The sequence below is a fragment of the Schistocerca americana genome, chromosome 7 (assembly GCF_021461395.2).
Source record: "Schistocerca americana isolate TAMUIC-IGC-003095 chromosome 7, iqSchAmer2.1, whole genome shotgun sequence".
Taxonomy (NCBI): domain Eukaryota; kingdom Metazoa; phylum Arthropoda; class Insecta; order Orthoptera; family Acrididae; genus Schistocerca; species Schistocerca americana.
The window spans coordinates 46,527,043-46,599,131 of record NC_060125.1 but is presented as its reverse complement, the minus strand read 5'-3'; positions in this window follow the sequence as shown (position 1 = coordinate 46,599,131).

Here is a 72,089-nt window from a genome sequence, read left to right as displayed (position 1 = left end):
CTGTTGGTAACTGTCAACCAATCATGAAATCTGTGGTGAGTGGCACAAATGCTGTTTTGAGGAAATGGCAAAAAACTTCCAGAAAGCATTCCTTTTTGATATCCTTATTTTTTATAGCCTAAACAAATGAAGACAGTTAATCTAAAAACATTTTTAGAGTGAAGTTACCGTAAAACATTTAACAACAAAAAAATGGCTCTGAGCACTATGTGACTTAACTTCTGAGGTCATCAGTCGCCTAGAACCTAGAACTAATTAAACCTAACTAACCCAAGGACATCACACACATCCATGCCCGAGGCAGGATTCGAACCTGGGACCGTAGCGGTCGCTCGGTTCCAGACTGTAGCGCCTAGAACCGCACGGCCACTCCGGCGGGCATTTAACAACAACAACAAAAAATTGTTGATGGAACAAAACAAGAATAAGGCTATGTGTCAACCACTCTAACATAAAAACCGAACTAAGTCTACCATTTATATCTGTAAATTAGGGTGTGTGAAGGATAACAATAATAATTTTACTAGTATAAAAATCTGGAAACCACTGTTTACAGGTTTTTGTAATAACTATATTATTATGAAATGGCAGTTAGGCCTACAGAAGTGCTGTGTTAGGAAAGAATCTAATTAAAGAAGAAAGACAAAATCAAGCATGTTACTGTGTTCTTACAAGTTTTATTTCGAAACAAATGACTTATACAAAGATTAAAAAGTTACATTTTGTATTAATTTACCACTATTTTAAACAAAATATTACAATGTCACACTCTATAAAGAGCTGCTGTGTTTATTCAGCCAGATTTTGGTAAAAGAGTTTGTTTTCTTGTTTGAGGTAAGATATCATCTTTTTTTAAGTCCTCCTCCTCCTCAGTTTTCAATCTGATTGTTAGTTCAAGGTGGGGTAGATCCAAGGCTTTTATGGTTTCCATCTTCACACCTTTTTCGAGTACATTCGTTTGCGTCCATGTTTCAACTTCAATGAATGATTTTTTCGTAAACACTTTTCCTGGGTTGGTTTTGGAAACTTTGAGCCATATGGACCTAGAAATTTCTATCTTTTTCGTGATGAGGTGTTCTTTAGCCACTTTGGAGAAGTCATAAAAATCGTCATCGTTCATCATAGTGGTTAGAAAAGGAGTTTTGCTATTGGCATTACACAAAACTCTCACAATATCCAAAGGAAAATCATATTTTTCTACTCCTTTTCTTTTTGCAGTGATGGGAAAGTCTCAGTAGTAAGTTAAGTATGAGTATCCAGAGACGACATACTTCTGGTGAACTTGGTCAAAGAAACCATTAGAGACCATGTATATCCATACTGTTTAGTTTTTATTTTGGCCGCAGCGGATGTCAGACCACACTGGATAATTTTACTTTTAACCTTCCATTAACACACAGGTCGCTATTTAGTTGCCTCCCCTGCCACTCATGCCCTCGTGCCAGAGAAACATAAAACCCTTATTATTATCTGCCATTTTCAATCCCAAATTGTAGCAAGAAAGCTGACGTAAATAATACATTTGGCAATGTGACACTGTTGACAAAGAGAAAACCTGTTGTAAGTCTATGGATACTGCGCATGTACCACTTGTAGGAGTAGTAGAATATGCATTATCACGCTTCATCTCTTCTCTAGGTTCTTCAGCGCGCCTATGATGAAATTCTAGTGAAGTACGATGTACAGCGCTATTGGTTGAGACGTTCAACATTTTACTATTAAGCAGATCACACTTGTTACAGGTATCTTTCCTTGGGCGGTGAAATTTCACTTTGAGAAAGTGTTCTTTCAATACTTTTTTGCAGCACCAGTATCTAATGTTTGTGTTTGGATAAAGTGTAACAAAAGCCTCATACATACTGCTGTAATTTAAATCCCAGCTTAAAAATAGAAGGGAGCTTTTAGCAATTGTGTAATGGCTTTCGTCCTTGGGGAAACTTTTGATGTGTTCAACAATGCGTTATACATCAGCACCTGTATATTTCCTTTCCTTGTTTTTATATCCCCTACGTTCAATGTAGGTAGCATCATCACACTTTTTTGCTTTTACGAAGATTTCCACTCTTCGCCTGGTAAGTTTGCGTATTTCCAGAAGAGTTTTTGTGGCAAACTGAATATATCCACCTTCGCCATCAGGAACTTTATACAAACACTAGCCTGTCTGCGACTCTCCTCTGGTTCTTCATAAGAACCATGACGCCTTCTTCAAACAATGCATACACTTACGTTTTCCATCAAATAAAAGTTTTGCTTAACATTATCACCAGTTCATAGAACTGACTGAATATGTTTACAGAATGAGATTTTCACTCTGCAGCGGAGTGTGCGCTGATATGAAAGCTCCTGGTTGGTTAAAACTGTGTTTTGCTTAACATTATTACCTGTTCATTGAACTGACTGAATATGTTTAGAGAACTAGATTTTCACTCTGCAGCGGAGTGTGCGCTGATATGAAACTTCCTGGTAGATTAAAACTGTGTGCCGCACCGACACTCGAACTCGGGACCTTGGCCTTTCGTGGAGAAATGCTCTGCCATCTGAGCAACCCAAGCAAGACTCACGCCCCGTCCTCACAGCTTAATTTGAGTTCGAATGCAGTGTGTCTAGATTGACAGCAGCACCGGCATGAAAACCACAACAAGCAAATATGGGAATTATAGGCATTAAATAATTTGTGACTGCCACGAATAACCTGTTTGTTTGCTACTCTGTGCATTTAGTAGGTCTACACTAGTCCACGAACCAAGTTAAACATAACGTAACGTGGTCTGTGTAATCTAAACATAGGTTAGCTTAAAACGCCACAGTAAAATCATAATCAAACGAATTTCTTCAAAAAAGCATTAGTCCTAAGTCGTTAAAGTAATCATATACGCTTACCTCATCAGGTGGAGGTTGTTTTTGAGGTACAGTAACTTTCTTATTGTTCACATATGGTTTTCCCTTGACCCTTAGCTTCTTATTTATTGGGAAACACTACCTTCAGCACTTTCCCGACGTTTCCTTGTTTCATCCACCACATAAACCACAACAGTAAACACAACAGACAGGACTAATCACTGCAACTTGAGCACAATCGAATCTCAAACTAAAAACAACAGCAGAGGCACATAGCCTGGATTTTGCTTCAGAGCAGGTGACACTTAGCCGCATTCTGGTGGCAATGTTTTAAACCACTTCCACACTGATTACTAGATAGCCTGGTTTTTATTGAGGAAGGTTAGGCACATAGCCCATATTTTGACAATAAAACGAATTTTTTTCTTTTTATCGTTTAGACCAGATTTTACAATTTGTTTACAATTTTGCAAATCCACCACAACTTGGCATTGCTTACTCACTCCCTTCAGATCATTCCAGACCCTTGTTTTATATTACAGACCCAGTACACATTTATAAAAGCATCACAAATAACTGGGTGAATTTGAAAGATGAAGTTGTGCCATTTTGCTTCCCAGCTTTGAAAATACATCTGTGAGAATACAAGCTTCATATTTGACATTGAAACGAACATATTATTGAAATTTGGGTATGGTTTAAGTATGAAATGTCTGAGGCCCTCTTCATAAGTAAAACAAAATGTAAAGCTTGTTTGTCAAATTTTCAATGACAACATCAAGTTTAGTCTACTGGAGTTAGGGCCTGCAAATAACATTATAAATTATGAAGGAACTGCTGAATTTATTGAAATAACAAGCATATGGTGATACATTGTGAATGTTAACTCCCCTATGAAAGGCCTTAGAGTTAGAGAGGAAATGCAAAAGCCTCTAAGAAGCCACAAGATTGATGAGAGGTATAAATTTCTAGAAAATTTTCGGGATTGGCTAGACAACTGGAGTTCCATGAATTTGTCAAGTGGTAAGCTCAACTAGGAACACACTCTGAACTCAAGCGCACAACATATGTATCATTGGAACTGAGAACGTGTTGTCGGTCAGAACTTAAAATGTCATGTTTTCTGCCTGGAAAATTTCAGACTGATGTCTTGGAGGCCAGATTGAGATTGTATCGACAACTATGTGGATCCAGCACCATGTGTCAAAGAGGCAAATATTTGAGGCAGAGAAAAAGCTCAGATTATCAACTTTGTTAGAGCTTTCTTTACAGGTTGACTCAGCTATGAAAATTGTAATTAGATCTCTACAATACTGTGATCAGTCTTGATGCTGCCTGTGACATCTCAGAATCAGGTATTTTTAAGTTAAGTGTCAGTCAGTACGATTTGGAACTTATCGGTCCAGAAGTACCAGTGCTTACATTCATTGCTGGATACTGTTGCTACAGCACAATAAAAAAAGTTAAAGTGTGGCAATTGCGCTCAGTTTTTAACAATAGGCAAGCAGCTGGCATGTGGTTCTGAGCACAAAGTAATTAAAGATCTTTATACGGGTGGCTTGCAATGTCCACAGAAATTGCCATTGCTAATAGTAATATATTCTATTTGATTCATGAGAAAAAGAAATTGGATTGGGCATATATTAAGAAAGAATGACGGACTGATAAAAACAGTTTTAGAAGGTTATGTAGAAGGGAAAAGGAAGCGAGGAAGGAAGAGATTCCAGATACTGGATGACATGATGGACGGTACAACATACAGCAGCCTTAAGAAGGAAGCAATGGATCGCAGAAAATGGAGAGGCAAAGGACCTGCTAATATAGCAGATAACTGATGATGATTCATGAGAAAACTATTATCAGATGAACACTGTGATTCCTTTCTCCAGCTTCAAAACCAACAGCAAACAGCACGTAAATTAATTCTTGATTGTGTCATGGCCAGTGATGATTTTGCAGTAGATGTCTGTGACAAACATTCAGCACAAGAAATGCGTAAATCTGTTGTTTGGATTGGTGTTAATATTTTGCTTAATAACTATTGTAAAATGGAAAAGGACAAAGTACATAGGTCATTAAACAAAAGGCAACTGGAAACTATGGTGGAAGGACATATTTTAAACAAATAAAGTAAAAATACTCGCTTCCCACGCCCGGGTTTCCGGGTTCAATTCCTGGCGGGGTCAGGGATTTTCTCTGCCTCGTGATGACTGGGTGTTGTTTGCTGTCCTTAGTTAGGATTAAGTAGTTCTAAGTCCTAGGGGACTGATGAACCATAGATGTTAAGTCCCATAGTTCTCAGAGTCATTTGAACCATTTTTTAAAGTAAAAATAAGTGTATATAATTTTCATCAGTAGTTGCCCGTTTTGGTTAACATCACTAAGCAAGTTTTCGGTACTAACTATGGTACATGTAAGCTCTCCCTTTACATACTTATTTCTTCAGCTCTGATGTTCCAAACTTTCATCATTTTCAATAAAGAGACAATATACTTTGTGTCTAGTATGTCACTGTAATGAGTATTACTTAGTGTAGTGCAGAATGGTGACGGAGCTGTTAGGTGCCAAGAAGAAGGAAGGAGTGATAAGTGTATCTACCCATAACTGTTTGTTATATTCCTCCTGTTAGATATTCTCTTGTGTTTTAAAAATACTGCTGGCACTTGTTATTTCCATATGTGTGACTCATGTCTCTGATGTAAGATATTATCATTGTAGATATTATACAAATGTGAAATACTTAGTATTGGTGCAGGAAGGTGTGAGTGTCCAGTTAGATGGTAAGAGAAGGGGGAGATACGTGTTGCTAGTCATAATTGTTTTCCTTGTTCCTCCTATCATTTGTAATGTGTCTTGAAAATATTTGGTTTCTGATATCCAACAGGTAATTTAAAAGTTTCCTAATTTCTATTGTTCTTTGAGTGCTGCTTCCTTAAGCATGAGATGTGTGCAATTGCTGAACTTCTTATCCAATTCCTTTGACTCCTGAGATGGTGTGGTTTCAGATGGTATGCAAATGTCAAATAGTGTGAGTGTGGCATGGTGTGAGTGAGTTTTAGGTGGTATGAGGAATGGCAGATAAGTGCATCTAGTCACGATTGCTTGTCTTGCTCTCCCTATTGTTTTCACTGTGGAATATTTGGTTTCTGATTTTCACCTTCGTTTCAAGTTCCATAGATAATTTTGCATGATAAATTATAATTATTTTAAACCCACATTGCAAATTAATTTGTACATATGGCCACAATATGAAGATTTTTAAGTGCATTTTACCATGCAAATGTGAAATGAGCTGTTCCACACTTGTGACCTGAGATTTTGTCTGCTTTTCTGTGAAATATTATGGTTGCCTTATGCACCACTTTTCATTTTGATATTTGAACTAGTAAATTCCTGAATTCTTAATGTTTTAATATGTATTTTTTCTTAGTTCTGGTGCCTTTCTTGTGCTGCATTCTGTGTTTTCCGAATATGTTACTCACTGTGTGTACTCACCCTAATATTTAGATAGATCTTTTTCTACTATATAGCATACCCTATAAATTTAAAAGTAAAGCTATTTCATGCCCCCAACAATCTGCTTGTAGTTTTCCACTGCAAGTAGCAAACTCTTGTTTCACATACAAGATGCAATGACAGCAAATTTACTGTCTCTAAGATGGCTCTCACTCACGTTGCTTGTTATCTGCACAGCATTCTTTGCAACACTGCCATTTTGTAGAGTTTAGTGAGAAGTATTTGTATGTCTTTGACCATGTGCTATGTTGATCCCGCTTTGAAAATTAATTGTGGCTGGACAAGGGTATTTCCTTTACATGTCATGAATTTGGATTGCCTTGTTTTCCTTCCTGTATTTGTGTGAAAGTTAGTTTGTGTAGAACTCTGTTAATGAGATATGATATCCAATTTCAAAACTTAAGTCGACTATCTTTCCTATATATTGTGCTGTGCCCATTAACACAATAATTGATAATAACACTGTTAATATTTAAGATGTTTTGTAGAAGAAACTTTGTTATCTAGAAATTCAAATGTGATATAGTTTGAGTAATTATTAACATCTGTCCTTACGTTAACTATTAGGAGGCTGTGACATCAGTCATTATTTCTCTGAAACGAACATAACAAATGAAAACAAGGTTACACTGATGAGGACTGCTACTTTGTAACTCTGTGCATTATTTCCATAAGTGTAATGTAGAATGAATGCTCTCATTGTTAGAGTGATGCTGGGCTGTTTCATGCATTCATAGAAACTTCAGTATGGTTTGGTTGTGCTCATAGAGATCTAGACTGCGCGTCATAGTCACCGGTCGTCGATTGGATGCCTTCCGAACTAGTTTTGTCATTGGACAATGCTCTCATGAAATTGCTAGCTCTGAGTTAATAAGTAAGACATTGTTTAATATGTTATCAGATTACAGAGTTTTCGTAAATAAACACTTCTTAACAGCATTAATGAACATTATTTTAAGTAGTACAGCTTGCAGCATCGTCACTTAGAATTACAGGTTATAGAACTGCACACTCCAGAGAATTCAATGGTGCTGATATTTCTTCTTCGAGGAGCATGAACTACTAGACCTTTGTGACAAAACAGGCGGTTGGAAAAACTTCGCGACGACTCTCGAAGATAACCCAATTAAGTTTGTCTTTGTCTGTGTTAGTCTCGGATGGAAAAGACTGGCCAGTCATACTGTATGCCTCTTCCTAATTAAACTGAGGCACTTCTGGTTGTAAAAAAGGAGGGGGGAGCTAGGATTTTACACCGATACACTGCAAAAAAATGTTCGGCGACGTCTGTTCTATCGGATCAAATTTCAAAATCTTCTACTCTCTCTGCTTTTTCGTTTCATCGACATGCAGTACTACACTGAAGACAAATACTTGAACGTTACAAATATTTCCTTGTAAAATTTTCTTTCCGCTTTCTTGTATTGACACGCAGTACATTTTGTCAATTTTGCATCATGCTGACAGTGGAAGCAAGTGATCACAGCCTCGTTTTTTGAATAGTGCGGCTGGAGGAGAGGTGTAGGGCTTTCAGCAGACTGAAATTGTATTCACAGCGCCTACTACTACTCAGCAAGGAGAATTTGTAGCTCGGCTGCAGCAGGAACTGACTTGGGCATGTCTAGGACTGCCGCTTTACAAATCAAAGTAGCATCCCTTTTTGCTTCGCAGTGCGAGCGCAGAAAGTATTCACGAAATTCAATCTCGGAAAATACCTTTGAGGGGAAACCGCGACTACTTCATGTTAACGCCATTAATTTTAAACAAACGTGAAAGTTTAAAGTTCTACACAAACTCTTATTTGTATCTGGTTGTTATCCGAGAAATGTGTAAGACTTATTTTGATACTGAAATATTTGAATCTCAGTGCAAGGCAACAGAACTACGATAAAATTTAATTGTGAAAAGAAGTATATGGACCTCATGTTACACGATGCGAAATCCTGACTAACCGATGCATCAAACAGTTGCTGGAAATTTCACGTGATAGTAGTTTACTGAAGCCATTTACTGATATTAAGCCTCTGAACTGGTATGATATTATTTTCACAAGTACGCTGCGACAGATACTGTATCTTACAGTGGACATTAATGGATATTAACTTTCATGATGGTCAAATTTATTGAGCTACTTGTGTGCACGGAACGCTAGTCTGCTCTGGAGTCTTTTAACATTAAGAATAAGGATGTTACTGTCAAAAATCAGCCTTAATTTGCCGTTCTCCCGATGTGCAAGGCAGGACAGTAGCTTACCAATTTTCATAAAATGGTTCTCAGTACATAACTCGCAATGTGCAATGCGAGCGTGAAAAAGAATCATGAAAGTAAAAGATGAAAGTGAGGAATTGATCTTAATGACTGATAAATGAGGACAAAGACTGCTTCGTTAAGCCATGAGAACAATACACCTTTTCATAAAGTTCTCACACCTAGACAAGTTCCCAAAAATATTTCTTAATATCTCTCCTGTGTACAATTGCCTTTCTTGATACTTGTTTCAATTATAAGACAGGACCATATATTGCATTATAAAATTTCTACTACAGCCTTCAGGCATACCCAACGTTCTAACAATAAGAAACTAAACAAATATACAAAATCGGATTACCTTAAAAGTTGGTTTTGTCATCTTTCCATTAATATAACCACAATACATTTTCTCAAAACATATTATTACAAAATCCTTTTTAAATAACACTGCCTACACTTCACAGCAGTCCAGCTTCCATCTTTTTCAAACCAACTTCACTGCCTGACTGTCCAACACACACTGCTACTGCTACTATTTTCAAATGAAGTAACGTCTCGGATAAACATTTCTGGGTCTCAAACACAGTCTTAGAAAGCTTATGGTTATATTGATATTACAGAGGTTGAGTATGTTTATGAAATTCCCTTTTAATACCAGAATTTCTTCAAAATCGTCAGAGCAAATAGGAAAGTGAGAACGAGAAGGGTATGATTGTGCCGGCAGAAAAGTTGATAGGATAAGCAAGCAAATGTGGGCAAGAAAAAGTGAAAGAGGTCAGTAATTTGCATATTACGGAAGAAGGGACGTGATGCTGAGTGGACCAAGATTCAAATATCAGCCCAAAGCAGAATATACAAAATGTATACAATAAATGTTTCATTGTGAATATATATATATATATATATATATATATATATATATATATATATATATATATATAAGTTCAGCTTTCATTTCCTCCACGTACTTTAAATTTTTTTGTCCATATTCACCATATAGTTCGAAGTTGTCCTGTTACAGTCATAGAGGAGAAGTGAAAACGAAACGAAACTCTGCACTTAAACAACAAAATGTTGCCTGACACCGCTTGACAATATTCGTCTAACACTGTACTTTGTAACAGTTTTTCACTGTGTAGCATCTGTGAAACATAAGCAAACCAGTGGCTTTCAGCGACACATAACGATGACTTTCACGCATACAGAGCCAGTAAACCACGACATTCTGCACTCACAGCTCCATTCCATTATGGGACCTCCACAACAGCAACACACATTTGCAAAGCCAACAAGGAATGACGAACAAAGCTGTACATCAAATACTTGCCCACATCCATCTCGCTCAAGTCCATCACCTTAATGCGAAAACATTCGCTAACCTCACACTTAAACATTCATAGGATTGTGTGAATGTGTGAAATCAAATTATGTGATGTAGGAATCGTGCAAAAGAAATGTCTGAAAAACTAAATAAGTTAAGCACACCAGACAGCTAATAAACTACAAAATAACAGTCATTGACTATGGACTTAAGTAAAAAATAGACTATCGATAAAAATAAGTCATTAGTTCTGAAATGGACAGTATATAAAGAACAAAAGTAAGGCATAATAAACGCTAAAACTATATGCCACCTATTTTCAACTCACAAAAATAAAAGAATAACTATCTTTTACTTATTTTCTCCTTATAAAATCAAAGACTAAAATATTATCTTGTTGGATGTTTTTCCTCCTTTTTAACATTTGTGCCATTTGTTAGGGTAATATCTCAATACTTATGTATGTGTATTTCTTTGTCAAAGCAATTCTTGGAAATAATTCTTATTTGTTAGTGTAACAATGTTGAAATGAGTGTCTAGAAACAAAAACATTTTACTTGTACATGATATTTAGATAATGTGTTAGGAATAGATTTTACTTAATTACTACATTTATAAAAACAATATTTCTAAGAAAATCGATGTGAAAGACTCCTCACTTTCGGTAACAAACTTCTTAAAAACAGACTTCACAATTAAGTAAAGAAAGAAAATAATTAAAAAATAATAATTATAATAGAATAAAATTATTCTTCCCTTTTCAATATAAATATATTTTTGATAATTATGTGGAAGAATATAAAAATATAAATTAGTAATACAAACTATAATAGAACAGAATAACATGGCTAAACAGTAGGCAACAAACTTTAGACAACGGAATAATTTTTGACTGACTTATACAACGATTCAATCATTGCCTAACTTCAGTGCAAAAATTAAGTTCGAAGGGTGGTGATATGTAAGGTGTCAGGCAAATCCAACACCTTCCATGAAAACCCTGACATAATAAGCAAATCCAGTGGTATGTCACAAAGCTCCGAATAAATCGTGACATTAAATTAACCAAAGTAATACGAGTAATGAGTGAGCAAATGGAATACCACAGACTAACACAAGAATGCCTGAATGCATGTCATACCTTCCCACTGTGAGACAGACACAGTTCCGAGGGGAGAAACGAGAACAGAAGCTGATAGCAGAACTGTGTTAAGCTGGAAGGCCCTACGATAAGGGACGGACACCCACGTCGCCAGCTAACCGCTAGGACCACCCCCCAGCCCATGTTGAAAGCTAAAGCCCTCCAGAAGAACAGTATAGATCTTACGATAACACTAAAAGGACCACACCAGGTGCAAGTTATAGCGTGAGACTTTTTCGCATCTCTGTTACGTTGCAAACTTTAAAAACATTGCCCCACCTCGCAAAGTATAACGTTTCTCATTGGACTGACAGAATTTTTGTAGGCAGAGCTTAAGGTTAACATTGAGACCCCGATTGGTCAGATGAAAACACAGCCAAATAGTTTTTTTAAACCAACTTCGGTAAATTGGAGTAAGGAGATATTTGGAGAGAGTTGCTTCCGAGACGGCGAGGTGAGCGGAGCTGTGCTGTCTGCCGCCCCCTGACGAACACCGTCAAGGTAATGAATGCACGCGATGCCGCCTAACAGCGCATAAAGCTTCACTTAGAACTGCAGAAGTCTCATCTGTTACACCTCCTTTTTGCGTAATACTAGTGTCGAACGTCACTTAAAGCTCATGGTGTTCACATTTGCCACTTGAAGTAAAAATCTGAAACGCGATGATTTTTCTGTTATATAGTTACTGAGAAGCCACATCAGCCACTGTAATTTACGACAAGTTAGATAAGTAATTAAAGATAATTGAGGGTCACTGTAGACCATTTTGATAGTTTTCTCTTTTGTGAAACTTAATTTAAACATAGATTATAGATGTGATATGGCATAGATCATCCTTGGATCCATTGTAGAACTAGGAAACCCACTCAGGGAATATTCGTTCACATTTTTGTTGAATGCAATTGGTTTTTACCATCCTGTATTAAAACATTTCCTTTTATCAATAGTGCAATTTATAAACAATGTTTTGTGAGTAGAATAAAATTTCCAATGGTAAACTTAACTGATTTTTCGACGTTATTTTACCAGCTAACAAAATAGGAAAGCCCTGAACCCCTTCCACTAAATTTAGTTAGTATTAAGATTCTTTTACAGGGAAAGCAGTGGAGCTGACGCTGAAATCATTAAGTATTTGGTTATATCATCGCTAGTCTCACTGAACTCTTCTGAACTCTACATGTCATGTGTGGTCTGGCGTCTCCTTACCAGCAACAGGTCCCAGGTTCAAACTAATCAGATCCCTAAAAAACACACTCAGAGCGTCGTTGCGCGAAAGTGGTAGGGAGACACGATATAGAACAAACAGAAACCACGCAGAATGTTAGAATTTCACGGCACGTTAATGCTATACGTAGCTTTTCCCGTGACAGAACTAAAGGTTCAGTTATTAAGGAACAGGCAACCCCGTGCGGCCCTTGTTTATGAAACACCGCTGTAGGGCCTAATGGGCAGGATTGTTGCAGCAGTATGATGTGTTCGAGATACAATAGGTTTCTATGAGCGTCGATGTGAGGCGTGTCTCGAGGCATCTAGACGAAACTTCGAGCATTTCTTGTAGTGGGTGTCCGTTAGAAGCATGTGACTAAATGACTGGAATGTCATTTATCAGCCCCATATGGCCTTTGCGACCCTTTATTTCTATGTGATTACTGGTCCTTATTGTAAGGTATGTCAGTTTGTAGACCTTTTTTAATCACCCTGTACGTTGTTGTTGTTGTGGTCTTCAGTACTGAGACTGGTTTGATGCAGCTTTCCATGCTACTCTATCCCGTGCAACCCTTGCAAAATGTGTCAAATTTCAAATACCTGGGAAGCCGAATTCGAAGTGACAACAGCCTGACAACGGAAATCGCAGCGCGTATAGCCAGCGCAGCCTCAGCCTTCGGTAATGACCGAGTATGGAAATCACATGATCTCAAACTACAAACAAAAATAGCAGTCTACAAAGCAGTAGTATTATCCACCTTACTCTGTGCCTCGGAAACCTGGTGCTGTTACAAAGCTGGCATTAAGAAGCTAGATAAATTTCATCTTCGATGTCTGAGATCAATTCTGCGCATCAAATGGGAAGACCGTGTCCCAAACACAGAGATTTTGCGCCGCGTGAAACTGGCTGGTATTGAAGCTCTAGTAATGAAACATCCACTGAGATGGAGTGGTCACATAGTACGCATGGATGACAGTAGGCTACCTAAAGCGGTGTTCTACTCGCAGCTCTCGTGCGGAAAGAGGAGGAAAGGTGGTCAACACCTGCGATATAAAGACACCATTAAACGCCACCTGGCAGCCTGTGGCATTCCAAGCAACCGTTGGGAGGAGCTAGCATTGCGCCGATCGGAGTGGCGATCAACTGTACATAAGAGCATCGAACAATTCGAGCAAAAGCGTCCAATGAACCTGGATGCTAAAAGAGAGCTCCGAAAATCTCAGCTCAAGACTGTCTACACGTATACTTACAACTCTGCTGGTCAACTTCACTGTGCTTCATGCAACAGGATATTCAAAGCGAAATTCGGATTCGCGAGCCACATCCGAGCCTACCACAACAAGGACAGAGAAGACTGACGGAGTCGCTGTCGCCGGACACGGCGAGGAGGACATCATCCCGCGCAAGCTTCTTCATGTCCCAGTACCTACCACAACCTACATCTTTCTGAATCTGCTTAGTGTATTCATCTCTTGGTCCCCATCTACGATTTTTACCCTCCATGCTGCCCTCCACTACTAAATTGGTGATCCCTTTATGCCTCAGAACATGTCCTACTAACCGATCCCTTCTTCTAGTCAAGTTGTGCCACAAACTTCTCTTCTCCCCAATCCTATTCAATATTTCCCCATTAGTTATGTGATCTACCCATCTAATCTTCAGCATTCTTCTGTAGCACCACATTCTATTCTCTTCTTGTCCAAACTATTTATCGTCCATGTTTCACTTCCATACATGGCTACACTACATACAAATACTTTCAAAAATGACTTCCTGACACTTAAATATATACTCGATGTTAACAAATTTCTCTTCATCAGAAACGCTTTCCTTGCCATTGCCAGTCTACATTTTATATCCTATCTACTTCGACCATCATGAGTTATTTTGCTCCCCAAATAGCAAAACTCCTTTACTACTTTAAGTGTCTCATTTCCTAATCTAATTCCCTCAGCATCACCCGACTTAATTCGACTACTTTCCATTATCCTCGTTTTCCTTTTGTTGATGTTCATCTTATATCCTCGTTTCAAGGCACTATCCATTCCGTTGAACTGCTCTTCCAAGTCCTTTGCTGTCTCTGACAGAATTACAATGTCATCGGCGAACCTCAAAGATTTTATTTCATCTCCATGGATTTTAATACCTACTCCGAATTTTTCTTTTGTTTCCTTCACTGCTTGCTCAATATACAGATTGAATAACATCGGGGAGAGACTACAACCCTGTCGCACTCCCTTCCCAACCACTGCTTCCCTTTCATGCCCCTCGACTCTTATAACTGCCATCTGGTTTCTGTACAACTTGTAAATAGCCTTTCGCTCTTTGTATTTTACCCGTGGCACCTTCAGAATTTGAAAGAGAGTATTACAGTCAACATTGTCAAAAGCTTTCTCTAAGTCTACAAATGCTAGAAACGTAGGTTTTCCCTTCCTTAATCTAGCTTCTAAGATAAGTCGTAGGGTCAGTATTGCTTCACGTGTTCCAACATTTCTACGGAATCCAAACTGACCTTCCCCGAGGTCGGCTTCTACTAGTTTTTCCATTCGCCTGTAAAGAATTCGCGTTAGTATTTTGGAGCTGTGACTTATTAAACTGATAGTTCGGTAATTTTCACATCTGTCATCACCTGCTTCCTTTTGGATTGGAATTATTATATTCTTCTTGACGTCTGAGATTATTTCGCCTGTTTCATACATCTGGCTCGCCAGATGGTAGAGTTTTGTCAGGACTGGCTCTCCCAAGGCCGTCAGTAGTTCTAATGGAATGTTGTCTACTCCGGGGCCTTGTTTCGACTCAGGTCTTTCAGTGCTCTGTCAAACTCTTCAGGCAGTGTTGTATCTCCCATTTCATCTTCATTTACATCCTCTTCCATTTCCATAATATTGTCCTCAGGTACATGGCCCTTGTATAGACCCTCTATATACTCCTTCCACCTTTCTGCTTTCCCTTCTTTGCATGGAATTGGATTTCCATCTGAGCTCTTGATGTTCATGCAAGTGGTTCTCTTGTCTCCAAAGGTCTCTTTGGAACCTGTACGTATCAAAACTAAATGTAGGATAGTTTGTCTGCATGTGCCACTATAACTCTACAACCTATCCCTACAGCCCAGTGGGCGTTATATGGTATGGTGTGCCCCTGTCCCCCATACATGGACCGTTCGGAACTGCGGGAGTTCGGTTCGAAGACGTGGGTATCAAAAGAGGGCACCACACAAATGAACTTCTTATGGAAAGTCAGAAAAGCAGTTTGAAATCGAGTGCCGAAGTGACCACTGTTTGCCAGAATGTACATTCTAGAACGAGAATGTTGAAGAATATTCTGCAATATTCTAGAATTTTATACAATCCTCCAGAATCTACAAGAAAGTCTTAGAATATTTCAAAATATCCTACAATCTAGAGAACATCCTAGAACGTTATAGAATGTTCCAGGATGGCCGAGAGCTAGAATGTTTCATTATTATGTTGTCGTGAGCTAAGTTCCAGCTCGGAAGTATCTCGGTGGTTCTCAAAGTGTGCGGCAGGGCGCACTGGTGCACCCTAGAACATTTACGGTTGCGCCATGCAATATTTTAGGAAAACATATGGCCAAATGTAAAAGAACATATAGCTACTCAATTTTATACGTTTCACTACAGGTATAATACGGAACGAGTCCTTAAGTTTTGTCGAACAGTTTAGTTTGGTTAAGGAAATAACGTGACTTATTCTCCTTGTAGTGTCGACAGTATTCGAAACGTTTCATTCCGACTGTCTTCTCTCTCCCATTGCTGCTAATCGTAGCTATCTAACAGTAGAGGCTGTCTAGGAACTGGGCAAAAGACATTTCTAAGTAAGTGTAAGGAATTCTAGGGAAAGCCGGCCGGTGTGGCCGTGCGGTTCTACGCGCTTCAGTCTGGAACCGCGTGACCGCCACGGTCGCAGGTTCGAATCCTGCCTCGGGCATAGATGTGTGTGATGTCCTTAGGTTTAAGTAGTTCTAAGTTCTGGGGGACTGATGACGACAGATGTTAAGTCCCATAGTGCTCAGAGCCATTTGAACCATTTTTGAATTCTAGGGAAAGTGTAATTCGTAGTGGGGTGAGAAAAATAATTATTCGGACGGCAGAATGCTGTGATGTGGAGGAACAGAATGCTCAGAAATTTGTCAAATTGCTAGAATCGTGACAGTAAGCAGTGGTGGGAATTATTAATTCACTTAGTAATGAAAGTAACGGTTTTTACAAATGAAACACTTTATTCATGGTAGAGTTTGGTGTGGCCAACACAGTAAATTAGTTGATATGTTGCAAAAAACTTACAGTACAGTACAACCGTGGACTGCAAGTTTCTTACAATATAGTGCGTCATGGTTATTCAAAATTAATAAACGCTTCGAATGCCATTTTCTTCAACTCCTTGCACTAGAACTGCATTGCTACAGCCTCAACTTAATTTCACAATTTTTGGTAGAAATAATGCGCTTTTAGCGAACGCTTTTTACTTTTGTTTGTACAATACAACTATCTTAGTCGCTGGTCAGTACCAGGCCACAGGCATCCGTGGATGACTAGCACTGGTCGTGAAATTATCCAAACCATCCCCCCTCTCACCACCCTTCGCCCTGTAGGTGCCAAGCAAATTATTTTCGCACGCCTCGGCCCGTGCCTTCTTACCGCAACTAAACGGTACGACACTTGCGTCGCTCTTAAAGTTTGTATATAAACACTGAGTTAATCCACAGTGTTTTAAAGCGTTAATGGATGTCTGGTCAGATCCAAACGTTCAGAATCAGGAGAAAACGGTTAAAAAATATTTGACGACTGACGGATTTTTCCGACGGAAACTCTTACGGATATTATCTGATCGTGTCGTGCTTTTGTTTCGCAGTTGATTTGCTTATGGACGGTTTTCTTTTGCGACGGTAGCCATGCTGAAATTGTGCCTTGTGCGCTATGCATGTGTCACACCTTGTCCATAGAATTCGGAAGGTTTCGTGTCGTTCCCAAAGGTTGTGAACCTATTCCATCTCCCTCCAAGTGGCGCTGCAACAGAACGTAGGAAGTGAATTGTATATTATTGTTATTGCCAATTATGACCAATTTAGCTACCGCGACGGTTTATCAAAAAATTGTAAGAAACATCCGCAACCAGCAACTTTTTAATAATATTCTACTGAAAATACTTTTCTTCCTGTTGTCAATAAAATATTACTTAATAGAGAAACTGGGAGATGAGATAATCTATGAGAGCTGCTTACTGTTTGACCTCGGAGCTGTCCGTCACTAAAAGAATGTCATTTCACGTTCGTTGCTACAGATGATTAGCACATGTGAACATGACCGTCATTGTTTATGAAGCCTTGCTGTTTAGTGATCCAGGGGACTCATGACAGAAGCTTCCAGCAAAGTTGACGGAACCTGAAAATTGTCGTTGACTGCACTGTTAACCCATGGAGGCACAAGAATCCCGGCCCAGAAGGAAAACACATTTCTTTTGTTGTGCGCTTGACGTTATCGCAGAGATTTCAGGTGTTATGTCAGTGAGGTGTTGTTAGTGTACGTGGGGCTCGTGGTTTGTGCACAGAGTACTGCTTGCTTTCAAAGCGCTAGAAGTGAATCTTAAATGCAAAATACTATAGAATAAAATGGACAGATTTCTGAAAAATAAGAGGATTCTGGAAGTGAACAAACGGTAAGTGCCAGTAAAAAAGCAAAACAGCGGCCTACTCATAAGTACAATGAAAGCTACTTAAGCTGTGTTTTCACTGGGAATGGGAGTGAAGATTATGCTTTCTCACTATGCCTAGTACGTGGGTATGAAATGGCAAATGAATCACTGCTTCCCAGTAAACTGGGCAGACATTTTAAAAGAATGCAATCACATTTGCAAGATAAACCTGTAAGCTATTTCAAGTGATTGTCTGAACAGCAAACAAGGGCAGCAAATCCTTTAAAAATTTCTCTTTCTTATAAAGCTCTGATCGCTTCCAACCAAGTTACTAAACTAATAGCACTCACTATAGGTGAGTCATTTACTTTGCCTGTTTGCAAAAAAATGGTCATGACGATGCTAAGAAGCGAGGCAGCTATGAAAATAAGCAAAATTCCTTTGTCAAATTATGCGGTTCACGGGCGTATTATAGAAATGTCTACTGATATTGGGAAAAATGTATGCAATAATAAACTCAAGACGCACGGTTTGAAGCGCCATCTCGCGGATTGTGCAGCCCCTTCCATCGGTGGTACGAGTCCTCCCTCAGGCATGGGTGTGTGTGTTGTTCTCAACGTAAGTTAGTTTGGCATGGGTGTGTGTGTGTGTTGTTCTTAACATAACTTAGTTTAAGTTAATTTAAATAGAGTGTATTTATAGGGATAGATGACCTCAGTAGTTTGGTCTCTTAGGAATTCACACACATTACAGTTTCAAACTCATGCATAAATCAACGGACATTACCAACCAAACACAACTCTTAGCATTTGTCAATTTCATTAATCCAGATCAAACAGTAAATCAGTTTCTTTTCTGCAAAGAGTTATGTGTGTCTATTAAAGGTGAGGACTTTTCAACATTTTAAATTATGATCTTAATAAGTGTCAGTTAACATGGAAGTCTACGCATTTGTGCAGATCGCACCCCGTCAATGTGAGGCTGTGTTTAGGGCCTTATTTCTTTTGTAAAAAAAAAAACAAAAAAACAAAAACAAAATGAAGATGTTATCGTAATTCACTGCTTTCTTCGTAGGGAGAAGCCTTAATAGCAAAAACCATTTAAAAAAAATTGAGATAAGTCTTAGAGCAACTTGGTAAATTTTATTAAAACAAGGCCTGTCAAACCCCACTTACTCGAAATACTTTGTATCGATATGCAGTCAGAACAAACACGGTTGCTTTGACACACAGAAGTCAGGTGGTTGTCAAGGGGGAAAGTTCTTACCTGTGTGCATGAGCTACCACAATAACGTATCGTGTTTTTCGAAAAAATTAAACATTTACACTTTTGCAACCTCATTTGAAGTGAATTTAGGATTACCATATTGCAGTATTTGGCCGATATGTTTCAGCAATATTTTGAACACTGGCTTGTAAGGGAATGAAGAAAATATCCTCACATTCACCGATAAAATTAAATCGTTTCACAGACAATTCAAATACGGAAAAGAAACGTTGTTCAAGCTAACTTGGAAATGTTCTCATTGGTAACCATCATGTGCAAAAATGAAATACTTCCAATGGTAGAAGATCATTTAAAAAGTTTAGAAGAGAAAGTGAGTTCATATTTTCCATCCCTCAACACTAGACAGTAAGACTGGATTCGAAACCCATTCATGGGAACTTTAGGTGATTTCGGTTTGACGGTAATAGAAGGAGATGAACTGGAGCTGTATCTACTGATCGAGGACTGACGCTAAAGCATAAGGAATTGTCTCTCGGCCTTTTGGGTTTCTATAAAATAAGAATGTGTTTCGATACCTAAAAAGGCTTTGGACATTTTACTTCAATTTTCGAAGTCAAATTTATGTGAATTAGGATTTTCCGCCCTCATCACAATCAAATCTAAAAAGAAAGGAACTCTTCAATGTATTGACGACGAAATGAAAGCTTGTCTTTCAAATATATCTCCAAACATTAAAGAAATCTCGATGACACATCGGGCTCATGTTTCTCATAAACATTAGAAAAAGTAGGCGTAAGGTACGTTTCATTTGTATTACATTATTACTTTTCTCTATAATTTGAATAATCTTTAGTTTTATTCCATTATTTCATTTCAATACGTTTCACTTAATCGTTTCTCTTGCCTTTCGTCTTGAGAGGATAGATGGCAATACGGCGCTCGGCCGTCGCATTTGGGAGACAATCATGCTTCGCAAATTTCTGATATTGTTATAGAAAAATTATTTGTTCATATTGTGATAATGTCTGTTTTTTATTAATATAATCTGTATTTTGTTTATTCTGGACGCGAAATTCAAAATAAAATGATTTAATTGTTATTTTATCACAGTATTTATTTTCCGTATTGACTATTGTAAAATATTCCTCAGAGATGTATGTAGTGGTCTCACAATTATTTGTGGTCTTTTAAATGCGGCCGAAGCACAAAAATTATGAGAAGCACTATAGGCAATGGTAAGACCCATCAGTTACTGTACTTCAGGATATAGATGAGAGAGGAATTAAGGATTAGTGAAAGTGATAGGAATAAAATTACGTGAAAATGGTTTGTTTAGAGGAGTAAATAATGAATTATGTGGAATTTTAGTGATTTGGTAATATTAACATTTAACAGGATGCCAAAACGTAAAAGAAGGGAAGTTCTTATTGGTGCTGAAATGAAATGAAAAAAACAGAAAGAACAGCGAAGAAATGAAATAGAAGAGGATCGAGAAGCACATTTAGCTTCGCAAAGGAAGAAACTGAACAGTTTGTGGGGAAACTTAACAGGTGAACGACATGAAGTTCGAGAGGAGGACCAACTGAAACCCTGAGCAGGGCATACAAAGAGAAACTGTTGAAGAAATAAGATTACGAAAGGAGCTAGTGAGTGAGTTTCACGGAGCGCAACGGTCACAACTGCATGAACACAACATTGTACAAGAACTGCAATTCAGAAGAAATAGAGATTGCAGGTTGGCAGTTGAAACAGTCGTATGTGGTCCCACTAAACAGTACAACAACACAAACTCCTTGTTATTAGCAAAGTGGATGCAGTGTGTCAGTTCTGTGATTCCAAGAAACTATGTAGATAAACACCAGGAATCTGTTGTAAGAGTGGAACAATTCGATTATCACCTCTGGAAGTGCTTCATCCGGATTTTACTTCATTACACGACTGAAGAACTTAAAAGCATTTTCTACAAAACATGAGCGTGTACGATGCCTGCATTAAAATGATTGCTTTTGGTGCTAATTCCGTGACAAGTAAAGAACATCAGTTCAGTCCTTTGGAATCGATTACAGGATATGGCTATAAACGAATAGCATCATTCTTACCATTGCCAAACAAATATTATGAATTTTTGCGACTGTATTTCGCTGGCAACGAACAGACGAAGGCGGTTCAACGATAAGTGGATGAAGACAGGAACTCAAGTACTTTATTTCAGATTAAGTTAAGTGGATTTAAGAGTACTTTTTTAAGTACTCCTTTTGAGCATTCGAGAGTATTTTTGATCGTAAAATACTAACTTTTTGGACAGTTGTGAAATTTCTCAGAAAAAATAAAATAACGAAAGGAAGGGAATTGTGTGTTCTGCAGCTGATAAAAGCAGATAGATGACTATTAATTTATAATCACAATATTAAATTTTCAGGCTGGAATTAACTCACATAGTGCAATTTGTGAAGTAGTACGAAAACATATACGTATCTTTACTAGTTCACGTGTTTTTTCTGTACCAAGAACTATGCAGCACTTTTTTAAGCTACGTTATGTGTTTATTATCAATATGATAATTTTTGTGTCGGAAATATCTTAATTTCGTATCAGTCTTCATGATAACTACACTAAACGCAATGCACTTGATGAACTACTATATGAGATGCAGACAGAGAGTGATAAATCAATAGAGATTCGAATGGACTTGTTAAACAGTCCGTGCGAATGTAGAGATGGCAGAGGGTTAAGCGTCAAACTGCGTGTTATCGCATGTGACTAGTCTGCCATAAACTAATGAACTGCGTTTTAATACCTGCTGACTAGCGTGGTTCCACAAACTTTAGAAACTATGAACCTGAATCGAAAGAGGAATATCATCGTCATCAAGTTATACACATGTCAATAGGATCTAACGGTTTTCTCTTACATTAGCGGATCTGCCACAACAAAATCACTATCATCTAGCTGCTGACGAGACCAGTAGAAATCATTTACCACGAATAGAAAAGAAACATTTTAATTTAACATCATCATAAATCTGTGTGTCCTAAAGACTCTGAAAACTGTTCAAATAATGTCTAAAGTGATTTTATTATCATTGATTGCATCAAATGCGTGCTTCTTGGTAAATTTCATCGCAATAATAACGAAATTCAAGTAGGTCTATTCATGTTGTCCAGTTCATGTCAGTCTTAATTTGATTTAAAAGCAAAGTATGTTGAGAGAGGTTTCATTTGGCGACCACCATGATGAGTCGGTTCTAGTGAACTTCTGCTTTAAATAGTCTCAACAAATACTACCTGCTTCACGTATTATTAACTGATACGATTTCCGACTTTGTTCTTATTTTGGTTTTGTTTGGTGTTATATATGTCTCTTGCGGACTGTGCGTCGATGTATGTATGTCCAGAGGTGTTATTATCAAGTTTTTCTTGTTTAGATGAGGCGTTTTGGGAAATATGCGGGAGCTGTGGCATCTGCCAGTACGGTTCTGTCTCTGGCTAATCGGAAATATCTAGTTTACATCACACAATGGTGCACGAGCTTAATAAAGCGGAGATTTTATATTTCACAACTGTATGATTTCTGAACTGACATTTAGGTTTAGAAACTCGTCATACCTTACATGTTTATATGACGTATTTTGTGAAATTCACGTGAGCTCTGGCGTCCGCCGTTATAATTCTGGCTCCGACAGTCGGAAGAAGGGAGGCTGTATATCACTGTTGTAAGGTCTAAATAAAGCAAAATTTTAAATCTCCCAGCTGTACGATGGCAGGAACTGAGGTTTAAGTTCTGGGTTCCGTATTATTGCAACTTGAGTGAGATTATTTACCTTGTAATTTCTATTATGGAAATGTTACGATTTTGGCTTATTGTATAAAAGTCTTAATAGGATTTTCGCAATTTATATTATTGCTGAGTTTTACAGTAACTTTAGTATCGAAACGGGTTATCCAGCTATCAAGCAATTAAACGTTACTTCATTACTGTTCTGAGTCAAAAATGTACTCAACATACAGTTTTCTAGTGACAGAATCTAGCTAGAAGTATTGTTTGTCACAGAACCTAAAAATATCCACATTTCGTAATACAAGGCTCTGGTGCTGCGGATTGAAGTTTAATCTCATCGAAGCCAGTTTCCTTACAAGTTGCAAGGCACGTCACATTAACAAACTGATGTTCTGCATCACTCTATTGAAGAAGGAACTATTACATGTGTTAGACAAAATTCCAAAGAAATACGTCCTAACAGTAAGGCACATAATAGGAAAGCATTATTCGTTGTTCCCTCACCAGAACCTTGTTCCCTCACCAGAACCGCCTTTTTCCATTTCCTGCCTCTGAATTCTACGTCAATTGTCTCACATTTTAAATAAGGGTAGACTAAGTTCTGTCTTCAAACTGACTGGCTGCCCTTCAAGTTTAAAAAATGTTTCAGCCTGTGAGAATCGGACTAAGGTTTACAGAGCACTTGCTGCATGTACTTCCCGTATGACGCTGTTCCATTTAGATTGTATCAGTCTTTAACAAGATTTATTATTTCTTCATACATATGCTAACCCCAGACAATAAGGCGTTAATATCTGAACGAATAGCTAAAGGATCAAATAAGACTCATATAGAAAGCTAGTACATTGTTCAAAACGAAAAGCAAGCAGAAAATAGAAAACGAATGTTATTGACGAAGTGACCTTCAGTCTCGTTCGGAGCAGTAGGTGGTCCGATGTTGCAAAAGGAAGTGACAACGTGCCCCCCCCCCCCTCCTTTCCCCCACCGCCCTAGTGTGTCGCGGTAGCTCGCCTTGAGGAGTCCCGCTAATTGATCACCAGTCCCGACACCTGCCTAGCTGAGTGCAAAATAATTTCCTCGTTCGAACCACAAACGAACTGCCACAATAGGCAGCTTTACGTGATGTGGAGAGGCTGTGAAAGTTTCCATATGCTGTTCACAGAATGAAAATTATTTCATTTCTTTATTTCAGCTGACATGATTACGGTACTCAGACGGTCTCTAACATTTAACCAGGCATCAGTAGTCAGTCAACATTAGAAACTGTATAGTATATGACCAGTACATAATGTTAATAGTAATAACAGTAATAACACCAGTCCGTCCAGCCGCTCGCATTAACACGACTTGTTTCCAGAACGGGAAGATCCGCGGCCGCGCACCCAACCCGCCTGGAGTGGGTTGGTGCGCAAGCCAGCCTGGATGTGGTTTACAGGCGGTTTCCCGCATCCCAGCAGGTGAATACTGGGCTGGTACCCACGTTCAGCCTCAGATACACGCTACGCAAACATTTAGAACAATTTCTCACACCAGCATACAGAATTTACTCTGTATGCAGACAGATTGCGATACAACTGTTCTGCCCTGTGGGGGGGGGGGGGGGGGGGGGTGAAAATACGAGGCTGACGAACTTAGCCGTTTGGTCTCGTTAAAGACTTAATCAGTACAGCAGTAATAACAGAATTAGTGGTAAAATAATAATAAAAACAATAATAATTTTCATGAATTATTGCATCCATCATCCTAAATCTGCTGTTGAAAGGCTAACTGTCACACGTGAGAGAAGAATCAGGGAGCTAACAGATATTGAGCACCTGCGTGAAAAGCGACTTAGGAATCAGAACGTGCACTACTGGCCATTAAACTTGCTACACTACGAAGATGACGTGCTACAGACGCGAAATTTAACCGACAGGAAGAAGATGCTGTGGTATGCAAATGATTGCTTTTCAGAGCATTCACACAAGGTTGGCGTCGGTGGCGACATCTACAACGTGCTGACAAGAGGGAGGTTTCCAACCGATTCCTCATAAACAAACAGCAGTTGACCGGCGTTACCTGGTGAAACGTTGATGTGCTGCCTCGTGAAAGAAGGAGAAATGCGTACCATCACGTTTCCGACTTTATAAAGGTCGGATTGTAGCCTATCGCGATTGCGGTTTATCGTATCGCGACATTGCTGCTAGCGTTGGTCGAAATCCAACGACTGTTACCAGAATATGGAATCGGTGGCTTCAGGAGGGTAACACGGAACGCCGTGCTCGATCCCAACGGCTCATATCACTAGAAGTCGAGATGACAGCCATCTTATCCGCATGGCTATAACGGATCTTGCAGCCACGTCTCGATCCCTGAGTCAACAGATGGGAACTCTTGCAAAACAATAACTATCTGCACGAACAGTACGGCGACGTTTGCAGCAGCATGGACTATCAGCTCGGAGACCATGGCTGCGGTTACCCTTGACGTTGCATCACAGACAGGAGCGCCTGCGATGGTGTACTCAACGACGAACCTGGGTGCGCGAATGGGAAAACGTCATTCTTTCCGATGAGTCCAGGTTTTGTTTACAGCACGATCCGTGTTTGGTGACATCGCGGTGAACGCACACTGGAAGCGCGTATTCGTCATCGCCACACTGGCGTATCACGTGGCGTGATGGTATGTGGTGGTATTCGTTACACGTCTCGGTCACCTTGAAGGCACCTTGAACTTTGGACGTTACATTTCAGATGTGTTATGACCCGTGGCTCTACCCTTCATTCGATCCCGGGAACCCTACATTTCAGAAGGATGATGCACGACCTCATGTTGCAGGTCATGTACGGGCCTTTCTGGATACAGAAAATGTTCGACTGCTGCCCTGGCCAGCACATTCTCCACATCTCTCACCAACTGAATCCGTCTGATCAATGGTGGTCGAGCAACTGGCTCGTCACAATACGCCAGTCACTACTTTTGATGAAGTGTGGTATCGTGTTGAAACTGCAGGGGCCACTGTACCTGTACACGCCACCCAAGCTCTGTTTCACTCAATGCCCAGGCATATCAAGGCCGTTATTACGGCCAGAGGTTCTGGGTACTGATTTCTCAGGGTCTATGCACCCAAATTGCGTGAAAACGTAATCACATGTCAGTTATAGTGTAATATGTTTGTCCAATGAATACCCGTTTATCATTTGCATTTCTTCTTGGTGTAGCAATTTTAATGGCCAGTAGTGTAGCACTTCCACAGCACCACATACCAACCCATAAAACAATAGTAGCCGTAGAGATTAATTACACACAGTTTAATCCGGCATAAACAGCCCGCATATTGCCGAGGACTAAGGCAGAAATAAATGACATCGATATAACAGGACGGCTTAGAAAAGTACGGCCCAGGAAATATGCGAATAATCTCAGGCATGATAACGTTAGTTCGCAAACATTGAATAACAAACTGTCGCACGCAAAAAGCGGTACAACATCAAGTCATTGCGAAGAACAACTTCGGGAAACATATCCAGAAAGATCAGGAATAGATGGAAGCTGAGGGAAGTGCATGAACTAAAAGGAGACTCTAGCACACATTACCTAAGGGTGTAAGACCTTAGAACCCATGGAATATTTGAAATAGTATCAACAGGCCGCCAAAATAACGAACCAAAAGTTGTGAGAGCAGTATAAGTTAATGAAAGACCTTCCGCGATACCAGAGATACGGTTGTCTGACTGTTGCTGAAAATGAAAATTTCAAAATTAACTTAATAGTTATCCATAAAACTGAACAAGCCGCTTTTCTTATAAACATCATTGTACCAGTCATCCATAATAGTAACAAAATAATAAAAATAATATTAATGACGACGAAATAAACAGATTTAATGTTTGGATAAATGGAATGTAAGAAATGTTAGTCTGATAAACATTCACGTTCTTGTCGAACACGAGAAATGAGAGCTAACATATACGTATTTTTCAGCAGTACATATGTTGCAAAAGTTGATTGGTCAGACAAATAGCGAGAAATAATAAGTTAAGGTAAGCTGATGACAAGGAAGGAAGATAACGGGAAAAGATAGCGACAACAAAACCGACTAGACCGTGCTGGAAAGTAGTGGGTCCGAATTATTTTATGAAAACTCTTTGTAATGTTTTTCTTTTACTTAAGAAGATTTATCATTCTACATCTTTATTCTTCATGTCTAAATATTTAAAACTCTCTGCCTCTACAGGCTTCCGAGCTGTAGCGTATAACATGGCGCCGTATTAAGTAACTATGTCGATGCTTGAGAAACGGTGTACTGTAATCCGTTTTCGAATTCTAAGAGTTCGTCCACACATGGAGTACCCTCTCTTTCAGCATTACAATTCCAGACCACACATGAACTCTGCGACATCAGCAGAAATCCGACTCCCTGCGTTCAATGTCATCGATCATCCTCCATACATTTCCTACTGGGTCCCATCCGATATTAACCTGTTCCCAAAACTTAAAAGAACACCTTCGAGGAATTCTCTTCGATAGTGGTGAACCGGTGCAACGAACTGCTCTCGTTGGGAGAAATGTATTCGTCGCGAGGGTGACTATATCGAGAAATAAATATGTAGACATGAAGAATAACGATATAGAATGTTAATAACATTCGTATTATTTGAAAAGCTTTATGAGTTTCCAATAAATATTCGGGGGCATTATTTTTCTTACATTTGTATCTAAACTCCGTAAGTCACATTGCGGTGTGTGGCGGAGGTTACTTTGTGTACCACTATAACTCTCCCCTTGCTTGTTCCAATCGCGAATAGTTTTCGGGAAGACTGATTCCAGAAAGCATTCGTGTGGACATGAGTCTCTCTGATTTAATCCTAATGGCCTTTCAGCGAGACGTACGTACCAGGGAGAAACATACACTACTGGCCATTAAAATTACTACACCATGAAAAAAATGCAGATGATAAACGGGTATTCATTGGACAAATATATTATACTAGAACTGACATGTGATTACATTTTCACCCAATTTGGGTGCATAGATCCTGAGAAATCAGTATCCAGAGCAACCACCTCTGGCCTTAAGAACGGCCTGGGCATTGAGTCAAACAGAGCTTGTATGGTGTGTACAGGTACAGCTGCCCATGCACCTTCAACACGATGCCACAGTTCATCAAGAGTAGTGACTGGCGTATTGTGACGAGCCAGTTGCTCGGCCACGATTGACCAGACGTTTTCAGTTGGTTACAGATCTGGAGAATGTGCTGGCCAGGGCAGCAGTCGAACATTTTCTGTATCCAGAAAGGCCTGTACAGGACCTGCAACATGCGGTTGTGCATTATCCTGCTGAAATGTAGGGTTTCGCAGGGATCTAATGAAGGGTAGAGCCACGGGTCGTAACACATCTGATATGTAACGTCCGCTGTTCAAAGTGCCGTCAATGCGAACAAGAGGTGGCCGAGACGTGTAACCAATGGCACGCCATACCATCACGCTGGGTGATAAGCCAGTATGGCGATGACGAATACACGCTTCCAATGGGCCTTCATCGCGATGTCGCCAAACATGGATGCGACCACCATGATGCTGTAAACAGAACCTGGATTCATCCGAAAAAATGACGTTTTGCCATTCGCGCACCCTGGTTCGTCGTTGAGTACACCATCGCAGGCGCTCCTGTCTGTGATGCAGCGTCAAGGGTAACCGCAGCCATGGTCTCCGAGCTGATAGTCCATGCTGCTGCAAACGTCGTCGAACTGTTCGTGTTGTTGTCTTGCAAACGTCCCCATCTGTTGACTCATGGATCGAGACGTGGCTGCACGATCCGTTACAGCCATGCGGATAAGATGCCTGTCATATCGACCGCTAGTGATACGAGGCCGTTGGGATCGAGCACATCGTTCCGTATTACCCTCCTGAAGCCACCGATTTCATATTCTGCTAACAGTCATTGGATCTCGACAAACGCGAGCAGTAATGTTGCGATACGATAAACCGCAATCGCGATAGGCTACAATCCGACCTTTATCAAAGTCGGAAACGTGATGGTACGCATTTATCCCCCTTCCACGAGGCATCACAACAACGTTTCACCAGGCAACGCCGGTCAACTGCTGTATGTGTATGAGAAATCGGTTGGAAACTTTCGTCATGTCAGCACGTTTTAGGTGTCGGCACCGGCGCCAACCTTCTGTGAATGCTCTGAAACGCTAATCATTTGCATATCACAGCATCTTCTTCCTGTCGGTTAAAATTCGTGTCTGTAGCACGTCATCTTCGTGATGTAGCAATGTTAATGGCCAGTAGTGTATTTTGTTGACAGTTCTAGGAAGATACCCCCTCGGAACTTCTACAGTAAACCACAGCGAGAAGTCTGACGCCTCTCGTGCAGCGTCTGCTACTGGAGATGGCCGTTCATCTCTGTGACGCTTTAGTGTTTACTAAATGAACATGTAACGAAGCGGACTGCTCTTATTTGGATCTTCTCTGTTACCTCCATCAGTCCTATACGGTATGAATTCCAAACTGACGAGCAGTTCTCATGTATTGGTCGAGGAAGTGTTTCTTAAGCTCCTTGCTTTGTTGGTGGACTACATCTCATGAGGATCCTCCCAGTGAATCTCAGTCTGGCACCTGCCTTGCCTCACTCACGATTGATTTCACGTCTTGCTAACGTGACAGATCTACTGATTCACTGCTGGACAGAATGAAAACAGGTAGAAAATGACGAGAGGCAAGTTAACTTGAGGATAACAGATAAAGCTTTAATCTCATCTTGAATGTAGAAAGTAGAGTGGTTTCGGGTGAGACGTAGATTAACGTGTAGTTTATAGTCGTGTGGCTAAAATGGAGAAGTAGGTAGAGCGAGATACGGTGTTATGCAGCGGTGTAGTGAAGATGCTGCACGTAACCGATCTCGTATTCCAGTTTTCAGTCGGTAGTAGATAATTAGCTCAAAGTCTCACCAAAGTATAAATGGAAATTGTAAATATTTTTTTTAAATATAATTTTTTGAACTCACATGGCCAAAAACTTTATAGCTTTTCGTCATAAACTCCCCACGCTCACTGCTAATTTGCTAGCGCTTGCAAAGTAAATGAAGTCACGTAGAAAAGAATTCTTCTTGGTCTGAGAGAGTCAAGGAACGGAGTATGCGACTAGAGTGTCACATAATAACTTTTTGCTCTTGGGAGCGAAAATACAAATAATCGCAATGACACTGTACCTCACAAGGGGATTGTAAACAAATTGTATGCTCATGGAATAACGTCTCAGTTATGCGACTGGATTCGTGATTTCCTGTCACAGAGATCACAGTTCGTATTAATGGACGGAAAGTCATCGAGGCCGGCCGTAGTGGCCGAGCGGCCCTAGGCGCTACAGTCTGGAACCGCGCGACCGCTACGGTCGCAGGTTCGAATCCTGCTTCGGGCATGGATTTGTGTGACGTTGTTTGGTTAGTTAGGTTTAAGTAGTTCTAAGTTCTAGGGGACTGATGACCTCAGAAGTTAAGTCCCATAGTGCTCAGAGCCATTTGAACCAAAGTCATCGAGTAAAACCGAAGGAATATCTGGCCTTCTCCAAGATACTGCTATAGGCGTTGTCTTCGTCCTTATTTATATGAACTTTGTAGGACGCAGTCTGAGTAGCCGGATTAGACTCTTTGCAGATGCTGCTGTAGTTTATCGTTCAGTAAAGTCAATAGAACATCAAAACAAATTGCAAAATGATTTAGAAAGATGTCTGTATGGTGGGATAAATGGTAGTTAACACTAAACAATGAAAAATGTGAGGTCTACCACATGAGTGCCGAAAGGAATCCGTTAAACTTCGGTTACACGATAAATCAATCAAATTTAAAGTCCATAAATTCAGCTAAATACCTAGGAATTGCAATTACAAACAAATGCAGTGCGGAACACGAACGAAAGGCTGCGTACTACTGGCGCAACACTTAGATTTTAGAAGAAGCAACACATCTACTAAAGAGACTGCCTACACTACGCTTGTCCGTCTGCTCTTAAAGGGCTGCTGCCACGCGGTCTGGAATCCTTTCCAGATAGAACTGACGGAGTACATCAACGAAGTTCAAGGAAGGGTAGCACGTTTCGTATTATCGAGAAATAGGGGAGAGACTGTCGTCAATATGATACAGGATTTGGGCTGGACATCATTAAAGCAAAGCGTCTCTCATTGTGGCGGGATCATCTCACGAAATTTCAATCGCTAACTTTTCCTCCTAATGAGAAAATATTTTATTGACGCCGACCTATATAGGGAGAAACGAACATCATAATAAAATTAAGGGAATCGTGGCGCTCAAGGAAAGTTATAGGTGTTCGTTTTTTCCGCGCACTCTTCCAATGAATTGTTGTGGCGGTGGTTCAAAAATGGTTCAAATGGCTCTGAGCACTATACGACTTAACTTCTGAGGTCATCAGTCGCCTATAACTTAGAACTAATTTAACCTAACTGACCTAAGGACGTCACACACATCCATGCCCGAGGCAGGATTCGAACCCGCGACCGTAGCGGTCGCTTGGTTCCAGACTGTAGCGCCTAGAACCGCACGGCTACAAGCTTAGGTTTTCAGAGTAGCCATGTAGTTGCAGATGTAGATGAGAGGTTCCAGTTGGTAACAAGCATCTTCAGATCTGTATCAATTCCTTAGTGCCGCAGTAATGTGAACACTGAACACAATCTTGTCATGTCAACCATATTCATAAGTTGACGTACCATATCTTTCATTATCGAGCCACAAATTGGTCTTTCTATTTGGACATATGCAAACCACATAGTTTAGGGCAGTTCATCTACCACTGCAACCAACTGTACGAGAATCTATGTGCACATGGCGACAAAACTAACGATTCGTGCCAGGTTTAGCGTTCATTGAAATATCTTCAATGCAGAGTGACAAGAAGGTAAAATGTCCTAGATTTGTTAGAGTATTCTGTTAGTTTTTGTGGCTACTTCGGTACGAGGTGATTCCGAGGCTATCTATCTTTCTATTGAAAGCAAACTAAAACTAGATTTACTAGACATTTTACGTTAGGTCGTCCTCTTCTATCTTCTACCTTGCTCATTAAGTAAATTTTATGTTAGTAATGGTTTTAAAGGCACGGCGCGCTGATCAAAGATGACTTAATAAATTGCTATGTGCCAAGTCAGAAGCTACTCAGTTGCTACTACGCTGCGAGGAGGCTCAATAGCTGTTGTAAGACTTCGATGGCATCATACGCTTCTTACGTTCAGATTAATTTTTCTGCTCTCCTGTTTTTCGTATTTCTCTCAGGTACCTGCTCGCAATCACCACGTCGTATGGCCACGATGCTGCCTGAAGGTATTATATTCAAAGATCATTGTTCAAAAATAATAGTAGCAGCATCGAACATTCCAAAAGCAAACGTAATAAACCCACTCATGGTGGCAGCACACGTACTTACTAAGGCCAGCAGCAGTCGCTGTTCACTGATGATGTCGTATTGTCGCTGGATCAGTATTGTAAGTAAGCGGACAACAACATTACTTCCACTTTCTCTGCTAAACGGCAACTTCCTTTAAATGTGGACAAATGAAAGGTAAAGCTTTTAGCCAACAGGAAGAAAAAACAGCGTGCTGGACCCATAACCGAGAGGTCCATGGATCGTAACCACGCTCTGCTACCATTAATAAACAGTGATTTATTTTCAAAGAATATTCTTAAGAATTTATTTCTAAAAGTAACAGATTTAAAATTATAATAAGAAAGCACCCTCTAAATATCAAGTTACAATTTATTCAGTGGCAGAAAGAATCAAGTTTTGACTGTATAAGCTTTCAGGCACAGAACCTTGCCGCTCCCTTTTGACACTGCCGTAGTTACGACCACTCACAACAGCCTCTGAAAGACTACACTGGTGCAAATCTGCAACACACCAGATTACTTGAAACTAAATGTTATAACAATTTGCACAAGCACACAAACTATGCACCCCCGTAGGTGGAATGGAAATGATACAGAACACTAAAAATTAAAATATTAACTTTGCCACCGAAGGTGCAACTTGATTTTAACTTCTAAGAAAAATCTTACGGTTAAAGGGTGGCAACTTTATATACTGAAATGATCATTTGAATAAAAACCCATGAAATGCAATCTTATATAAAATTCTACAAGGTTGGCCAAATAAGTTAAGATGCTCTACAATAGCCAGATACCGCCTCTCAACTTGATAAGCAAAATCAAAAAATATTTCAGGAATTAGGCCGTTACACTCCAAGCAATAAATTCGTTAACACACCAAATCAGACAAACATGACAGAGGCAGCTACGAACGACTGACAGACACTAACTGCCTAACAAATGCTGACGAGAGACAGACGAGCAAACTGGGGACGAGAGACTGACCAAGATAACAAGTAGAATTTAACAAGAGTAAATCACAGCATACAACGAATCACTTTTCTGATAAACTGCGATTTCTCGAGAAGACCTGGCGCAGAACTCCCTAATCGCTCTCCCGATCGGTCCGCTGCCAGCCGCTTCAACGGACGCAGGAAGGCGCGCCGATCTCCCGTCTCACGGCGTCGCAGCTCGCACCAGCCAGATCGATGTCGTGGGTTGACTCCTGTTGCTCTCGTGTCGACCGCGAAGCCACTACCCCTCGCTATACGGCGCGGCCCACTGGACTCACGTGGCGACCTCACATGCGCTGACGCTCAAGGCGGACAAGTCATCTTGTGTCTCAGTGCGCGACAGGCCAACCGATCGATCCAACCGCCAATGAGCATTGTCTGAGCAAACTCGAGCAGACTGGCGGCCTAATGCGCACACTCAGATGCAGGAACTAAGCCCCAACCGGGCGACCACTAGCTGAGTTCTCTTATTGGCGGAGTGGAAAGACTCTCATTTTGCCAGCTTCAAGTGTTGATCCGAACGACCGACATACAAGCACTCCGAACGACAGAATGACACTACCCGCCTATCAAATGCGGACGAGAGACAGACTAGCAAGCTGGGGGGACGAAAGACCGACCCAGACTGTGGGCACCTCTTGGAACCCTTCACGTCGTTTTAATACCTACGGACCGGTACAAAATTGAACGAAGAGATGATGCCTATAGTAGATTAGGCGGATAAAGCTTATTCGGATATTTCTGGGAAAATGCTGTGTAACTACTAAGGGAGATATTAACGCGACAGTGTTTCAGTTCTCATCAAGTAAGTCCGATAGCACACAATGAAAGAGTTGGGAGACGCGGTGGATGGACAATAACATGTCCGTGTACCTGTGGTTATATAAACAATGTTCCGCTTTTTTATGCAGTCGTTGAAATGTATAGGAAAACGTCCCTTTGGGTGCCTGAAATTTGATGTTTCTCGTCGACGTGTGCGAAGTTTCGAACTATTCCAACAGATGGCAGAGCAGTAGTGAACAATGAAAATTGCGTATACGCAAGATACTCGTTACAAGCAGCGTGCTGTAATTGAATTCTTTGTTGCGAAAAAAGGTACCGATGTGAACATCCAAAAAACTTTGTGTGCAGTGTATGGTAATGATGCAGTTGATGGGAGTACCGTCACGTGAAGCGTTAAGACAACAAAACACCAGGAAATACTGTAACAGGGCTACATTATCGGCCCCGTCTGCGACGTCGTGTCGCAGCCACAGCTCCCGTGAATCGCGCGGATGCCGTTATCAGTATAGATCCTTGCATCAGGACTCGACAGTTGAGTGTACAGCTATCTGTAAGTATTTGAGTTGCGTGTGCAATAACCGAGGCTACTGGATATTCAAAGTTATGCTCAAGACGGAATCCGAAAGTGCTCAAAACAGAGCACAAGATTCGAAGAAAAGCCATTTCATTTGAATTGTTGGAGCACATTGGGGCCAATAGAGAGGCCTTTCTTCCATGCATCGTTCCAGGCGACGAAACCTGAGCGCATCACGTTGAGCCGAAAACGAAAAGTACGTGACTGGAATGGCAGCACCCGCTATCCCAGTAAAACGAGAAATTCAAGGCAGCTGTCAGCAAAGACATGACGAATGTTAGTGTTAAGCGTTGTGAGTTACTGACCTCATAGCATGGAATCATTTTCGCTGCGCAGTCGTTCGGAAGCTGCATAACACTATCAGGTATGTCAGATAGCAAGCAACCGCTCACGTAAGGCGGGAAATCCGGGCACGGTTTCCGGTCCGGCATGAATTTTCAGTGTCTTCATTCCCCTCATACAGCTTGATAGTTGTTCGTATTCGCAACTGCGAGTACATTTCTGCAGTTCTTATTAAAATTTGTTAAAATTAGGCGACTGTAAGAAATTGACGAATAAAGTCTTCAAGAGATGGCAAGATACGAAAGATGGTCGTATAGGGCAGAAGTTCAGCGCACTATATAATGAATCGAAGTGAAGAATTAGTAAGTAGTGTGCAGCTGATGAGTTTCATGCTAATTCCAAGCATATTTGTTATTCACCTTTACGTTTTCTAAAAAGTTACTGGGACTTTTTATGAATTTAATACAAGTCAGTTCTGCAATGCACGCCCGGGTTCCCGGGTTCGATTCCCGGCGGGGTCAGCGATTTTCTCTGCCTCGTGATGACTGGGTGTTGTGTGATGTCCTTAGGTTAGTTAGTTTTAAGTAGTTCTAAGTTCTAGGGGACTGATGACCATAGATGTTAAGTCCCATAGTGCTCAGAGCCATTTGAACCATTTTAGTTCTGCAATGTTCCATGTTACGTAAATATAAGAGGGCTCTCTCTCGGCAGTTAAGTGCTTTATCTACAAGAGAGCCTGCACTACTCGCAGTAAGATATTTTGTACTTTCGTATTTCAAGTCTCGTATTTTCTATATTTTAAGGATTCTGCTATTGCAAAGAAACGTGGTCTAGTGGCTAGCGTTGCTGCAGCCTCTGGATCCCGGGATCCCGGGCTTGATTCCCGGCCGGGTTGGGAATTTCTCTTTCTGGGGACTCGGTGTTTGTGTTGTCCTCCTCATTTCATACTCATCGTCATCATCCGTGAGAGTGACTAGATTTGATTGTAAAAAGAAAATGGATTGTGTAAACACTGGGACTTTGTACGCAGATGAGCGCCCCACAAACCAAACATCATCATCATCATCAAACTGAAAAGAAGCAGTGATCAATTAAGAATGATTTTCAGGTTTTTAGTAAGAACTGAAGCTCACGAAATAACTTTCATCTTTTGCCGAAGGCTGTTCTCAATTTATATCGCATTATTATTTTTTCTTTATTTTTATTTCATACCCCTGCCCAATGTGGGCAGGGGTAGGCGGCAGCAGCCAAATTCAACGCTATTCAGTCAAGAGACTGTATAAAATATCACAGGAGAATGATACATACATAAAATACGCGGATAAAAGATGAAATTTACGCATGAAAGGGGGAAACAATTAGAGTTAAAATATACAAAAAAAGTTTTACATAAAAGCCACACATGATTAAAATGACTCTCGACGAAGAAGTAGTATATAAACATAGACGGCACGAAGTACAATTAAAAATGGCGTTAGCAGTATGGGAAGACGACATTGAACACACAACCTACACATATGTAGCATACATGGTGAGCACCAAAACTCGGCAGAGAGTTACTGGATTATATTTGGAAAGAGCTGTCAAGGAAGGAAAGGTCGCATTATCTGTAATGCGAATTCTGTGCGCTAATGTTCTTACTGCCTGGACACGGTACTTCTTATTAGCCTTTTAACATAGACATGGATTTTGAAGCTTTTATACCGACATGACTAGCATATGGACAAAGGAGGGCATACACGTTTTAATAGAGCCGTTCAATTTCGTAAACAAGCTGTGCGATTTGCGAGCCAGATACAGCCGTTAAATGGCGGTAAGAACGCTGCAGTTGCTTGCCCATATCGAGAACTCATGTGTACTGCGAAATTCGCAATCATCATCTATAGCGACGAACTGCCGCTAGAGTGCGCTAAACTCGCGTATATCACGTTCAGCTACGCATACCATATACAAAAGACAGAGTTCTGCAACAGCGTTCTACATGTTGAATGCCACGACCTGTGTGGCGACGGCCTTAGGCGACAGAACGTGATCTACATCTACATCTACCTGGATACTCGGCAAATCACATTTAAGTGCCTGGCAGACGGTTCATCGAACCACCTTCACAATTCTCTATTATTCCAATCTCATATAGCGCGCGGAAAGAATGAACACCTATATCTTTCGGTACGAGCTCTGATTTCCCTTATTTTTCCGTGGTGATCGCACCTCCCTAAGTAAGTCGGTGTCAACAAAATATTTTGCCCGCATCTCGTGGTCGTGCGGTAGCGTTCTCGCTTCCCACGCCCGGGTTCCCGGGTTCGATTCCCGGCGGGGTCAGGGATTTTCTCTGCCTCGTGATGGCTGGGTGTTGTGTGCTGTCCTTAGGTTAGTTAGGTTTAAGTAGTTCTAAGTTCTAGGGGACTGATGACCATAGATGTTAAGTCCCATAGTGCTCAGAGCCATTTGAACCATTTTGAACAAAATATTTTCGCATTCGGAGGAGAAAGTTGGTGATTGGAATTTCGTGGGAAGATTCCGTCGCAACGAAAAACGCCTTTCTTTTAACGATTTTCAGCCCAAATCCTGTATCATTTCTGTGACACCCTCTCCCATATTTCGCCATAATACAAAACGTGCTGCCTTTCTTTAAACTTTTTCGATATACTGCGTCAGTCCTATCTGGTTAAGATCCCACACCGCACAGCAGTATTCTAAAAGAGGACGGACAAGCATAGTGTAGGTAGTCTCGTTAGTAGGTCTGTTACATTTTCTAAGTATCCTGCCAATAAAACGCAGTCTTTGGTTAGCCTTCCTTCCAACATCTTCTATGTTTCCCTTCCAATTTAAGTTGTTCGTAATTGTAATACTTTAGGTATTTAGTTGAATTTACGACTTCTAGATTAGAATGATTTATCGTGTAACCAAAGTTTAACAAGTTCCTTTTAGCACTCACGTGGATGACCTAACACTTTTCGTTATTCAGGGTCAACTGCCACTTTTCGCACTATTCAGATATTTTTTTCTAAATCATTTTTCAGTTTGTTTTGTTCTTCTGATGACTTTATTAGTCGATAAACGACAGCATCATCTGCAAACAACAGAAGACGGCTGCTCAAATTGTCTCCCAATTCATTTATATAGATAAGGAACAGCAAAGGGCCTATAACACTACCTTGGGGAATGACAGAAATCACTTCTGTTTTACACGATGACTTTCCGTCAATTATTACGAACTGAGACCTCTCTGACAGGAAATCACAAATCCAGTCACATAACTGACACGATATTCCATAAGCACGCAATTTCAATACGAGCCGCTTGTGTGGTATAGTGTCAAAAGCCTTCCGGAAATCCTGAAATATAGAATCGATCTGAAATCCCTTGTCAATAGCACTCAACACTTCATGTGAATAAAGAGCTAGTTGTGTTTCAAAGGAACGATGATGGAAACTATGGCAGAAAAACGGTACATTTAAAAGAAATGTTGAATGATATTGTCACTATTTCTAACGCATAAGAATAAATGTTTGCTGAGAAAAAAATTTTGTATCATTACGTATTGAACAGCCCTCGTATTACATAGAACTATACTCGTTGGAAAAAACGATATTATTCTCTGAAATAGAACTGGATGAATTTAGAAAACTATTTTGCTGTAATACGTGCAGCATTACATCTACATTCATCTTCTATCTCTAGCAGCGATGAAGACAATAAAACAAAAAAGATTCGGCCTCATACGAGAGTATTTAGTTAGTTACTTTTGTTTCGTTCCATTCCTGCACGGAGCAGAACAACAGTGGCTAACATTCGTGACAATTACCCTTCGTCAAACAACGAAAAACGGCTTGCGGAGAAAATATTATTCTGTATTTGAGTGTTTTTGGACTGAGTTAGAAAAGAGCTTGATTACTACTCTAGTCACTTCATTTTCGGTTATTTTTTGGACACCAGTATTCCATGTCGGCTTTGCAAGCGGTTCTGCAGTAAAAAAGTCTTGTAATCTATCATAAAATATTCTTCACATGTCTAGGTGGACAGTTAGAGGGAACTAACCGAGAGGAGGATGAGTTACAGAAATTTGTCAGTAGGCCTGTTTCGTCGGAACAATGAAATCGAATTTCTCGGTAGCCAATATTTTTAGAGAAAACAAGGAACGGAAAAAATTCGTCCCATAAACGTATCGTAACAAAAACGACAACTGTAAGCATTTTTGAGCACGTGTTTCCATGATGTAATATTCGTTATACAGATTTCCTTTCTTATATGAATATCGCGTAGGTGCCGACTATTTCAGGTTGCTCAGAATTTTATCTCTGTGTGACACGTCTCCGATAGACGACGGCACATAATGTAAATTTTGTGAGCCACACCTGCAAAAAGGTATAAAATATTTGAAAGTAAATAAATATTTTTTTGTAAAATGTAAGAGGGTTCACCATATACCGTATTCACTGCGGTGCATGTGAATGTATCTTGTCCATTTTCTAAGATATTCCTTTTTTTCTAGTTTAGTAGGCCACAGAGAACTCATTCCGCACTGAACCATGCTTCCTTTTTGTTATTTTCGACCTTCCCGATATACTTTCATCTTCTCCCCACGTTATCCTTTTCTTCTTGCATCCATATTACTACTTTTGCATAGATATTTTTCTAAATGAAGTATTTCATTGTTAAAAGTTCTTTCCCAGCAGTAATATTAAAAAAAAAAAGACTGATTAATCGAATGGAGTGTGGAAACATTATGTATTTATCTTTTCAGAGGACTTCTTTCTCCATCTTATACATTCTTTTGTAAATAAAACATATCATCTTTTGTTTTGTGTATTGTGTATTTTAGCCCTTCCATAAACAAATGCGTGGTCGATGACTTTCGGTCCTTTGAGTGCCTCAACAAGTAAATAATATTTACAGTTTTGGGGAAGGCAGCAAGGAAGTATTTTGCTATGGTTCTTTGCTATTGGTGCTTTATCCCTCTGTTACTCAGGTTCCCAGTTTGAACATGAACATGCTTGGGTTTCCGGGATATCTGATCTGGATAGATCTAAAAAAAAAAAGTTTAGAATTATTTCACAGTATTTTTCCTTCGCCATATACTCTTGAAACTGTAATCTTCCTTGTCTACTTCGAGGCCCCTCATAATCTTCCGAAAATACTGCGACAAGTCTGAGGTGCACTTGGGACATAATTCTCATGGAGTATTAAAAAGTGGATCTATGTCTGACGGACTACTTCTGACAGGCAGCTTATTGTCATCTAAATTATACAGTGCAGCAATCAGTCTTCCTTTTTTAGCTGCTACTACACAAATCGAGATTTCGGCTAGTAGTTAGCCACTCTCAATGTACTATATTCTATTCTCAGTGCATGTAAGTCCCTGTTGTTCGGGCGTCAGCCACAGTTCTTTGAATAATTCAAAGAACTGTGACTGACGCCCGAACAACAGGGACTTACATGCACTGAGAATAGAAAATAGTGCATTGAGAGTGGCTAACTACTAGCCGAAATCTCGATTTGTGTAGTAGCATCTAAAAAAGGACGACTGGTGGTCTCATTGTCAAGAATACTCGGTATTCAGCGTGTGGCACAATATACTATTTTTGAAGATCTGGTTCTGATGTAACATAACAAACGCTTCCTATTGCATCTTAAAATTGCTTTAAATCTAGTCTTCATTTTCGTACGAATTATTTCACATATATTTATGGAATCCACCGTCATCTTGAGATTCATGTTTTCGCTTTTGGTTTCTTGTTTCGAAACTGTACCTAAAGTTCCTAACATTTACTGGTAGTCACAACCTTGTTTTATTCGCAGTGAGATAATGAATGGATTTTGTGTGGGACACCATCCATCAGCTGATTCCACAAAGGCTGTGTTAACAGAGCACCAGGGAAACTTGGTTTAGGTGCATTTTAGAACTAGATTGTTGAAACAAATGAACTATATCAATCGATGTAGAATGCCAAAGTACCTAGATACTGACATCCATCAACAACAAGTTTTAACTACCGTGATTAACTTAAAGCAATGGCACAAAAGGCACAGATAACTTTCCATACACGTTATCCTACCAAAATATGATTACTGATTTATTTTGCTTACATCGAACACCATAACAATAACATTCCATCCAGTTTTTATTTTGTTAATATTGTGGTAATTGTTCATGTTTTAGCAATTATTGCCAGTTGCCAGTCTGTCTAATCATTGTCTTAATATACACAATTTGTATACACACAGAACTGGTAATTTGTGGCGCTCTCCGGTATACGTTACAAATTAAATCACACGAGAACTTGGCCTTCGTCATAAATTAATAATATGTCAAATAATAATTTTGTTAAGACATGTCATTATGATCTATAATTTGCTTAAGACTCAAACTGTGATGAGCTATTTATTAAAACTACTTCGGCTGAAAAGAAAAATGGGTGGCGAGAAAGACAAGACGAAACATGTTGCGTGCCATATATACTTCACCTTACACGGATTTCCGTTGGTAAAACTTATGCCCCTCTTATTTAATTCCTCATTCTATATTATTGCTACGGTTTATTTATGTTCCTTAAGTGAGAAAGTCAACTTTTTCTTTTAGTTTATTAATCGGCAACATGATCAAGAAACTATTAATTGTTGGAAATAAAAGAATTTGCAGTCGAAAGAAAACGGATACGGCTTGCAAAACTATGCACTGAATAATCTAATTTCAGTGCACAGTTTTACAAACCGTATTCGTTTTATGCGACAGCAAATTCTTTCATTTCCCACCATTAACAGGTTCTTGACCATATTGTCAACTAATAATTCTAATTTCATAGTCGAGGAATTTTATGGAGCTAAATAGGGAGATACTATTTTATCATCACCTTTCCACCCTACTACAGAGCCGATTATTAACAAAATAATTACGCTTTGGAAGAAAATAGAATACAAGTTTATCGTACTGGTTTATCAGATGATGTAAAAGTCTTCGGAGAAAATCCAAAAGTTAATTCACTCGTCGTAACGTTGTACTGTATCTTACTTGTAACAACTTTATAAGCTAATAATGATAAAACGAAATAATTTCTCGTCCTGCGGTAAAATAGTACAGCACGTATTCGTAAAATTGATAAAGGAAGTGAAAAACTAAATCTGATCACTTTTCTCCTGTTAACAACAACATTAAAGAGGATATAAGCAGTAGAATAAAAAAACCAAATAGTCAGACATAATAGAAGCAAACTTATTTCAACGGAAGCGTAAAACTCTTCTCACACTTGTTCTAATTTACAATTAAAATCTTTGAAACGGAAATATTGTGAAATGTATTTGGAGGAACCCAAGAAAAAGCACAGCAGAACGGGGAAAACTGACAAACACGGAAGTGAATGATTTACACAATGAGACATCGTATTCAAAACTAAATCTAGGTTTCGTTGCACTCTATGGGCTCTTCAGTATCTACGAGCTTTCATAGATTGTAATGTTTGTCAATAATAGTAATAAAATAACAAAGAAGCTACCTCAGAAATGTAAGGGAAGCTGCGCAGTTGACAATTTTAAAGGATACATACATCCACCAATGTTGTGGATTTGTCGATCTCTGTATTTACTGGGTACTCGCAGTATCGGTCAATAAACTCTAGACAAATCACAAAGTACGCGTCATTCGTAAACGGGCAATATACAATATGTACAAGAAGCAAAAGGGAACAGTGAGGATTTACGACCAAGAGAGAAGAGCTGTAATTAAAAAAGGCATATGGGAAGGATGCAGTCTTTCACTTCTAGTGTTCAATCTGCTTGTGGAACAAGCAATAAGGAAAAGAAAAAAATATCGAAAGGGAATTGAAAATCAATGTGAAAGGATGTCGCTAACGACATTGCTATCCAGTGTGAAAGGAGGGAGAAATACAGGTCGTCTTGAATGGGATGATCCGTGTGGAATATGGATTGAGAATAAACCAGAGAATAAAAGATTTAACTATCAGACGCCGATAAAGCTTACATAAAAAATTGGTGACATTGCAATAGATGAAAGAATACTGCTACCTTGGAAGCAAAATGACGTATGCCGGTCGAAGCAAGGAGAATATAAGTAGCAGGGTAGCTAGACCTAGAGTGCCTCGTTAAAATAATTCTACCGACATAAAAAACATTGGCGTTATCTGAGAAAAATATTTCTGAGAATGTACATCTGGAGGGCAGCATTGTGAGGATGTTATTCATAGACTGTGAAAACACATAAAAGAAAAGAATCGAAGCGTTTCAGATCTACAAGGTTGCTGAAAATTAAATGAACTAATTAGATGAGAAGTGAGGAGGTTCTCAGCAATATCGACGAGGAAAGCAGTATATGTAAAACTGTAACGAGAAGGAGACGATGACACCACATCAGGGAATAGCTTTCATGGTAACATAGGGAGCCATAAAAGCTGAAGTGTATGGGAAAATATACCTCGAAATAAGATGAAAAGATTAGCATAAGACGACCTACCAATCCCTCACCCCCACCCCCCTCCTCCGAGTTCCTCCACCTCTCAAAAAAAGTACGTAAGAATATTTTCCGAAGATTTTTATGCAGGAAACAAAGGACAACTTTCAGATTCGGTTTCTGCGTCAGTGAATTTAAACGTCTAGACTACTTGCAGAAATACACAAGCTCTATTTCACATGCACTCCGTCATGGTTTCCCGAATATCTCATCATTATCAGTTTGTGATTCCAGGGAACACTCCGCATCAAGCATCATTCGTCTTCATTACGTTTCAAAATGAGTTCTAAAAGTTACTTGATTGTTTGCAAGTATACGTAAGAACTGGTGCTGGATATCATGTAAATGCTTTGGATTTTTTAGTGACAACTCTGTAAAAGGGTTGATAAAGTCTTTTGCTAAGAACTGGATGACACTGCTGTCTAAAAACATGGATATGTTTTCGGAAACGGATGAACTGTCAAGTGTTCAAAACAGCTGTTTGGAGAACAATGTTTCTCATATACTTATCTTCATAACGACTGAAGTGAAAGCCGGGGTGATAGATACACGGACAAAAGTTACAAAATTTGATATTAATGACAATTTGTCGTTTTGTTTCATCTTGAGTGGAACTGACGCTTTGAAATGGCAAGTATTAGTCGATTACGTTCTTACGGTTTCCCGCTGTTGATTGAAAGACGATGTACTATTGGCAGTTAAGCTGACTGAAGAACCTGATATTAAGTGTGACATTTCGAAAGCCGACCAAACGAACACAAAGAGACAGAAGCTGAGATTGGACAAAACTACGTCCCCAGAGGTAAGGCGAGGTGTTGCTCATACACGCCATCTGCCGTCCGTTAGTGGAAGCTTACCTTCAGTCAAATGAGTGCCATGCGCTGCCATCTCTCGAGCAGCGCGCGAAGCCTGGAGAGCACGACGGAGAAGTTATCTGTCAGGCAACAAAAGTAACTGGATTTTGAAGTGGATACTGTGGCAATCCATTAAGTACATACGTCGGCATGAGACAAACCAATACAAAATCATATGAAAAAGAAGTAACCGAGAATCACCTTTAGATGTTATGTCAACGAAACAAAGGTTTACAGAAAAAATCAGATGCATCCCTAAAGTGAGAAATGAAGCATTAACGTTGTTTTTGTGCTTGGGGGGGGGGGGGGGGAAGTTGATTTCTGATAATTACGATTGCTATTAGTTACATCAAAAGGTAGAACATTTTCGATACTTCTAATTCAAGAAAACTACCAGAATCGATAGTTCTAATGCTATATGTCCTATTCCAACATGTGCATATGTCAATGAAGACAATTATTTGTCATAGAGAAACACTATGAAGATGTTATCTTCAAGTTATTGAAGAACTTGTGTACTGCATGGCGTTAGTGTGAAGGTTGGTAAGATGTATTTTCTGTTTCAGTCACAATAATATGAGAGCTGTCTTATACGTACTAAAATGTGTTAAAGTGAAAATACGAAGAAACGCATACAAAAGGTCTTACTTTATGGGTTGTGGAAGACCTCCCACGTGGAAACACAGATTTCACATATGTTAACGATTCAAACATTATCCATTCAGACAGTGATGTACAGTATGACGTCCTCAGTATTATAACACTGATAGTTTTTCAATGATTGTTCTCAAAAGACAGCAGACTGAGTAAACTTATAAAAGTATCTGGTATATGTACGTTGTCCCGTAAGGAATGGTCGGTATTGAGGGTTGCGATGTGAATGAACGAACCAAAGAAGTCTTGTAAACATGAGCGCTAAAGAGCATACCTTAGAAGTTATCCACACCTCTTCGTCTTCGAGACTGTGGAACATATCTCTTTTACTGCAAGCTCTTTGTTTTCCATATTGTGAGAGGTTGTAGTATGGATAAAAACAAGACAAAAAGAATTGAGTAAGCAATGGCTCTAAAGAGCATACTCTTATTCATTTTCTCTTCTGAGGAAAATACCTCTTCTTTTAGGGGAGTTTGAATGGAAGAAAATTTTTTTTCACGTTTCCTGATTTTTGTCTCATTATAAAGTTTTCTGTTTTCCGAATATATATATCACTTATAAAGCCACATGTGAAGAATTTTTCTATTATTTTAAATATATTCTACACCAGTTGAAAATGTTAAAATTTTTACTTGCAATACTTCAAGATCTAATAAAATCGGTAATGTTTTATATAGAAGGCTGTGGATTGCTGTTTTATTAAGGTCAAAATATGTGCTTGTATTCATACCACTGACAAAAAGTATCGTATCGTTTCATAGCGTAAACACGAGTTGTATATCGAAGTATTAACGTTTTTCCGACGAAAAGTGACGAATAGATTGGTAAATCTCTCAAAATGCGAAATATGACGCCAAAACGAAGCATTTTTATGAAACGTGGGTTTCATGGTAATAGATTTTCGAATAAAGGTAAAGTGTTCAGCATGTGGCATGTGAAGTTACAGACAGTGAATTACAGGCAAACCCCTCAGTATCTAGAGAAACAGCCGTTGGTGCTTCAAAGATTAAAATAAAAAGTTGTGATACACAGTTTTCTCAAAACAAAAGTGATTTATATGGTAGGTTAGGTTATATTCTGATAGATTTACACATCCTAACAAGGGTGTTAGGTGAATGTGTGTGTTGAAAAATATGTGGAGGGCCAGTTAGTTTACATGAAGACAGTCAGGTATCAAATGGACTAGCCACGAAACTTATCATTAATAGTGCCACTTGTAAATATACTCATTCATTCTGGAATTCTGGTAAGTGGAAAGATAATTATTTTGAATAGATGTTAGGTGGTTTTATGGCTTGAGAGCTATTGACGAAGGACACACTGCAGGAGAACCAATGTGTGCTGTAATGAATATGCCATGCCCACCTAGTAAAATCGAGAAGTATGCAGGATTTATTGGAGATGCTGTGGAATCTGTTGCATGCAAGTCAATGAAGTGTGCTGCAAACAAAGCTGTTGAAATAAATGATGGTATGACTCACATACCAGTAGCTTTTGATGGCAATTGGCAGAAGTGAGGCTACCGTTCTAAGAATTCTGTTGCTACAGTGACCAGTGTGAATACTGGAAAAGTAATCGATTTCCAGATTTTAACCAAAGATTGTTACAAGTGTGAATAAGGGGATGAAGGGCATGAAGGGCATATCTGTAACAGAAGTTAAAAAGGAACAAGTGGTGGTTTGGAGGCCTATTCAGCTATGGAAATCTTCAGTCGATCTGTGAATGAAAGGGGAGTGTGTTACACTAAGTTCCTAGGTGATGGAGACTCAAAAACATATAACAGTGTAGTACACGCTCAGCCTCATGGTGAAAAGATTATAAAAAAGCTGGAATGTTTTGGTCATGTCCAGAAGAGGATGGGCACCAGGTTGAGGAAGCTGAAACGATGTTTGATAGACAAGAAACTTTGTGACGCTAAAACCATAAGAGGTAGGCTGCCAGACAAAATGCTTGATGAACTACAGCAGTATTATGGGATGGCCTTTAGAAATAATACTGAGGATTTGTTGAAAATAAAGCAGGCAGTGTGGGTACCTTCTTCCACAGACTGTCAACTGATGAAAAACCAGTACACAGAAAAGAGACAGTGGAGTGGATATTCGCAGGGTCGGAGGTGGCTTCTTGACATTTACTGTGAGGCCTGTGGTACGACACCAGTACTCTATGGGCAGGGTCAGCGAGAGATACCGGCAGTGACTTGATGGGATCTCGAGTTTGGTATTGTGGTGGGGCACAGTTGTGTTTTGGGGATTGTCTGCTGCGAGGGCATGTATAGGTTCTTGTTACTGGCCATTGAAACTGAGATGTGTCTATGGCGTGATGGAGGAAATGTGTGATGGTCGCCACTGTTGCATATGAAAAAGCTTCATCTGCCTTGTGTCTGTGCTGGAAATTATGTGAAGTAAATAGCTGATATCACGGCGACATCTTGGTATCATGTGTTGTTGAATATATTTCGGAATTACTGAATGGTGAAGATATCCCACATGTAAAGCAAATGAAGCCATTTGCGCCGTACTGAGGTACTGCTTTATTCTGCTTAAATCTGTGTCAGTTATATGTGCATTTATATGCCCTTTAGTTGCAGAAGTTATAGAAGTGTGTAAACAGAGAGCTATGTGGAAAGGGATGTAAAGTTGAAACCCTTCCAATAAGTAAATACACTAGTATTCTGTGTTACTAAAGGTGCTTTTCGATACCAGTACCTACCTTGGGTAATAAATGTTATTTGGAGGTTGTGTTTTTTTGGCTTCCACATTAATTAAAATTATAATAAAGGCAAGTTTGGCAACAGAGGGTTTCGTATATTTATTAGTTGCTAAGTGAATCATAAGTTAAGTGTAGGAACCCTACCAACCTGAATATTATTTTTCCTTATGGGTTATCATTATAGGTTGTTGACACCACCAAAGCAACTGAAAGCCAGTCGTTGGTTTTTGTGTATCATGCTACTCTTGATTTGCCCTATGGTGGTTGTGTGGTGGCAGCTATTGTGGTTGTGGAGACATGAATGGTGGAAGGGATCTACATGACAACATGGTGGTTATCAGGGCATCTTGAAACTGCTCTCGAGGTTTTACAAAGAGTCATATTTTCGCATATTTTGAAATGTTTGATCATATCCTCAATTTTTTAATTTTGTAAAATGTTGTCTGTCGACAGTAGCACAACGGAAATACTTATTGTACATACCCGGCTCCGACAGACTGATTTGTCATCCTTGGATGTCTACAACATTTATGGAAATATAAACCATTGTTATTTACCCATAAATATATTTGAAGTACAAGAAATGTGTTACTAGAAACTTTCTGGATACTGGCTTATATGGATATGCAAACGTTATGGAATATTACTTGCAAACGACATATATCGCATTCATATGCACTTAGGCCAAATCGTCTTAACTGACAAGTTGTGAAAAGTATTAAGGGGAGTGGAACAACTCATGGAAAAAGTCTACTCGCTTGTAGAAAGAAACGACATACTTAAACAAATGTATGATAGTGTAAGTGAACAATTTTAACAACAGAAAATGACGCCGTTTAACAAATAGATCAGGTAATTCAGAATACAAGGGAAGAAAAAATATTTACATCCATCAATACAATGATGTACCAATGCCACAGAGTAAATTTTCCCACGGAATATTTAAATTCGCTCAGTGTTCTCGAGATGCCCAAGCAGAAAAGCTTCTAAAGAACATCATAGCAGGAGAAAGAAAATCAAACGTCGTTATTCACACCACTTTTGCAATCATTTCAGCTGACTCATCGTTCAACCTATAAAGCCTCCAATTTCGGTAACATGGTTGCGTGTTGGACAACCACAAAACGCTTATGTTTGCGTCCAAAAGCAAAACACCAAAAGTAATCTATAAGAATTTACTTTGGATAAATTCACGAATAAGGTTGATAAAGAGCACATCACTTCAACTCAGAACACAAATAAAATTAAAGATTGAGTGATATGTGTCTTGTTTATAATTAATCAGCTTGGTAAATCCACGAATGTTATTAAAGCCCAAATGGGGCTCTGTTCATCCAGTTTATTGCCGCCACATTTATTCTAACAGAAATGAAGGAAAAAGCAATCAAAGATGTCAGGTAATATATTACAAGTTCCTCAGACAAGTCATTCATAGCTTTCAACTTTTGTTTCATTCTTTCTAATTTATTTCTTCGCCTACTATGCAGATGTAACCGAAGGCATCAGAGACACAGTCTAATTTCTGATAATAAGTCTAAGAAAGTATACTAGTAAGACAAATGAAAACAAGATCGATAGCATAAAAGTAAGTAAACTGTCTATATATACCAAAACTGTGGCTATGCCCTCATGTTGTCAAAGTTGTTCCGAGTACACTGCAGAAGTTTTGTTGGGAAGCTCTTACACATTTCCTTACAGTGGCGATCTCTTTCATGCGTTTTTCATATTTTTGAAACCTAGAAGAAAGACATTCATGGATGTCGATTTGCTTCGGACAAAGAGGTGCGCTTCAGGATACAATAACATTCCCATAGATAACAGCAAACATCTTACCATGAAGACATTTACCTTTCTGTTTCACAGTAGGATAAATGTATTAACAGCTGTGGCGACCACTTTTGACGTAATGAACAGTTTAATTACCTTTTTCTCACGGACGTATTGCCTCGTGGGGGCCAGGGGATATTAGTCGGCCACCGTCCCTCAGGAGCTGAGATCGTCAGCACAACTGACAATAGCGACATGTCTGATCGCCGAAATACTGTGTCCGTTTTACACTATGAATCAGCGGTACATCTGTGGTCCTATCGATCAATAAATACACCAGAAGAAAGTGAGGAACCACATAATATACCTTTATGGGAGGAGATGTATCGCAGAATGAAGAAATTCGACAATGTGCGCAACTGAAAATGCCCTTTGCTGAGTGCTTGTGCATTTCTCAAAAGATGTTGTGCATAGTATCTTATCCCGACCATTGGTAAGGTTACGCATCACATCGATTCTGCAGCAGCTGGGAAAATTAAGAAGCAGATGTCAAATATCAAAATTCTCACGTTTCTCTGAGAAACTGCCCCTGGAGGCCCCATGCAAAACAGTCATCAATCTGACTGATATGGAGCTGAATGAAGTTTCAGTTATGGACAAAGGATTTAATTTGGTTACCACCTCTTAAGTTCACACCAGTCCCAGACACAGCCAGCACAGCTGAACTAGTTGTAGTGCAGTTACTGCCTGAAGCCCATGAAGTCGACCATTGCCTGCAAAGTGTGGCACTTTGTCACCTGAGACAGCGCCCTAAGATTGTTGTCCTACCTCCTGACAAAAGCAACACTACTGTAATAGAATATTTATGCCGATTCTGGACCAAAGAGCATATTTATTCAAAACTCTCAGATTTAAAACCAAAATTTTTGTTCTACTGTTACTGCCATTTAAAATTCTATTGGAATCTGCAGATGTAATTTTCGTTAAATTCAAAAATTAAAACTATTACTTTTTTGTATACAGATTCTCTGAGATTATGTTTATATACATGAACAAAATATTCATTTATTTAAAAAATAAAAATGTAATATTTTTTTTATAAATATGTTCTCCAAGAACATGTTTATATACGTCAATGAATCAAATTTTCATTTATCTCGAAAATAAAAATCAAACAAATTATTCTCTTTGTAAATGAACTCTATCAGACATTATCTATATTGTTTATAGAAGTTTTAATTAAAAACTCAAAGTACATTTCAATCATTAACATTTTAATTTTAAAAGAAACTAACATTTTCCTAAACAAATGATAACACAAATATGTAATCCAAAGTGGAGCTACTTAAAAACTTAGAAAATTATTGTAAAGAAAATTGCAGAATAAGTTATGCTGATTTTGAAAGTTACTGTAAAGAAATAGGATTTTAAAATGTAACTAAACAAGTGATAGGGTAATTTATTGGGTATTGTAGTTTGAAATAAATGGGAAGGAGACAAGTAAGGTATAAAAAAATAAAACTTATAACAATTCATAAAACACGAAAATTTAAAAAAATTTCTAAACTGAACAGAGAAAAACTAACTATTCGTATTTTAAATTCTGTTGACAATATTAATAATAATAATAACGAATTGAATAAAACTCTCTAAATAACCCTGAAATCTGTAAAAAAAGTTAAAGATGTCTTTAAATGGCCTTTGTAAATTATGTAAAATGAAAAAACAAAAAACTGTTCTATGTGCACAAAAATTAATCGATTTTATCAGCAGATCTGTGGATAATGTTAATAATATCGATATTGAGAATTATTTTCACAAACCTCCAGTGGAAAATATTGACATATTAAAAAATAATTATCAGGAAATGTTACGTCATTTCAATTTTCTAGATGATGACGATTTTTTAAATCGTCATCATGGACTGGTAGAAAAGCTTCTGCTTTAAAGTGATGAATACTAATTTAAGAATTTAATAATTTTTAATAATATTGTTGAGCCACAAGAATTTCTTTGGAAATTAAAGAAGAAGTAATCATCAACATCAAAAATATTTATTACAAAGGAAAGGGATTAAAAAACTTCATTACAATTATAAAAATAAAGATGAAACACAAGAACTTTATTGTGAAACAAGGAAAGATGTTTTATGCAGAACAAGTAATTTCGAAGATTATCACAAATCAAAACATAAACTTTTAACTGAAGGGGAAGAAATGCAAAGAAAAAATCTGGTTGGTCTTTATTTTATGTAAATAGTTTAGATTTAAATGTCAATGGACAGTATCCAATTTTGGGTTCTTCTTTTATCTACTTTCCAAAAGAAAATAAAGATAAAAAACCCAGTAATTAATGTAAAAAACACATCAAAAATGTTTTTCTTGTTCAATAAATGAGTTTTACATCCAGTAGATCATGACGGAGTAAGAGTTAGCAAATATAAGAGGTTGGAAAAGAATTAAATGAAATTTTTGAAAAAGAGAAAATTAGTTTTCCTGTTCAATTATCAGATAATCCAAAATTTGAAAAGAAGTAAAATCTTCCAATTAATTAGTTCTATATCCTCTTTCCTTTACAAAAATAAACAAGCACATAGTGTTTATCTTTGTATAATTCGAGATTTATATAATTCACAATACTGTTGGTAGAAAAGTTAGTTCACACACAACTACAAATGGACAGCAGATAATCTCTTGTGATTGATTTCAAATTTTTTTTTATCTTACAAAATTATACAATCACGAAAAGGACTGCAAAGAACATAAAGAAGTAAAATTAGAAATGGCTACACATAATGAAAAATTAAATTTAAAAATTTTAATAATTCGTTGTGAGTACATTTTCTAGTTTGTGAAGAATTCAAATGTCTTTTAAAAGATGTTAACACTTGTGAACCAATTCCTGAAAAAAACGTGTATTAATAAATATTAAAAACATTTATCATCTTCATTTAGTTATTATGTTATATATTCTAATAATCCTTATAAAAAACCTGTAACATATAATGGTAAAGATGCAGCATAAAACTTGTTTGAAATCCTGAAAAAAGGATATGTATAGAAAGTGTGAAACATATGACTGAAATATTTCAATGATAATGACAAATGAAGATAAAATAAATTTTATTAATTTAGGAACTCATTCTATTTGTGAAAATAAATTTACTAAAGGAGAAAAAAGTAAGAGATCATCGTCACTCAAAAGGAAAATATTGAGGAGTGCACTCAATGACTATAATCTTAATTATCAAAATCATAATTGAAAATAGGTTTATATTCTTAATCTAACAAATTACAATGTTCTTATGCTTATTAAATAATTAGCAATAGATCGGGAAGATATTAATGCTATTCCAAATAATGCGGGAAAATACATTTCTTTTAGTAAGGAGGTTAAAATTTTAGGATACATCTAAATTATGGCTTCAAGTATTGATAAATTATCTTCAAATCAAACAAAAGAATAATTTAGAGGCACAGCAAAATGTTTTAAAGGTGAACAGTTAGGTTTAATAATTGAAAGAGGAGATTATCCTTACAAATATATGGATTGTGAATGAAAATTACAAGAAGCAAAAGTACCTACAAAAGGATGGTATTATTTTAGACTGAATAAAGAAAATATTTCAGATGAAGATTATAATCACACACCAGTTTCGGAAAAATTCGGCATTAAAAATTTAAACTAGTATACAATATTATGTAATATATCTGACATTTTAATTTTAGCAGATATTTTTGAAATTATTAGAGACACATTTATCAAATCTTAAAAACCTGATCCACCTTAGTATTTTACAGCTCCTGGTTTATTTCTGGATTCTATGATAAAAATAACAAACATTGAGTCAAATATATTGAAAGATTGTAATATTATATATCTTGAAAGGGAATTTCTCAAAGTATTGAAATATATACTAAATCAAATAATGAAAATGTGAAAAATTTTGAATCAGAAAAACAATCCTGTTATACTGATGCCACTTCTTTACTATTTTTCTTGTTTCTTGTTTATCCTGGTTTCTTGAGATCTCTTGCGAAGAGTCACAATACAACACTTTCAGTAGTGGCATGGGACAATCAATGAAGTTACACAAGAGTTAGTAATTTAACTTCTGAAACCGCCAGTTTATTGGCATTTCTGGAAATAAAATCACTCTCAGATTCTCATGCGATCATCAAATCTTGTGTAACAGATTGTATGTGTAATGGGACTTATTACATCGCAAATTGTCCAAATGAATCAATTAATGTGCATTACAGTGTTGCTAAGAAACATGATCAGCAAGGTAATATGTGTCTCAATTAAAACAGAACCTCGATGTTTTGAATAAACTTTCGGTTCATTTTTGTCCAAATCAACTCTAGTCTCAAAATTAATTTCAGCTTAGTGCATTAAGTCAAAGAGTGTTTGCAGCTATTGTATGCAATTCACTATACAGCTCGATTACGCACTAGTGTGTAACGTATTTTAAATCGAGTGCATAAGTTTCAGTTTTCCCTAATGGGCTAAACGACTCTTTTTTAATGATGTGTTGTGTTTAACTGAAACTGGATTTGTCTCCATTTGGGTGAAAATCACAAAAATAAATTTCACCAGGCAGGTCAGCAAGCTGCACATGTGCACTTTTGGCATGCCACTACTCGCCTCAGAGTAACAGCTGCACATATTTTCACACTTTTTCATGCACACAAAATTCAAAACACGTTTATATTAAACAGATAAATTATGACCTGCAATTATAATTAACATTTCTCATTCTGTATCAATGTCAAGAACTTATATTGCATAATCAATAAAATTTTATCACCTGAAAGAAGCTATTAGTTTGCTAAAACAAATTCAGATTGCAGTCCACTCGTGTCTAGACGATGATGTCACAAATCAATACTTGCTTGGAATGAACGTAATGCCTGTAATGAAAAATACTGTCCATTGAGTAACTTACTGACTTATAACAAATTTGGTATCCATTGCATTGCTACAGCATATTTAGATGCAAATAACTTACATGGTGGGTCAATGTCTCAAGTTGTGGCATTTAGTGATTTCAGCTGATTAAATCGAAAATCTTTGAATTCTGAAAATATTTTTCAAATAACAGATGAAAATATGTATGCTTATATTTTTGAAGTCGATTTAGAATATCCAAAAAAGTTACACAATGATGTGCCATTAACACCAAAAGGAGGAAATAAATAATTAACAACATAAAATAATAAAGAGGAATATGTTTCACATTGTAGAAATTTGAAACAATGTTTAAATCTCAGTTCATAAATAACGAAAATTCATAGAATTTTACCATTTGAACAATCACAATGTTTGAAAGGTTCATTTTCTTTATTTATGCCATTTGCAGGAAATTTTCAATATTGGGTTTATGAAGAAGTGTTGCCATCAATTCCAAAACATGGTGAATACAAAACGAAGTTCAATGCGAAACAAATCCATGAAGGTCAAATAAATCATGTAAAAGGATACTTACATGTAAAATTCAGATGAAATTATAAGAAAGCTATGAACAAATAAATAGTTTATGACCACATGCTATTCCTCAAACACTTGTTGAAAATTTATGACCTAATATCATTATTTTCATATTATGTGATGATAATAATTATAATTATGATCTTTATGAAGTTAGAACACAATTTAAAAATGTTGAAAAAAATAAATAGTATAAGAAATAGATATCCATACTGTGAAGAATTTCAATACATTAATACATTAATTCAGAAAATTAAAGAATGGTTGAATATTGTTTGCCATCGAAATTGTTTTGGATAATTATTCACAAGAACATTTCTATGATGACATAATCAGCAATTTTCTTACAAAATAAAACTAAATTTCTACTACATTTTTCATGATTTAATTTTTAATAACATCCTTAACCATATTTATATATGTCTCATAAACAGAATTCATTAAAACATCTTATCCCATTAATTCAAATTTAAAATTTTCCAATAATTATTACATTGACTCACTTTTGTTAACCTTTATATAAATGTAAAATGTATATTCATTAATACAACAATGAGTACAATGAATATTATATTCAATAACAAACATTTTAAATTTTCATTAACTAATTCCATTTATATATACAATTGTGTACAATTTGCTGTACATCCTTTACTGAAAATTTACTTATTCTTACCTTATCACTAATTTTCTATTTAGGATTAGTATATCATTTATATTTATTATTTTCAGCTTCTCCTCATTACAGAGGCTTATCTCCAACATAATAATTTACTTAGAAATTACAATACAAACAATAAACGTTCTTAAACTAAATTCTCAAAATATTTCTCCAGGTGTTTCGATCTTGTGTGTCTTCTTCCTCTGCGCCCATTCTCCTCATTGTGTGCTGTACATTTTGGAGCCAGGTGGTCATAGGTCGTCCTCTTCTTCTTCTCCCCTCCGGTTCCCACTCCAGTATCAAATTTGTTTTTCTGGTTTTCTCCATTCGTCGTACATTCCCGTACCACTGTAATTTCTTCCTATCCATTACGTCATATATTCTTTCTTTTATTTCCATTCTCCTTATTACTTTGGTGTTCCTTATCTTTTCTTTCCTGGAGATTCTTGCCAATCTTCTCCAAGAGTCCATCTCTAGAGCTTGTAATTTTTTAATGTGCTTCATGTTAATTGTCCAGGTCTCTATTCCATATAGAACCACACTCTCTAATATGGATTTGTATATTAATTTTTTAGTTCTGCTCATTACATTCCTGCTCCATAAGACTGAGTTAAGCATCCCAATGACGCTCCGTCCGCTACTAATTCTTTTATTGATTTCTGACTCTGATTTTCCCTCGATTTCTAAAATGGATCCCAAATAACAGAAAGTGTTTATCTTTTTGATTTTCTTTCCTTCAATGTATAGCTCATCTGAATCATTAGTCAAGTATTCTGTTTTTTGCTAATTAATCTTCAAACCCCAAGTTTTGTATGCTACTGCTAGTTGATTGCAGATATAGTTAGCATCCTCCCCATCTTGTGCTACGACTACTTGATCATCAGCAAATAATAAATGATGTAGGTAAACTCCATTTCTTATTTCTAATACCATACTATTAAATTTACGAGACCATGTTCTAAGGCTAATATCTATATAGATTTTAAATAATGATGGTGACATAGGACAGCCCTGTAAAAGGCCTTTGCTTGTTCTAAATTTCTGTGAAAGTTTATTACCAACTTTCACTTGACAAATGTTATCTTTATACATCTGTTGTATTATTTTAATCAAGGAAGGGTTTATGTTTGCCATATGTAATGCTCTTCAAAGTAATTTTCTTGGAACAGTATCATACGCTTTTCCTAGATCTATGAAAATTAATCCTATATTTTTTGATTTTTCCCTATGTTTCTCCAATATCTGTCGTAATGTGAAAATATGGTCTAGACATGATCTCCCAGCCGTGAATCCACATTGTTCTTCTTGGGTTCTAAAATTTGTTTCCAGTTTTTTTTAATTACTTTCGCAAAAATTCTCATTAATGTGTTTGTAACACCAATTCCTCAAGGATTTGAACAACTTTTGCGATCCCCTTTCTAAATATTGTATTAATGTAACCTAGCTTCATCTCATTGGGTATTGAATCTCCATGTATCATTTTGTTGAAGAGCTGTGTTATCAGTTTCACAATTTTGTCACCACCATATTTCATACACTCGAGATTGATATTGCCTGGTCCTGGTGATTTACCATTCTTTCCTGTTCTCAACGCCTGAAGTACTTCACTTTCTAAAATCTGGATCTCATCATCTTTATGTCGTTTTTCTTCCCCTGTTCCTTCTTCTAGATATTCTTCTCTGTCCTCATTTAATAATGTCTGGAAATACTCTTCCCTTTCCTTTTGTGTTATTAGTTAGAGATTAGTGTTGCTTTTTGTATCCTGTTGAAGCCCTTTCAATACTGACCATGCTTCTTTTGCTCTCCCAAATCCTAATTTGCTATTCACCTTCGCACATGTTCTTTCCCATGCTTCATTTTTTGTCATCCTTATTTTTTTCACCTCTTCATTCTTCTTTTCCTAGTATATTGATCTTGTTTCTTCTGGTTTATCATTCAACCACTGAAGGAACACACTTCGTTTTTCTCTAACGAGAACCTCTAGTTCCTCTGACCACCAATCTGCTTCACGGTTGTGGTTGCTATCTTTTTTATCCAACACCTCTGTTGCTATGATTTTCACATTAGCTTTTATATAGTCATATGTTTCCTCTGTACTTACTTCAAATGATTCAACCAGTTTCCTTTCCATCCTGGCCGCAAAGAGTGATCTGAAATTAATTGAAAACTGTGTATATAACAGATTAGTATATAACCAATCTGTTATATACACAGTTTTCAATAAATTTTTTTCATTTTCTTTGTTTACATCTTTTGGTTTAATTTTTATTGCTGAATGTTTTGTGTTATTACGTTCATTAAGTAATTTAGAACCTTTTTATAATATCCTAGTAACTCTAATTTTTTCCACATTTTCTACTATAAATGTTCAATTAAACCATTCAGCAACAGATGCTTTTAAATCACTTAACATTTAGTAATGATTAATATTAAATTTTGTCATTAATTTTTGAAATATAGTAACATTATCTGTTTGTAACTTTTTTGGATTTCTCTTTTATTCAAAAATCTAGTTGAAGGTTTCGACAAAGGTCAAGTGTGTGCAACACCACAGAGGCAGCCACTACTGGGAGCCAGCCAGTGGGACCCTTGTGCTCTCTGGTGCATGTGACATTCAACGACAATCTGCCAACAAATCTTTCTCAAAAATGTTATTGGACAGAACTGTAATTACCAATGTGTCGGAAAGTGAAATACGTTATAGCAGTAGTGCTACCGTTACCCTCAGGACTTTGGCATGCAGACGAAAGGGACCATACAGAGCAGAAGATAATACTTCGAGACCTGCCGCAAACTTCACTGTTGCCAGATTGTGCAGAAAACTGCCCTTCAATTATAATATCGTGGCTGTGTTATCCCTCCTATGTCGCAATGTGCGCGAACTCTGTGGCAGCTACCTATGCTTTATGTGAAAGTGTGTAGCTACTTAAGGACACTGAGTAGTTACAATCAATTGACACGTTATTTAACAATGATGGAAGTAACTTTGACTTCTGACACTATGAACGGTGCACTGAGTGTTCTTGGCTAGGAAGCTTCGCCCCACCCCTCCCTATGGGATAATTGTTACTTTATTCGATAAGCATCTACCTTTTTTCGAGGAAGACGGTGTGGACCTATCTCGAGGTACTTTCGGAAATCAAGAAATAAAGCACTGGTCTTGGTTCTACAGGGCGCTTATAATTAAACCCTCAAAACGCTGTAGATAATGATGTCAAATTGCAACGGAATATTATCGTAGAAGGGGGAACACGTATGGCAGAAAAAATAGTGTGAAAATTGATCAGTAGATGGCACTATATGTGTCAGAACACGTAAATGAAAACACCTGTCTTGTGCACGACTCATTGAAGTTGGTGCAAACATGACGCGTACACGGCTTTTCCTCCTTTCGCTTCTGCGACGTTCGTCATGACTGTCTCATTGCGGGATCGCGCTCTGCTCGTAAAACTGTATTACAAGAACGATGACTGTGCACCCATCGCTCAGGAGAAGGTCCGGACACGGAAGGGTTTGGAAAAAGGCGTTGGTTCGATTTTTGCCGTGGGTCTGGAGAAAATGGTTCGAAAATTCGAAAAGACGGGTTGTTCAGGTGTCCAACCTGGTAGAGGAAGGAAATGAATTGATTAGGCATCAGTGGAAACAGTGGCCACAGCAATGCAGGAGACGAGTGGTGTGTCTGCCATACGTGTTCCCCCTTCAACGATAATATTCCGTTGCAATTTGACATCATCATCTACAGCGTTTTGAGGGTTTAATTATAAGCTCCCTGTAGAACCAAGACCAGTGCTTAATTTTTTGATTTTCGAAAGTACCTCGAGATAGGTGCAGTGCACGTACAATTGCCCGAACATTGGACATGCCCGTGAGCACGGTGCATAAAATCCTACGAAACAGCCTTCTTTGCATCCGTTCAAAATTACCCATGTGCACGAGTTGCTTTCTGTTGACCTGCCAGCAAGAGAGACCTTTGCTTTAGAATTTCTTGCTCGCGCGGAAGTGGAAAACGATTGGCCATGGAATATTTTGTAGACAGACGAAGCCCACTTCCATGTGACAGGTTATGTCAATACGCGGAACTATCGAACATGGGCAGCGGAAAATCCACACGCAAATCAACCAGTACCGCTTCATCCTGATGAGGTCGCTGTGTGGTGCGGGTTTATAGCATCTTTTATCATAGGGCCATATTTTTTGGAAGAGACAGGTGCTTCTAGTCCTGTTACCTATACCATCACTGGTAAGCGCTATGAGAGCCTTTTGTGCTGCAAAGTCATTCCAACTCTCCAACAGCGTGGATGTGTGGATCGATCTTTCTTTTGCAAGATGGCGCATCTCCGCAAATTGCAAATCCAGTTAAGCATCTGCTGAAGCGCCATTTAGGAAATGCTAGAATTCTCAGCCGCCATTTCCCTACAGCTTGGCCGTCCCGATCACTTTATCCCTGTGCGACTTCTGGCACTGAGGCTATCTGAAAGACGTGTTCAGATTGCAAATTTAGCTGCACTGAAGGCCCGCATTGCGCAACACATTCTGTACATGACCCCAGAAACACTTCGATCAGTAAACGGTGGACAGCATATTGAACATGCTTTGTGCCAGTCACAGAGAAATTAATAATCCGATTTGACTTTGATCGATGCTTTTTTGGCCTCAGGACAATTAAAAACCGATGTGATTAATGCTTTTTATGCGGTTTTTTGGCCTCAGGACAGTTAAAAACCGACTTTTCCCATCCATTGTGATATGAGCTTGACTTGGTGGATGGGCTTACTAACTGACAGTAACATACCTCTACACCCATACACACTGAGTAGTACAGTTTGTTTAACGTCAAACGTACACCTTAGGCATTGTAGTATGATTCATTTGCCGTTTGTAGTCGACCACTATTACGATGTTTACAGGGCCGTCTACTGCTACATTTTGTAACTATTTGTTTTTCATCTGCCATACGTTTTCTCCCTTCTCCGATTATATTCCAATGCAACTTGACGTCTTTCTTGACTAGTGGTGTTATTTCTAGAGCGGTTTGAAAGTTTAACTTTAATTATAATCACCTTGTACTTTCCACAGGTTCTCGACCCTATGTATACTGTGGTGGTTTCTTGGAAGAACTTTCTTTTATCTATTATACTGTTACCACACAAGAGCACAAAATAATTTCAATCACACGGCGACTAAGTCAGTTAGATATCTTCTTAGCCCTCACTGTGTGTTTTACGACCCTTGCAATCATGCAGGTTCAAATGGCTCTCAGCACTATGGGACTTAACATCTGAGGTCATCAGTCTCATAGAACTTAGAAGTACTAAAACCTAACCAACCTAAGGACATCACACACATCCATGCCCGAGGCAGGATACTAACCTGCGACCGTAGCAGCAGCGCCGTTTCAGACTGATGCGCCTAGAACCGCTGAGCCACACCGGCCGGCTAATCATGCAGTACAGTCCTTTGTTGCTGCGGTCTGCAATACACAGTTACTTGTAGAAGATGGGACATTCCGTCCGCAGCTTTGATGTAAAATCTAAATTGTTATGTAATCAGCGCTATTGGCTTTACCTCAGTCGAGTAGTTTCTTCTACAACTTTAACATTCGTGCAAATATCGAATATGGGAAGGATACTACAATTTTCATTGATGAAGCTATCTCAGAGAGTAAAATGTTGTACTGACATTACTGATCATTTTCTGTTACAATGTCGAACTGATAAACGAGCATATGGTGGAACTTGTTTCTGAATATATTGGGACCTTGTAGTATAGTTACCATTACCAGCATCTTAACTTTTGTTCTGCGGATCTTTGGAGGCCCCTAAGGGGCAGGTGGTCTCGGCACCTAAGGGAAAAGGGTCGGAACAATGGCCTCTTCCAGTGGTGACTGATTTAGAAGCTCTTATGTCTTCCTCATCATTCTTGACGTAAGGTGACAAAACGGGTTGTTCTCCTCGCCTTGTTGTGAACAATATTGGGATACCGACTTACGTATTGGCAAAACATCTGACCAGCCTCCTTACGCCGCATGTGGGTGCATCACATCAAGAACACCAACGATTATATCAACCTTATTATACATCTGTGCCTAGGCCGAGGTGTTACAATGTTCAGTGTTGATGTGGCCTCAATATTTACGCATGTTCCTGTAATTGACTGCATAGACCTCCTCTCCCAGTTGTTTGATAGTATAATTGAGGCTTTGTTTAAGCACACGTTGACATCGTATTTCCTATACCGCTGCCAGTATTTCGACTAGTTGGTGGGCGTCGCAATGGGCGATTAGCTCCATTCATAGCCAACCTTTTTATGGAGAAATTTGAAGACGTCGCTTGGGACAAGCCAAGTTGTTTTACCGGTAAGTCGACGACAGTTTTATCAACTGGTCCAACGGACGTGAAAAACTTGGAGAATTCTTAGAACAGCTGAATGGCATTCCACGGCCACTTTTGCTTTACGATGGGGCTACAGATAGATGGTGCACTGCCCTCCCTTGAAGTTCTCGTTCGCCGGAAATCCTGTGGACACCTCAGCCACAGTGTGTGCAGGAAACCTACACACACGGATCAGTATCTGAAAGCACTTAGCCACCACCATCTGGCACAAAACTTGGCGTTCTGATCACCCTCATCCACCGTGCTAAAGTCATCTTAGACGCTGAAAATCTGTCACAAGAACTAAGCCGCCCTCGAAAAGTCTTCCGAGGAAACGGCTATAGTCACCGACAGGTATCAAATGCTATTTCTGGTGAGGCACGTAAGAGATCCTGGCGCCTAAGGGAGGAGATTCTAGATAGCGACCTCTTCCAGTGGTGACTGCAGGAACAACACCAGCCTAGAGGAGAAGAAGAAACTTGTGTTTTTGCCTTTCTGTGGCACAATGTCTTGAAAGATTAGCTGGCTCCTGAAGAGACACAACAGCTCATCAGTGTTCATGCTCCCAGCAAAAAGTACGACAGCTGATGACGCCTGTGAAGGACGATATATGGCTCAGAACGCCTGGGGTATACAAGCTACAGTGCCACGGTGGCTGCTGCCACGTCGGCCTAACAGTGCGCACTGTGGTGCAACGTCAGACGGAATACGAGTCGTGCTTACGCCTACGCTATCCTGAAAAATGAGCCGTGGCCCAACACGATTTAGAAAATCGCACCGAATTCTGTTCGACGAACGTCTCCCATAATGAGGACGAAGGGATTTTGGGGCAGAGTCATAAAGGAAGCGGTAGGAATAATGCTGTCTAATAACATCGCAAATAACGATGGCGGTTTGCATCCCAGCACAGCCTGGGACCTGGCCATAACGATGTTGAAGCGGACGCGACGGACGCGGGATGAAAGCATCACCACACTTGGCAAGAAAAGGGCCCCAGCGACATGTCAGTCAGCAGCGCTGGTATATAACGGCTAGGACGTTGGGACATGGCAATTCTTTACCAATAGACTACGGCCTAGGAGTGCTCGGCCAAAATCTCGATCGGATTTTAAACACTTGACACGGCTGAGAGCCCTTGAAGATTTTGTTAATTCATATTGCCGAGAGAGCACGCATTTATACAATCCCTGAACGTTTATTACTCTACTGTAAATAGTATTATTCTTTCACTTGTTAAGAAGACATGTTTTCCAATAATTTTGATCTATCAACTGAATATCGGTTGCCGTTACTGCCAAACAAAAAGTAATAGTCGTATTGCGTTATGGATCACGAAACGCAATCTGGAGTAATTCTGCCGTCTACTGCACATCCTTCCACTCATCTTCACCCACTTCCGAGTCGATAATGATGAAAGGATAAGGAAAATACGAACACACAGTTCCCGAATTGAGAAAATACCGGAGCCACACCGGCCGAAGTGGCCGTGCGGTTAAAGGCGCTGCAGTCTGGAACCGCAAGACCGCTACGGTCGCAGGTTCGAATCCTGCCTCGGGCATGGATGTGTGTGATGTCCTTAGGTTAGTTAGGTTTAACTAGTTCTAAGTTCTAGGGGACTAATGACCTCAGCAGTTGAGTCCCATAGTGCTCAGAGCCATTTGAACCGGAGCCACGCGGCAATCAAACCGGGGATCCAATGGTCCACAGAGAGCAACAGACCACTATCGGCGGTGTCCTATTCTTATAAAAGCCTTTTGATGATCGAGAGTTAATTTTGTGACGAAATGTTCAAAATAATTTTTGGAGGAGTAATTACCACTTGTGTCCGCACCACATGTTCAAAACGTGTCTCCCCCAGCCGTGTCGCACGTTCAAAATGTGTGTCTCCAAGTCATAGGAAACAGAAAAAAATATGTGATCGATACTTCACACTTGTTCCTGAAGTGTCCACGCGATTGGGTACTTTGATGCAAACATAATCATCGATATGCTAATTTTGGCTGAGCTTTTACGTCTATCTTATCTTACGTCTGAATCGAATTCACGACACAGTCAGACATCTTCATTACAAAGGTGATAATTCAGGTATCAATACTGATAAATAGCTCGATGGCTGATAGCATTATCCACACATTCTTAAGAGACAGTACACTCAAAAACGAATGAACATGTCTTCAAGAGTGAAGCACTTAGGCAGCAGTTGCTTCGATACAGAAATTCCTCTCTCGCCACAAGACCTCTTTTAGCTTGGCATCCCCATTACACAGCATTCTAATATTCTAGATTGGCATTGGTGGCCCAACACAGGAAAAGAAAATGTTTATTCGTAGCTGTAACCTGTCAGTACTATTCAGAAATGGTACTGTTTCCCTTTATAAGAAGAAGTCATGTTTCATGTCTTCGCTTGCTGTATTGTATCACTTTCACAACTGAACAATTCCTAATACCTTCGTGGGCATTCTACACCGACTATCAGGCAGTAAAGTATACTTTACAGATAAGTGAAGCGAACACTCGAGGAATTGTCTACCGTTTCAAAAAATAGCACTGCTTATATTATATGTTCATGATGTGCTGTCGTTGTAGTCACGTTGAAGTTAAGACTTCGTATTGGATATGTCACCCACATTTCACTCTTAGAGTGGGCTGCCAGCCAGGATATGACACAGACCACTGTAGCCAGCCTCCTCCAGAGATTCACTGCTGTGACTTGATCGTTGTCATGGTCACTGCCCGTCGCCTTCTCTTTAGCGATTGTAACAGTTCTATGACATCTGAAGATGGTTTGGATCGAAACTATTAACCAATAAAGGTTTGTTACCAGTTATTGGTGTTATACAAAAATCTTTACAAACTTTGACTCAAAAAAGTCCTAAAATTCTTAACACAGACATCCTAAACATGCCTAAAGGGAAAATGAGCTGCGCAAATATTATATCGCTGAAACAATGGATTCCAACTTCATCAAACCTACGCTTCTTCTCCAACATAACCCTTCCTCGATTCTCGAACCTAACCATTCATCGACCCATAACCTCTGAAATTACAGTCATTATAAAACCTACAGCACCTATTTCCACTTTCTCTTGTTGCATATACGCTATGTGACAACTTTAATTCCCATACATCTATCCTTCTTATCGGTCTCGGAACACGGGCAACATCCACGTCACTTCAGAAGAGGAGATTCAGTGAGCACGTAGTAGCAATCGCGACCTCCAAACCAAGAACCTATCCGAATTTGGAAAAATAAGGTCTCAGAATCCTCATCTACTGTAAATCAACCCATTACGGCGCCTAATTTACCACCATAAGTACAAAAACGGCCCTTCCTGATAGCAAGTCTAGGCGTTCTATTTTCTAGAATACCTTGATTAGAATTATCATTGTACCGATCATGGTAAGGCAAAGTGGAATATCTATTGTGTTCGAACATTATGAATTACCTTCTAGAAAGCGATTTATAGAAAAACAGCCAACTCGGATTCAGAGAATATCGTACCTGTGAACCAAACTAGCTCTTGATTCTAATGAAGTAACGGGTGCTATCGGCATAGTGTATCAAACTCATCCGATATTTTTAGGTTTCCAGAAGGCTTTTGACACCCTTCGTAACAAGTAACTTGTAACTAAATTGCGTGGCTATAGAGCATCGACTCAATTGTGCCACTTGATTCGTTATTCTCTTTTAGAAAGGTCACAGTTCGTAGTAATTGACGGAAAATCATTGAGTAAATTAGAAGTAATATCTTTCATTCCCACAGATGTATTATAGGGCCTCTACTGTTCCTGATCTGAATAAACGATTTATGAGACAATTTTAAGCATCCCTCTCAGATTGTTTCCGGATGATACTATCATTTACAGATATCACAAGTCATCCGATGATAAAAAACAACTGTAAAATGATTTAGACAAGATATCTGCATGGTGCAAAACTGGGACTTGACATCAAATAATGAAAGGTATGAAGTCATGTGCCCGAATACTGACGGACATCCGTTACATTTCGGTTTCAGGATAAATCACACAAACGAAAAATCTGTAAATTCAACTCCTTAGGGATCACAATTACGAATAACTTACATTGAAATTTTGGGAAAGCAAACCGAAGACTGCGATTTAAGGGGCAGAACACTTAGAAAATGCAACAAAACTGCTAAATAAACTTCTTACTTTACGCTTGTCCGCCCTCTTCTAGACCATTGCCATGCTGTGTGGAATCCGTCTCAGATAGGATTGACACACGACGACGAAAAAATGCCAGGGGTGTGATGGAGGAAGTGGTGCAGCAATCATTAAAACAAAGGCGTTTTTCTTTGGGGCAGGATCTCGTCATGAAGCGCCAATCACAAACTTTCTCCTCAGAGTGTGGAAATATTTTGTTGGCGCTCATCCCCTGAGGGAGAATTGGTTATCATAACGAAATAAGAGAAATCAGGCCTCGCAAGAAAAGATTTAACCGTTCGTTTTTCCCTCACCATGTTCTAGAATGGACGGTAGAGAAATAGCTTCGATGAGCCCTCTGACAACCACTTAATTATTAACTGCAGAATAATCATGTAGATGCAGATGTAGAACGAAATTTATATTAAGGTATCAGAGAATTCTGGGATTATAGTTAGTAATTTGCTTAAACTCTCTGAGACACAGATAATAAAATTCTTAATTTACGATGGAAAAGTGCAGACAATATAAAGTTCATCTGAAAGGCAAAATTAGATGTAACACAATATGTTAATTATAATATGTGCTACAATAACTAAGTTACAAACGCTGATTTACTTTGAACTATGTGAAACGCCCTGCTAAACCCGCAGGACAGGACAGGTAGTTTAATTGTGGAAAGGGTCCAAAATATGTGTCTGTCAGTTACACTCGATCATACAACTTTATTATTTGATTAAACATTGCAAGAGCACCCCCCACCCCCCCCAAAAAAAAAAAAAAATTTAACACACAGTTATCATCTTTGAGACTAAATTACCCGCTGAAAGCAACTTTAATTTAAAAACAGCTGAAGGCCAATAACTTAAAACGCAAGCATAATCAGAAATTTAAAAGGCAAGTCTTATCTTACAACAGTTCTTTATGTAGGCTGAAGGCCCAAAGAATCTGAGATTTTCAGAGTAAAGAATTTGAATTCAAAATCGGCTGAAAGCACAACACGTAAGGCTAAACAACATTAAATAATAAAAAAAACAAAGGCCTTACGTAAAGCAGTTCTTACTTAGGCAAAACTCAACCTAAACAGAAATTTGAAAGGCAAAGCCTTATCTTAAAACAGTTCCTTAGTTAGGCTGAAGGCCAATAACTTAAAACGCACTTCAAGAGCAAACAAGTTAAATTCAAATCGGCTGAAAGCCTAACAGTAAAAATCCAACAACATTAAAACCTTTAAAATGCCAAAGGTCTTACTTGAAACAGTTCTTTAAATTAGGCTGAAGGCCTATAGAATCTTACGCATTAAGGGCAAAACAACAATAATTTTAAAAAAATCGCCTAGAACCCATACAAGTACAAACAACAAGAACAAATAAAAATAAGGCACTACACCCAAGGGCGCTCAGATGTTCCAGGGTCGGCCTGCAATTCCAACACCAACGCTTGCTTAGGTGAGACAGGCAGTGGGGCCAACCATTCACGATCCCACGCAAACCCAGCCGACCGACAGTCAACGGACCCACAGACAAGATAACTTCCACTTCACCCGACCAGGACACAACAGGGAGTTCAAGGGAATAACGTGTAAGATATTGGCCCCCACAACAAGTTATCCATGGAACTGTCAAACTACACACCGTGCTGGACAGCAACGACACGATGAGGAAATTACACTGCCTAAAATATACGTCAACGGCCAGGCAGGTAACCGGAACTTTAACGGCCACAAGGCAGAAGATTCCGCTGGTGCCCTTCAATTCAAATAACCAAATACAGTGAAACTCTACCGGAGGGTGGCTAGAATCTTCCTACTTGAAAACCCCGTTGTTGCTCGCGGGAATGTCCCAACAGCCGTCAACGAACTCCAAACGACACAATGTGAATAATATTGACTTGCTGGTACAATAAATCAAAACGCAACTTTCGTGTCCAGGGTCGGTGAACCACGGACCTCGTAGCAATGGGAACAGCCCCACACACTCCGACACACCTTAGAGACCGTCGAATTCCTCGCTGCTCCCCGCCAGCCGACCGACTGCCGCACACCACCCAGCCGGAAACTACAAGCACCTGGTCAAAGATAGTCCAAGGTGCGAATATCGATGCACACCGCTGCTCCCAGCCACGGAAAGAGTGGATATCAGCGTAATCGCTATAACCGCGGGAGACTAAAGACAGAATCGCAACGAAGGTTTAATCCAGCACATAGCATGAGCCAGCCACGGCTCACTATGTAATGGACAACACTCGTAACTTCCGAAAATTCTCAAGAATGTATATTTATTCAGATTTATTTCTTTTTTGAGTCATCAATCTGCTGTTGGGTTTCATGAGACCGCTACGAATTCATCAACTGGCCCAACTTTTAGAGTATCAATTGCAGCTTGCTTCCATTCTGTCTTTCTCTGCAGTTTTTACATTCTACAGCTCCCCTCCAGTACCACAGCAGTTATTCCCTGATGTCTTAATAGATGACCTATGATCCTGTTCCTTGTTCTTGGCAGTGTTTCTCATCTATTCCTCTCCTTGCCGATTCTTCTGAGAATCTCCCCGTTCTTTACCTTACCTGTGAATCTAATTTTTCAACGCTCTGTAGCACCACGTTTCAAATGCTTCGACTCACTTATATTCCGGCTTTCCAACAGTCCATGTTTCACTATCATACAATGCCATGTTCCAAAGATACAACCTTGGAAATTTCTTCCTCGAATTAATGTCTATGTTTGATACTACAAGAATTCCCTTCGCCAGGAATGCCCTCTTTGCAAGTGCTAGTCTGCTTCTTTATGTCTTTCTCTCTCCGTTCATCACGGGCTACTGTGCGAGCTAGGTAACAGAATTACTTAACTTCGTCTGCTTCAAGATCCCAAATTCTCAAATTAAGTTTCTCGCTGTCTCATTTCTGTTACTTTTCATTACTTTCGTCTTCTTTCGATCTTCACTCAGTCCATATTCTGTTCTCATTAGACTCTTATTTTTTTCAGCTCTGGGTCGACAAATCCTTTGAATGTGTCTTGACATATCTTCAGTCTTCGTTCCATTATCAACTGCGACGTCATATCTGATATTCTCGTGCCTTTAAGTTTCCTAAGACCAAACTGACCATAATCTAACAGATCATCAATTTTTTTATTCTTTTTTTCTCTGTATTATTCTTGTCAGCAGCTGGAATGCATGAGCTATTAAGCTTAGTTTGCAATAATTCTCACACTTACGTGTCCTTGCCATCTTGGGAAATGTGGGGGTGGCATTTTTTCGAAAGTTTGATGGTACGTCACTAGACTCATACACACCAACGAGAATAGTCGTTTTGCTGGCATTTAGTCCTATGATTTTAGAAATCCGATAGAATCTTATGTACAACTTTGGTCTTATTTGACCTTACTTTGTCCGAATGCCTTTTACATACTTATTCTAATACTGAATCTCCTATCTTTTCCCTTTCGACTCCTGTTTCTTCTTCTATCACGTCATCCGTCAAGTACTCACCCAACATAGAGGCCTTACATGTGCTCTTTCCGCCTGTCCGCCTCTCCTCTACTTTTAACAGTGGTACTCCCAATGCACTCTTAATATTACCAGCCTTGCTTTCAGTTTCACCGAACTTGTATTGACCTTTCTGTATGCTGAGTCATTCTTTCTGATAATTATTTCTTTTACGATTTCTCCAGATTTTTCATGCAGCTGTTTCGCCTAATCTTTCCTGCACTTCCTGTTATTTAATTCCAATGCGATTTTTATTTCTGTATTTCTGAATTTCCCCGAACATTCTTGTAGCTCCTTCTTTCGTCGATCTCAAGTATATCTTCTGTAACGAACGTTTTCTTCTCAGCTACCTTCTTTTTACCTATGTTTTTCTTTCCAACACCTGTAACTGCCATTTTTAGATATTTCCATTGTTCATTAAATACTCTGCCTACTGAGCTATTAGTTACGGCAGTAGCTATAACCTGAGAGAACTTCAAGCATGTCTCTTCATTTCTTAGTGCTTCTGTATCCCACTTCACTGAGCTCCGATTCATCCTGAATAGTCTCTTAAAACTTCAACCCACTTGTCATCATTTCTAAATTGTTGTCTGATTCTATACCTGCACCTGAGTACCCCTTAAATTCCAAAATCTGATTATGGAATCTCTGCCAGACCATGATGTAGTCTGACTGGAATCTTCCCGTACGTTCTGGCCATTTCCAGATACACCTCTTCCTCTCGTAATTCTTGAGCAGAGTATTCGCTCTAACTAGATGAAATTTATTGCAGAACTCAATCAGTCTTTCTCCTCTTTCATTCCTACTACTCGCAATCCTTTCTTCTCTTCCTTTCCCTATAACCGCATTCCGATCCCCCATGACTATCGGATTTTCTCTCCATGTGCGTGATGGATTATCTGTTCAGTATCCTCATGTGCTTTATTTATCTCTTGACCATTTGCTTACAACGTCGTAATGTATACGTGAACTATTGCTTTCTATGTTGATTTCCTGTATATCACTGAACTGTTCACAATATTTCACTTTCTGCCTTACCTTTTTATTCATAACTAATCCTAATCTGGTTATAACACTTTTTGCTGCTGTTGATGTTACTCTATACTATGCTGACCAGAAATCGTTGTCTTCTTTCCATTTCACTTCAGTGACCCCCACCATAGATAGAAACCGCCTTTTCACATTTTATAGCTTGCCTACCAAATTCTAAATTCGTCATTCCAGTCCCCAACTAGTAGAACGTTACGCTCTCGTCGGTTATTCAATCTTTTCTCATGGTCATCTGCTGGTTGGCATTCCCCTCCCAGAAGTCCGAGAACGGGACTATCCCGGAAACATGTGACAATGGAGAGATCATCATGACGCCTTCCCAATCTCAGGCCACATGTCCTGTGGACGCACATTAATGTTATGGTTTGCACTGCCTTCTGCATTCTCGTGCGCTGATCATTGGTGACACCTCCGCCTTTTGGGAGATCCCTACATCAAGAGATTGCCCTGAACCACTTTCTGCTCCTCCTCCCTCTCTGACAAGGCCGTTGGCAGAACGAGGGTGACTTCTTGTGCCGAAGTCTTCGCCCATCAGTTTTATATGCGCTGAAATTGAGGGTTAACGATTCCTTGGATGAGGCCACTACCTATATAATAAATACCTTTTACATTTTTCTTGCAGGATTTAATGTAATCCTTGATGTAGTTACATTCGTCTGTTTCTTAAACAAATGACAGAAGTAAGCCGTCTTCATCTTTGCCCTTTCTGTAGCTGGCATCCACTAATGTGCGACGTTAATGTTTTAGTACGTAAGTAAGTTGCTGATAATCATTCCAGTTTTACCACATATTGAATCTATTATTATTGTACCCACATTTCCCGTTATCATGATTATTTGTGTACCTGTATTGCCGCGCGGGATTAGCCGAGCGGTCTCAGGCGCTGCAGTCGTGGACTGTGCGGCTGGTTCCGGCGGAGGTTCGAGTCCTCCCTCGGGCACGGGTGTGTGTATGTCCTTAGCATAATTTAGGTTAAGTAGTGTGTAAGCTTAGGATCTGATGACCTTAGCAGTTAAGTCCCGTAAGATCTCACACACATTTGAACATTTGATTTTTGTACCTGTATTTCTGCTTCAGATTCAATTTTCCGCTGTGAATCTTAAGTTCGGTGATGTGCGGCCTATGTACCATCCGTGTAATTTTATGCAAATCATTAATTTGCTCACTTTAGAACCTGAAGCCTTATATGCCTTTAAAAAGAAGTCCGAAGAGTTATTGCTGCACAATGCGTTGTGTTTCGTCGCACTGCACTGCAATTTTAGGCGGTCACACTTCACTCGACTTGCTGCTGTCCAACAGCGTATTCTGCGCCTGCGTAGTATATCCTCAAACGCAAATGGTAACATAAACAACCGCAGAACCACCTGAGAAAGAAGACGCGTACAATCAACCATATAGCTTTTTCTAAATCTTTCATCAGCCAATTTCACTCCCGAAGCAGCTCTTGTAGTTTTTTCTGTAAAGAGAAAGCTAATGATAAATTT